Source organism: Puccinia triticina, chromosome 10A, assembly GCF_026914185.1.
Source record: "Puccinia triticina chromosome 10A, complete sequence".
NCBI classification, from domain to species: Eukaryota; Fungi; Basidiomycota; class Pucciniomycetes; order Pucciniales; family Pucciniaceae; genus Puccinia; species Puccinia triticina.
Genome location: NC_070567.1, coordinates 6,109,450 through 6,170,397, shown reverse-complemented (window position 1 = coordinate 6,170,397; position 60,948 = coordinate 6,109,450). Strand labels below are relative to the sequence as shown.

At 45.9% G+C, this 60,948-nt stretch overlaps 11 protein-coding genes across 11 annotated transcripts in view; 7 read left to right on the top strand and 4 right to left on the bottom strand.

The window, feature by feature from the left end:
• Nucleotides 1-4,285: 4,285 nt before the first annotated feature.
• PtA15_10A638 (uncharacterized protein) lies at nt 4,286-5,416 on the bottom strand (the record flags this gene model as incomplete). Its single annotated transcript, XM_053160834.1, has 4 exons — nt 4,286-4,325; nt 4,404-4,923; nt 5,021-5,132; nt 5,225-5,416. 4 exons carry the CDS (start codon nt 5,414-5,416, stop codon nt 4,286-4,288), a joined length of 864 nt encoding a protein of 287 aa, XP_053024769.1.
• A 320-nt stretch (nt 5,417-5,736) lies between these two features.
• Nucleotides 5,737-7,899, top strand: PtA15_10A637 (uncharacterized protein; the record flags this gene model as incomplete). The annotated part of the gene is made up of 5 exons (XM_053160833.1): nt 5,737-6,079; nt 6,186-6,256; nt 6,334-6,876; nt 6,961-7,364; nt 7,443-7,899. The coding sequence occupies 5 exons, from the start codon at nt 5,737-5,739 to the stop codon at nt 7,897-7,899; spliced, it is 1,818 nt and encodes a 605-aa protein (XP_053024768.1).
• A 1,049-nt stretch (nt 7,900-8,948) lies between these two features.
• PtA15_10A636 (uncharacterized protein) lies at nt 8,949-9,856 on the bottom strand (the record flags this gene model as incomplete). Its single annotated transcript, XM_053160832.1, has 4 exons — nt 8,949-9,081; nt 9,170-9,192; nt 9,274-9,335; nt 9,415-9,856. 4 exons carry the CDS (start codon nt 9,854-9,856, stop codon nt 8,949-8,951), a joined length of 660 nt encoding a protein of 219 aa, XP_053024767.1.
• Nucleotides 9,857-15,018: 5,162 nt separating this feature from the next.
• On the top strand, nt 15,019-19,010 carry PtA15_10A635 (uncharacterized protein; the record flags this gene model as incomplete). The annotated part of the gene is made up of 9 exons (XM_053160831.1): nt 15,019-15,654; nt 15,799-16,701; nt 16,832-17,426; nt 17,583-17,641; nt 17,869-17,973; nt 18,097-18,213; nt 18,296-18,610; nt 18,693-18,807; nt 18,901-19,010. 9 exons carry the CDS (start codon nt 15,019-15,021, stop codon nt 19,008-19,010), a joined length of 2,955 nt encoding a protein of 984 aa, XP_053024766.1.
• Nucleotides 19,011-19,734: 724 nt separating this feature from the next.
• On the top strand, nt 19,735-20,401 carry PtA15_10A634 (uncharacterized protein; the record flags this gene model as incomplete). The annotated part of the gene is made up of 3 exons (XM_053160830.1): nt 19,735-20,112; nt 20,191-20,253; nt 20,363-20,401. The coding sequence occupies 3 exons, from the start codon at nt 19,735-19,737 to the stop codon at nt 20,399-20,401; spliced, it is 480 nt and encodes a 159-aa protein (XP_053024765.1).
• Nucleotides 20,402-23,281: 2,880 nt separating this feature from the next.
• PtA15_10A633 (uncharacterized protein) lies at nt 23,282-24,040 on the top strand (the record flags this gene model as incomplete). The annotated part of the gene is made up of 2 exons (XM_053160829.1): nt 23,282-23,837; nt 23,904-24,040. 2 exons carry the CDS (start codon nt 23,282-23,284, stop codon nt 24,038-24,040), a joined length of 693 nt encoding a protein of 230 aa, XP_053024764.1.
• A 6,996-nt stretch (nt 24,041-31,036) lies between these two features.
• On the bottom strand, nt 31,037-33,058 carry PtA15_10A632 (uncharacterized protein; the record flags this gene model as incomplete). The annotated part of the gene is made up of 6 exons (XM_053160828.1): nt 31,037-31,210; nt 31,314-31,423; nt 31,503-31,993; nt 32,094-32,481; nt 32,580-32,696; nt 32,785-33,058. The coding sequence occupies 6 exons, from the start codon at nt 33,056-33,058 to the stop codon at nt 31,037-31,039; spliced, it is 1,554 nt and encodes a 517-aa protein (XP_053024763.1).
• Nucleotides 33,059-41,961: 8,903 nt separating this feature from the next.
• On the top strand, nt 41,962-45,108 carry PtA15_10A631 (uncharacterized protein; the record flags this gene model as incomplete). Its single annotated transcript, XM_053160827.1, has 5 exons — nt 41,962-42,039; nt 42,160-43,161; nt 43,262-43,440; nt 43,533-44,416; nt 45,074-45,108. 5 exons carry the CDS (start codon nt 41,962-41,964, stop codon nt 45,106-45,108), a joined length of 2,178 nt encoding a protein of 725 aa, XP_053024762.1.
• Nucleotides 45,109-50,493: 5,385 nt separating this feature from the next.
• Nucleotides 50,494-50,934, top strand: PtA15_10A630 (uncharacterized protein; the record flags this gene model as incomplete). Its single annotated transcript, XM_053160826.1, has 3 exons — nt 50,494-50,563; nt 50,630-50,838; nt 50,905-50,934. 3 exons carry the CDS (start codon nt 50,494-50,496, stop codon nt 50,932-50,934), a joined length of 309 nt encoding a protein of 102 aa, XP_053024761.1.
• Nucleotides 50,935-53,173: 2,239 nt separating this feature from the next.
• Nucleotides 53,174-53,732, top strand: PtA15_10A629 (uncharacterized protein; the record flags this gene model as incomplete). Its single annotated transcript, XM_053160824.1, has 2 exons — nt 53,174-53,587; nt 53,691-53,732. The coding sequence occupies 2 exons, from the start codon at nt 53,174-53,176 to the stop codon at nt 53,730-53,732; spliced, it is 456 nt and encodes a 151-aa protein (XP_053024760.1).
• A 5,811-nt stretch (nt 53,733-59,543) lies between these two features.
• Nucleotides 59,544-60,948, bottom strand: part of PtA15_10A628 (uncharacterized protein) — a gene marked incomplete at both ends in the record, with an annotated part of 7,267 nt that continues 5,862 nt past the window's right edge. The window contains 8 exons of the mRNA XM_053160823.1: nt 59,544-59,688; nt 59,759-59,813; nt 59,882-59,919; nt 59,993-60,085; nt 60,166-60,310; nt 60,377-60,528; nt 60,611-60,702; nt 60,780-60,948. The exon at nt 60,780-60,948 is cut by the window's right edge and continues 365 nt beyond it. Coding sequence (XP_053024759.1) covers nt 59,544-59,688; nt 59,759-59,813; nt 59,882-59,919; nt 59,993-60,085; nt 60,166-60,310; nt 60,377-60,528; nt 60,611-60,702; nt 60,780-60,948 — 889 coding nt within the window. The remainder of the gene's footprint in view (nt 59,689-59,758; nt 59,814-59,881; nt 59,920-59,992; nt 60,086-60,165; nt 60,311-60,376; nt 60,529-60,610; nt 60,703-60,779) is intronic.

Here is a 60,948-nt window from a genome sequence, read left to right as displayed (position 1 = left end):
TTTATCCTTGATGCAATAGCTAACTACAAGTTTGGCATGGAGCAGGTGGTAAAGTTTAACTGGAAGAAATGCAGGTGGTCACAGCTGGTTTAAGATGGGTGAGAAGCAGTCGGGAGAGCTGGCTTGTTGATCTACATGTCACCATTGTGCCATTAGTAGCCGCATTCTTGCTGTGGTGTTTTAGGGAGTAAGATTTTCTTACTTGGACGGGTGTTAAACTCACTTGGGCCTTTAGCTAAGATGGTCCAATAGAGATGCGCCTGCTTTGTTTTCTGATGAAAATTTAAGAGGATCAGCATCTCCTTTGCTTGGCCATTGAGTCTAGCTAGGGACCCATCTACTCATTTTTATCATTTCCTTTGTGGTTGGGTGTGTTTGTAGTTTGGCTCTTTTTCTTGAGTGCTGATGCTGCAAGTAAAATGGTTGGGAATTTAGCCACAACTGATTAGTTATCTGGATGATGCGCAATCACTCACCTAAGGTGTTGATTGTGATCCTGTCCAGTAAAATTGATTGATGGAGTCTGTCCGCTTTTTTGATCTTGCTGGTCTTGGTAGATGTACCTGCTATCATCAAAGTTGGTGAAGTCAGTTTTCAATCTCCGCGAGCAGCTTGGACTGCAGAAAGAGGGTTGCTTTGCTTGCCTGCTTCTGCACCTTTTGTGTTTTACAGTGCTTTCCTAGGATTGTGCCGTTTGCCAAGGTCTGTATTCTTACAAAATTAATAAGTGGTTTTAAGCAGATTAGTTGAGGACTGCCCTTTGGTTTAGAATATCAGATAAATGCTATTTTCTATTTCTATATTCAATTTTAAAGGGGAGCAAAGGTGGTTTCTGTGAGATTACAGGACAAGGTGACCAGCATCAATCTCATAAATTGAGAAGGATACAGGGATCAATAGTGCAAAAAGTTCAATACATGTATCTGTATTCCCCCCTAATCACATCTTATCACTGCAAAAGGGGTTGCAACCCCCCGCGGTAAGGTCAACCGGGGGCAGCTGGTATATTGGTCTATGGGTCTGGGAGACCAATCTTATATTGGCAGGGCCCACCAATACATTACAACAAAGGGAAAATGTATTGGCAGGCCCTGCTGTAGTGGAAGAAAGTGGTACCATCACAAAAGTGTCCAGACCACCCCTCTGCAAGATTATCCCGGAGAAAGTTGGGTGATTTGGAGACCTCCGCTCCTCAGCTCTGCCAATGTTGTTGGGCTCCAAGCAGGGTGAATAAAGTAAATCACATAAAATGATAAAGCTCCGCAAACGTAAACCGTAAGATAAAGCTCTGCCACATAAAGAAGATAAATCCACCACAAAAATCTGTAAAAAAACACAATAAAACAGCCTTAAAGCAAGGAAAAGACTTGCGCAAAGCACAAACGTAACATAGATAAAGCAATTCTGCAAAGTAAACTCCGCTCTGCAACGTAGGCAAAGGAAAAGAAGCACAACAGTCCGCAAAGTAAAAGAAGCACAACAGTCTGCAAAGTAAAGTAAAAAACCACCAAGGAGGGTCTGTGGGGAGCATGAGGCAGAATCCTCCCTCCCCCACTGTGGTTTTATGGAGAAAGGAAAGAGAACCAAAAGATATCCTCTGCCCGCCTCCCACGCACACCATTGGCCAAATTCTTTCACACACGTACACCCATCATCCGCCAAGCACTATACACATACACGCACCTCATCCGCCAAGCTCCACTCTCATGCTAACTCCTGTTGTCTCCGCCACTTGCCTTTGCCTGCCGTTGAACCCCTCTGCCTAGCTTCCACACCCCTGTCTAGCCTAAGATGTCAGGATCCCACACGCCGCATCCGCCCCAGCTATACCCACTGACATATCCCGCTTTACATATCCCGCTTTGGCTGCCATGTCTTCCCCCAATCACCCCCTCCACTAGCCAGTCCACGCTGGCCTGCTCAGTTCAAGTCAAGTTACGCCGTTGAGCTCCGCGCACTGCCACCTTGCTGACTTCAGTTGTACACTCTGCTTGTCCTCTGCACTCCACACTGATTTCTCCATGTACAATTTGACATGTGCCAGAATTGATCACCACACCACCAATATAATATTGATCTGGGAGACCAATCTTACATTGGTCACCCCCCCCCAGAAGTGTATTGCATTGCATGTACATTGTATTTGTATTAGGACAGCTCATGCAGACAACTTTAAGTCCATTTTTATCACAATAAATTTTCATCAAACTTTCAAAATTCTGCAGATTTAGTGTTTCCAGAAGAATCTGAAAAGATTGCAATAATTGTGAAATTTTAATTAAAAATGTGATAAAAATGGCCTCAAAGTCCCCATTGTGGGCCCCTATTTTATTGCTCACAAATACAATTCACGGGATCTTTTTCATTTTGTATTTTCCCCCCCCACCATATGCCACACCATTTGTAGTGGCTTGGTCAATACATTTTATTTAGACTATATTGTATTGTATTGAGGAGGCAATACAATACAACTACACTGAGTCACTTTGCATTCACAGAGAAATAAAATACAACAAATATGCACATACAACACATGTATTGGATTTTTGCACCATTGCTGAGATCCCAATCAGACACAGAAAAATGCAAGTGAAGTGAACCCTTTCCAGAGTCCAAGCTGCAAAGCAAGGAGGAAAACCCTAATAACATCTGGATGATGAGTGCAGATACAACCCCTGCAATCTGAAAGCTTAGATCTGAGTTTTATCCCAATTCTCAGTCATTCAGAGACAAAATATCAGACAAACCAAAGCTGATCAGTTTATATTATTTCTTCAAGATGAAAAGATGTAAGAGCTAATGCTCAATCAAATTTTCTTAGACAAATTTGACAGGGAAGAGACAGTCTGAACCAATTCCTATCAATGAGCAGGAGAAACCATTTGTAAGTGATTGAGTTCTTAAATGAGGCAAAATAAACAACAGGCCAAAGGAAAAGCATAAACATCTTTGCAGATAACATTGAATGTCTCTTAAGCTGTTTTGCCAAAGCAAAGCAAGTTAGATCATAGGATCCTGAGGCCTATCCGAGTCATTACCAATGTGTCCCTCAACCTGAAGCAAAAGTTTAAATAGCTAATGCTACTTGCTTACAAATAGATCAAACTCTTGATCAGGAGGAATTCTCCTAGTTTCTTTTATTTTTATCTCTTTCTCAGTAGAAATTGGCATATTTTCTGCTCTTAGGTAAATCAACCCTTTACTTCTTTGTTATCCTTTACCTTAAAACAAGTTGTGTAGAGTCTTAAATCTTAAGAAACAGAAAATATAAAATAGCCTGCTGTCTAAACTTGCAGGGAGTCCTAGGACCCTGGAAAGCATGGTCAGAGGTTAGTAACCAAAATCAGTTTAAGACCATGGAATAATACATTTTTGAAAGATTGGCTTTTTCTTTTCTTGCCAAATTTTGCAGCTTGTTGAGGAGAAAATGGCAGTATATTATTTTCCCTTCAAGCATATAGGGGCACATCTTTTCAGAATAATTCTATCATGTTGGGTTGTGAGGCAAAGTGGCTTAACACATTTATGTATTTTGGTTACTAAGCTCTGGCCGCACTTTCCAGGTTCCTGAAGTCCTCCAATGGCAGCTTTTTTGAGCTTTTTTGAAATTTCAATGCAGAACATGTATGAAATTCTGAAGATTCCAATTCTGTCATTGGCTCCCCAAATTTTGGTGATCTTGATGGTCACCGAGCAGCTTTTGTGATCATGCAAGAAAATTGACATTGAGTGCAGTCCCTCTGTGGCAGGAAGGGTGGTGGGACCCACATAGGAAGTCCCTCCCTCTGGTTAGCGCAATGCAAAAATTGTTCTACCACTCCAGGGATAAGAGGGATATACTTAGCTCAGTTAGTGGAGGACTTCCCGTCACTTTTGAACAGATCTGGAATTTTAGATTTTGCAGGGAAATCTGAAATCTTGCCGGTCAGATCTGACTTTCCAGATCAACAGGAAGTCCTCCATAGATAGCTGTCATCAAACCAAATTAATTGTACATGGCAGCTAGTAAAGCTCAGCTTTGTTGGGGTTGCTGATCAGGTAAGATTAGCGTCCCTAAATTTAGCGTTACATGATCACATACCCACTTACTGTTGCCAAGGTCACAACATATCAAATGATTTCATCAAGATTCAACAGCTCATCCAAATAAATACAACCAACTTCAAATAAGGAGAAAAAAGGACACATAATTCACAACAAATTCGAAGCTTGACAGGAAATCAGGTGATGAAGAATGTAAATGAAACAGTAGTTTGACTTTGTGAATGAAAAGGAAGAGTGGGAATCAAATAGCCAAAGCTTGTCGATTGATGTAAGCCTCCCAGCTGAAAAAAGAAACATCGTCAGCCAGAAGATCTGCGCCAAGTGCAGGAGGTTGGTAGTTAGACGGGGGAAACTCTTACCCGGCTTGTTTGTATCGTATAGCTTGGGAGATGATAGCTTGATCAGAATCACCGGACTTATCTTGTTGGCCATAGATTCCTCGGCCCACAATGATTACGTCTGCTCCACTTTCATAGATGACTTGGTGAGGGGAGCGATAATTCTGTCCGAGTTGGTCGCCAGTCACATCGAGTCCTACACCGGGCGAGAGCACCAAGAAATCCTCCTGCGACGCGCTCTGAGCTTCATTAGTGTGGGTATCGGCTCCGACGCCTTCGAGCCTTCGTTGAGAGATGAAGCCGATCACAAAGTCGCGATGTTTTCGGGCCATCTGGACCGTCTCGACTGTATATGAGTCTTTTGCTAACGTCCCCTGGCTCGACATCTCCGCTAAAAGTAATAGCCCCCTCCCTTTTGGTATCCCAACTTGTGCTAATCCACTGATTACTCCCTCTCCTGGCACAGTGTGCGCATTCGTTATATCTGACCATTCAGCAATCTTGTAAATTCCAGATGAGTACTGATATTTCACCGTATTTCCTAAGGGATTTTTTGTTGTTAAGATAGGTTACAAATTGATGTTGTTTAGAGAATAACTTTTCCGATTCTTTGTGTATGGACATTGAGATTAGCTCACCAATATCAGCAAATTTTCGGTCCTCAAAGATCATGAATTGTTTTCTGTTACTAATCTCGACCAATTTGTGTATGAGGTCTTGGTCGAAGTCTTCAATGATATCGATATGAGTCTACTCAAGGGGGACCATACGGCAGCAGAGAGAAGTATAACAGATCGGTTTGATTGGTTGGATTGATGCGTTTTGCTTTTTATATCGCTTACCTTAATCATGCACACATGATCCCCGACGGCTTCAACAATTCTGAGGAAGGAAGCCTTATTGGTCACGTCGACAGAGACACACAGGTTGGACTGTTTCTGGTCCATCAGTTTGAGTAATCGCTGGGCCAGTGGACTTGGATGGACAGAAGCCCTTGTCGAATAGGATTGTCTTACGAGACTCGGTTTTTCCATTTCGATGGTTCTTATTGTTCTCTTGCTTTGTATGTATCGTGTATCATGTGGTTCGACCGGTCTACTGGGCGAAAGCGACTCCGAAAAACGATGGATTTGAGCGGGCAGGACCTGTTTTGCATATGCAAAGTGCTAAATTATCAAATTGAATTGTTTATGCAATATGCCATTTTCTGCTTTCACATTCAACCGAGGAAATCGTGTTTGAACAAGAGCTGGCCTGAACACATTATCATCAACCAACGATACAACAGGAATACCTTCAAGACACAGACTCCGAGGAACAACTCGAAATCTCGGCCGATTTCTTTTGACCAAACATGCCGAATATCGTGGACCCGTTTTTCAAATCAGTAGATCACACAAGTTCCAAGCGCAAACGACCGAACCGAAAGAAATCAACGATCCAAACTGGAAAATCAAAGAGCAATCACAAAAACAAGCAAGATACCAAAAAGAGTAAAAAAAAAGATGAGCTCGACGAAGAGATAGAAGAAAATCTAGATGACAATGGTGATGGCGATGATGGTCTTTCGGCCGATTTGACTGACGATGCAGGAGGAGAATCTGAAGAGGACGAGGATTTGGAACACGAAACACCTGCTCAGAAAAGATTGCGGTTGGCCCAAGTTTATCTCGATCGCCTCCAAGAAAGTAAAGAACGTAAGTGTTTGGCGGAATTCCCTCGTCAGAGCACGTATACAAATGAACCTTCCACGATCTAATCATAGTATATAAATCAAAATCCCAAACTTGATGTGAATTCTAGCCGAAGAAGGCACCTTTGATGCGGCTGAGATCGATAGAGAGATAATTTCTTCCCGACTTCAGCAAGATTATGTGCGTCCAACATACACGAAATTTTTCCTTTGACCAAGCAATTTTAGATCTGACTGAAATAAAATATGAATCATCAGCTTGAAACCACGGGTAAACTTTATACTTATCTGGGCGAAAAACTCAAGACATCATTTCAAAACTCCACTTCTAAGCAAACGATTTGGAAGACGGGAAAGCAGCAGCACCGACTACCCGTCACTTGTGCCAAGCTCAACCAGGACGGGACACGTCTATATGTGGCTGATAAGCAGGGCAAGATAATACAGTATGATTGTAGTCAGATATGGTCGTTTTCGCCGCCTACGGACAGCACGCAATCAACAGCCCATGTCGGAGTGATCCGACCTTTGAGGGTCATGCAAAATCATGTTCCACCGAAATCTTCAGACCTACAGAAGTTCCAAAAGAAGCAGGAGTCCAAAAAGCACAAATCACTCTCTAACGCAGCACCTGGCACTCAAGATGGACATATTGGCGAAATTCTGACAATCGATATCACAGAAGATGAGACGATTTTAGCCAGTGGAGGCAAGGATAAACTGATTGGCGTTTGGGATTTAACTGATAGTCAGTCATCCAAATGGAAGACTGGCCTTCGAGGACACAAGGATGTGATTTCAGTAGGTGTTTGCTTATGGGATATCAGTTTTTTAATTAAAGGAAAAAAGCCCCCAAATTGACTCGGGAACCTGTCCTCTGCTTAGTCGATTTCCTTCCAAGCCGGCACACCCACTCTCTACTCGGCGTCATATGATCGAATGATCAAAGTTTTCAATCTCGAAAGCCTGACGTACTCCGAAACCCTGTTCGGTCACCAAGATCGAATCCATTCGATCTCTGCGCTTCGCAATGAATTTGTAGTTTCCGCTGGTGGCCGAGATCGAACGTGTCGATACTGGAAAATTGTGGACGAAAGTCAATTGGTCTTCAGAGGTGGTGGGAACAGCAAGATGAGAGACCTGATCGATGGCGTTGGATTCGACCCGAACGAAGAGCCAGAGGACCCGAAATCCAAGAAAGCCAGATCAACAACAAGCTACGCCGAAGGCTCTATTGATTGTGTCTGTATGGTTGATGACAAGTTGTTTCTTAGCGGTGGCGACAGCGGGTCAGTTGAAAATTGGCAGCTACTTGCCCAATCTGTAGCGCATCGTCAATAAATCAAGCTAATCCTCATTTTCATCAGATCGATATGTTTATGGACAACTAGTAAAAAGAAACCGCTCTTCACTGAAGCTCTAGCCCACGGCGCCGAGGCGATAACAGTGACTGGAACGACTGATGAGATTATCAATCAACCGCGATGGGTTACCGCTCTCTATTGCGTTCCATACAGTGATTTATTTCTGTCAGGCTCATGGGATGGACTCGTCAAGATATGGAGACTCGTCAAAGGAGATAGGGGCTCATCCGATATCAGGAAATTCGAATCCGTCGGTCAGATAGATGTCGGGCTTCAATCACCTGGCTTTGTCAACAGCTTACACGCCATTATCCTTTCAAATGATGGCGATAATCACAGTACATCTGTTCCTAAAAAGCTCCTGATTTGTACTGGTCTTGGGCAGGAACATCGACTAGGTCGATGGAAAAAAATCGCACAAGCCAAAAACCATTGTTTGCTTACATTAATAGAGTTTTGAGAAATGCCGTATTTTTCCTTTGCATAATATCTATCTTTTTTTTGCCTCGATCATTTTTCCATTTTTCTGGAAGCTGCAAATTGTAATACAAACGACCCTTTTTCGTAGTTTTGTTGACACCATCTCGATGGAACTAAGTTGGCATTGGTGCACAAACTCATGTCCATCACGCAACGCGCAAGTACGATGTTAATAGTTAAGGAAGGGTCGATTGCCTCAGTTGACACGCAATTGAAGCAAGACGATTTTGACACGCAAACCCGTGCGCGAGTTTGCTAGACCGCTGAAACCAACCCTGCCCGGTGACGTGATGTAAAATGGCTTTAGGTTGTAGGCCTGGCTTTTCCTATCCAACCTTCAGCCCCAGGTGGTTCGTCAAAATCCTGCTACCCTCAAAATTCCCACAAAGCTCCCGAATCACTGGATGTACAAGCGGTGGTCTTTTGAACAGCTGGGCTTGACAGCTTGTGTAGACAATTCGAGGTTAATTGTGTTTGCACGCTTCTCTCAGAGGACGCTAGCCCCCTACAAGACCGCACTTGCTCACAAGCTATGAAAACTTAGTGAAAAAACATTGAAGTTGTATGCATTCTTACTGCGCCAGTCTGGGGAAATATGGAAAAATTCCTCCTGACGGAGACTTGCTAGTTCAGCCTGCCCAAAGTCTCGAAGTTTGACTTTCGGTCAACAAACAAGCACCGCTCCCTCAAAGAGTTCACGGATAGGTAAAACGGACATACATTTCTTCTGAGAACAGACGGCTTTTCTCTGGCAAGTACAAACAACAGATCTATAATATATATAGAGTGAAAAGAAGAAGAGACGACTCTTTCAAACAGAAAAAAAGAGACAGTACGGATTTTTGAAAGAGGGCAACATGTAGGGTAGTCTATGTTATGGGAGGCCAAAACGGCTTTTTTTAGGGCGGGAAGAAGACTAGTTCAGGCGAGGAGTGGCGGTGTCTGTGATAAGAGTCAGAGTTAGGAGAGGGGCGGAGTAGATTTCACCCGCACGAGGGGCCAATGAGGAAAAGATGGCAAGCGGGCGTTTTAAGACGAGGCAGCGGCGGCGACGACAGCTTCGGCAGGCTTGGCAATAGTCTTTGGGGCTTTTTCTTCGGCTTCTGTTGGGGCCGCAGCTTCTGGCTTGGTAGCTTCCGGATGGGCACTCTGAGCGTCGGGTCTAACCAGAAGAAGAAGTTCCAGTAAGCGTTTGTGGAAGGGTTATCGACAACGTAGGTTGGTAGAAGACCGGGGGCCCCGAAACTCACTTCTCCTGGTCAGTCTTCTGGGCCTGGCAAAGGATAGGTGGAAAGATCGGTTAAGTGTGCACTCTTCTCTATCCGACAGATGGGGCAATAGTCAGAGTGCATACTTGAAGTGGTTGATCCTTAGAAGCCACCGGTTCGTTTGCTACCTCAGATGATGATGGAGCAACTGTTGAGATAATGGAAAGCAAACTGATCAGAGTTGGAAGACTAAAGAGGGGGTAGTCTGTTTGGATCGAGTGACTCACTGGCTGGCTGGGTCTTCACCTTGTTATTTTCATCGGATGAGGCAGTAGTAGTGGTGGCGTCTGCGGGGAGTGGCTGATCAGATTGGCTAGTTTTGGTCGGGCTGGTCGACGCCGGAGCAGCCGAGCTGGGATCCTTCTCGTTGGAATGAGCGCCGTTGGAGGATTTGACCGGCTCGGTGGCTGGGGGAAGAGGACCATCCAAGACGGGTTCCTCGGCTGGCTTGGTGGGCCCGTCCGGGTTGCTGACCTTTCGACGCTTCCGTTGCTCCCCACCATCCTGAGCTTTTGCTGGTGGTTGCTGGTCGGTGATCGGGAGTACAGCTACCTCTTCCGTCTCGTTCTCACTCCGAGCCCGTTTCTCTTGTTCCTTCAGATTGGCCTTCAAGGTTTGGACATCCTTGATCGCTGGCTGGACAGTCGCGGCTGACTCGACACCTGACATGTTTGGATGATGATCTAGGGGGGGATGATGCAGGAAGTCGGATCGACGAGAGAAGATTAACAAGAGGGGAAAGTGTCGAGAAGCTTGTCTTAAGAGGTTGACGAAAACACTGCAGACTTCTGTGTAAATCAGGGTCGGCGGAAATGCCAATCTACGATAGTTTACCTGACGGGGGGAAAAATGGACAGGGGGAGGGATATTGGGTGGCGCTCAACAAGCGTTGGTACCAGCGGTGGTTAGCACAGTTCTCTCCTTGGGAAGAGCGAAGGGGACAATTCGGAGTGGACTACTGAAATGGTCAGGAGGCACAGGGAGGGGAGAGATGTTGCCGAGTGGGTTTGTGTCTGGTCAAATGTTGAGGCACGCGCGGCGCGAATGAGCTGTTTAAATAGTTTACCCACTCTGCAAGCTATCATCAGCCAGTGGGTAAACCTTTTGAGGGACGGGCATCATCCATACATATTCCATCTCCAGCCTCCAGGGAGGATCATGGGGGACTCTGAAATGTATGCACTTGGGCATATCGCCCATCGGCCGAGAACTCCAGCTTCTGGCTGCTCCGGCTGCACGATCATCATCAACCGAACATCACGCTTTCCCCAACACTCAGACTCAGACTCAGACTCAGAACCCACCCCAAATCATCATCCCTATCATCGTCAGCCAGGCCATGATCTCCATCCACCCCATATCTGCACATCTCGCTTCCCCCCTCGCGCCCCAATTCCGGAATCTTCTTTGTATCAGTCTCAACTTCTTCTTTACACTGACCAAGCGTTGTCTGAGAGTTTCAAATCCAGCGATCATCTTCACCAAAACACTCGCCCGTAACAAATGTGTCGATTGTTCGCAATTTTCCAGGGGCCACAACCGATGGCTGGCGGGAAGAATTCTCGAGAAGCCTGCTACACAACTGCGAGCAGTTTGTAAATATTTATGTACACTTAAATATCATTTTCATTATACGTAACGAACAAAGAGTGAAAAGAAATCACATCCTTGCTCGTTTAATGTTGATGATCATCGGTAACAAGTACCGGAGGACAAGCGGCTAGACCTAATGTCCGCGGGACGCGGGATCTCTTCGGCACCCTCTGCTTGAGAGGCTGAGTTAAACCAGGGCATCCTGGGATTGATCATGGTTGCCACCGGGTTCAGCGTCTGTTTCTCATCCGGGGCTGTCCTTCAGCAAGTACCCACAATCGGATAAGTTACCCCATGTCGTGCACATGCTATGTGGGGATAAGCTTCGTGATCTTGTCTAGCTACTACGTGGGGATTACGAATCTTTGGAAAATCTCACTCCAATCTTCTTCTCACTAACCTTCACTAACCAGTCGTTTTTTTCTTCAAAAACATGCCTTCACGACAAAGGGCTCGAATCAAGACCAATCGGTATCGCAGTGAGATCTTTCCCCATTGGCGCTAGTGCCAATTATCGGGCCCTTGAGCATCAAACAAATTAAGAGAGAAAATATTTGGCATTTTTTAATCAAGTTGGCCTTATGCCGCGAGAGCATATAGATAAATTAGAAAAGGCACTTCCTCGTTGCTTCGAATGATAATCTTTAACCAAAACTCCTCTACATTTTGATTTTCCAGTTTGATCTGTATCTTTTATCCGCAATCTTTCGCACATTGAACACGGGAAAGTTATCATAACTTATAATACACATCTGGAAGCACGCATGAGCTGGCTGAGGCGAGATATGGACGTCTTCGAGTCGCTTTCGGCGTGGAATGAAGAGCTGATGGAAGAACAGTGGAACACCTTTACACAGGGCATCGATGACTCCGCGGATTTTATCTTTGCACTCCAATCGCCTTGGCAGAGGGAAAAGATGATTGAACATGGCCAGGGCATGATAATGCTTGACAGTAGTACTGACAATACCCTCAAAAACTGCTTTCTATCTGATGATGATGATCGCCAGAAAGTATGTCTTTATACTATTATCATCAGGGACCCCTTGGTCGGCAAAGGGCTGCCCATTGCATGGGCCCTGACCACACCCAAAGCCGAGTAAGCTTTCAACTTGATAACTGTATATCCGCTGGTGTTTTGACGAAGGTAACGACTGCATCACAGGAAGCCGATCGCAAAAGTTCTGCGTTGGCTGCGGTTTTCAACCGGCTTGATTCCCCGGGCGGTCATGAGTGATTACAACCTGGTAGTCACGGACGATGTGACGGAGGTCTACGACGATTTAGGAGAACAAGCACCTAGTCATTATTGGTGCTTGTTCCAGGTGCTCAACGCCTTCAAAAGACAGGCGAAAACCTTTCTACTGGATCTTGCGGATGAAGCAACCGACGACTTCCGAGAAATCGCCTACTCAGTTGACCCACCTGAGCCGCTTTTCAGTTCATTCTATTCCAAATGGCAAGCGGCCAGCCCTAAATTCGTCCATCATGTCAAAACCCAGTGGCAGAACAACCTCGAAAAGTGGGCTGTTTTCTTCCGCACTGTGAGTTTTTCTTTTATTTTCCGATCAAACTTTTAAATTAATATTTAACCCAGCTAACTCTAGCATCTCAGTCTGTTTATCAAGGGATACTGACGAATAACTATACCAAGGCCTGGCGGCGAGTCTTGACATCAGGCTACATCACCCCTTGGGAAAGACGGCGGATCGATGAAGTTGTACAAACCTTAGTGGACCATGTCCACACTTCTTACCGGAGGACAACAATTCAAGTCGAACGAGGATTCCAACGCCAACACACCAACCAATTCCAGCGCATAGCAAAGAACATCGCAGATAGTTATACGAAGGCCTCCCTCGAGCTTTTGGGGATAGGTATTTTGAAGACGCATTCTCATGTGAGCAGTATTGATGCGCATCACATATCTACAGATATTCTCGGGGCCTAATGTCGATATTCTCTAGTTCTTCATCAGCTCGTTCACCCACCCCACACTGAAGGCTTACACAATACCTTTCCACGAGGGCCGCGACGTTTATTATCATGGTCGAGTAACTCAATGTAATTGTGAACACTACTTACGGTTCGGCAGTGCGTGTAAGCACATGTACTACCTGGCTCGCGAGTATCGGATGCACGTTGTTGAGAGCACGATTGCACTCGTCCAAACCACGCACCCAAAGCTACAGGTGAAAAGCCCAGCTTCAACTCCCGAGGAGGTGACCCCCAATGTAGGCGTAGTCGACACCCAATTATCGAGAAGCAAACGCAAGATGTACACTGACGACTCCATCCAGCCTTCCAAAAAGCCACGTCTCGATCAACTAGTAGACCTAACCGTTGACACCGACGACTGCATTCAACATTCCGAAGAGCCGCACATGGATTCCCTGCCGTCATCTCCAGACACAAGTTCTGTTACCACGGAATGAGTGTGTGACCATTTCTTGTGACAACAAAACCTACATCCAATACCCGTCTGTATCAGCAACCCTTTTAGCCGGCTAAAAGTGGTATTATTAATTATCAGTTATTATTATTTTCTTCTACCTATCTATCTTGTAGCAGTTCTTCACTCTCTTGAAAATTTCTTCAAATTGTTTGTATTACTTAATTTTCCGGAATAAAGAAAACAAATGGAACCAATCCAGCTGAGATTTTACACTTGCTGCCTCTTTGCTTCAACAAAGTTTTCCAAGACAACCTGATCCTGCGGACAAGCTAGACAATGCCCGGACTTTGTACCAGGGATACAACAGTATATGTGTCTTGAAGTGTTAGAGTTTAGATGCTTAAGGAGCCACAGAACAAAATACTCTCAGAAATCCCTTCCACTTTATACACGTCCTCACTGGTACCTAGTAAAATAAAACCTGGACCGTCAACCTCTGAGGCGATCAGTTCACATGAAACATACAGCCGCCCCCAATCCCTAGTATATATTGATGCATAAAGGGAGCTTTCTATGGGACGGGACCGAGTCGAGGGAACAGAGTCGGGGTAAGTCGGCGCGGGAAGCCTATTAGAATAAGCTTGTCGAGACAAATCATGGGCGTCAAAGTGGGGAGTGAAGATGATCGACTCCGTCTGGACGGCCAGCTTAGAGAGGGAGTGAGCAGGGTTGAGCGCAGAAACAACGTCACAGGCTATTTGTGGTGATAATCGGGCATTGCCGGACAATGTGGGTCTTCAGACAGGTTTTGTCGAGCCGCTCATGGATCGTGTTCGGGCTGGTTTGCGGCTAGCCCTTCTTGTGGGTACGTCGCAGTGAAGAAGCATAGAGCCTCGTTGCTGGAGTCTGAAAAATCAAGTTACATACATTCATGTCCAAAACAACTCTTGGTCATGGCCCATGGGGGTCGTCATGATCCACTATGTATGTACGTATTCTTTCCAGTCGTGTTTCATCGACTCCCCGATTCGCTACAATCCGCTGTCGTCCGAAACTCCATCTCTTCACGGACTTGTGTTGTACATGCAATCGTTGTTTGAAGTTGACTATTTGAGGGGGCGGTGTTTGGAAGCCCATGTATTTAGCATCACCTTGGTCGGACTGTTACCGACATATCCTTCCAGTCAACCAGTCCACCCGACCGCTGCCACTCCTTTTTTCGCCTCTTTTCCAAGAAAATCAAACTGAATTCCTTTCAACCATCGATTCTAAATTCATTCTTCCGCACTCCATTGTTATCACTTCGTGAGTTCGTCTTGAGATTTCCAATCGCTTGAAGTTTTAATACTCCTGGATAAACGGCCACGATGATACACAAGTAGCTATAGAAGGTTGGATTTTCTCGAACGAGACAGTCTTGGCTTGGCCCCACTACATTGCCTAGCATCATTCTTCTACATAGTCTGCCCTCTTTCCGTTCTTTTGCCTTTAACCCATCCCTCCCTCGTTCGTCGATCTGAGTATCGTTGATCACGACGTCCCCTCAGACGTAGTCGAGACGCCGAGTTGGTTGTCTGGTTGTTCTACCACATTCGAAATGGTTGCTGTGATGATCGGCTTTTGCATAAATACATAAATAATCCACTTTCTGACCCTTTTTCACGTTTAATAATTTGATCTTCGCTTTAGATTGGTGCATACCAAACTGATTGTCGGCTTGTTTCTGACGGGCAGAAACCCAGATACATAGGTCAGGCCTCTCGGTTTCCACGCCGCCCCCACCTCCTTCTTCCTCTCCTCCGCCACCAAGAAACCAGCGAGAAACCCAAAACAAACGACTTTGATGACCATGTATCATCGACACTCGAACGAAAACATCAGACAGTCTCGTCCATTCGACTACGATCGCTCTGCAATTAACCCGGCCTTCCAGGACAGACTGCCACTCAGACCAGACGAACGACACCACCACCACCATCATCAGCATCCAGCAGCAGCAGCAGTAGCCAGCGCACACCCACAGTACCACCAACACCATCATAGCCAAACACACCCGCATCAGCCGTTCGAACAACGAAGACATCCGTCCTCCTATCACCATCATCACCAGAGTAGCACAAGGACGGTCAGCAGCACAGCCGATAATCGATTTCATTCACCAGCCATCGAGAGATTCCCTCGCTCATCCCAGCCTACTAGCGCACCCACTTCCCGTACAATAGACCGTCGAATCGATTACTCAGAGAGAACCATCCAAGCAAGACAGTCGACCGCCAGCCAAATCCCTAACTCAAGCTTTGAAGACTCGAGAAGGACCTATGATGACTCGAGGAATAGCAGCAGCAATAAGAATCACAGCAAGGCTTACGAAGACCACCCTAGAGAGGCTCATCTGACGACGACCAGCAACCATAATACCAGCAGCACTACCCCCAGCATCTCGACCAACGCCCATAATATCCATCGCAGATCAGACGAAGTCAGTATTTCTTAGCCCTCTCAAGTCTACCTCCAAGATTATTCACACCCAAAAGAACCCCACCGTCACCGGAAACTAATCACCTTGCTGATCAAATATGGCTTTTATTACACTCCATCAATCATGCTGATTGCCACCAACCAGTTTACTTCAACCCGTTCGGCTCGTTATAAACCATATCCACCTTCTGCTTCTCGGGCCGAGTCTCACTTATCGCAATCTGTCGGTCGTATATCCCACGGGGCTAGTGGCCATGCTGCTTATCATCCATCCTCCAGCGGCCCTCCAGCCTATGATGAGCGTACACCAGCCTCTCGCAGTCACGAGCACGCCCCACAGAGAACATACGACCCCAACAGTCAATTCAACCATGGTCCTCCAAAGGATAAGTCCCCTCCATCTCAATCGGTCATCTTCATGGGTCTGCCAATTCACACCGATGAGACCAACCTCAGGGCCTTCCTTGAAGAGTCTGGCGCAGGGGTGGATAGCGTGACAATTATCTATGATCGGATCACCGGCCAGAGTAAACGCTATGGGTTTGCTCGCTTCCTCAGTGTTGAACATGCCCGGGCGTTCGTCGAACCTGCCTTTCCGATGGTTGTGTGGAAAGAGCCCAGTAGCTCGAGATTTGATCGATCCGGTGACGGTTTGAAGGTTAAGATTGATTACAGCCAGAAGGAGAAAGTCCCGTTTGAGGTCAGACAGCGCGAGCGTGAAACCGCCCCACGTAGCACCCCAGCCACACCCTTTATCAGCGAAATACCCAACCAATCGACATATTCCTATAAATCATCCTCCGAGTCCTCCCTATCAACTGTCATCAACGACGGCGCTAGAGATATCGGCGGCACACCAACCTCGATTCTGTTACTTAGGGGTCTCGACCCGCTTTCTACCGAACAGGAAATCGCTCAGCATTTACAACACATCCCCGACCCTTCGCAGACCGTCCTACCCGAGTCGATTCGGAAAGTTATGCTCATCAAGGATCGGGTCACCCGCTCCAGTTGGGGTTATGCATTTGTTCAATTTGCCGAAGTTCAGGTCTGTCTTGTTTTTGATCTCATCTTCTTCTGAACACGGTGAGGGGCTATCATTAATCCTTCTCAGCTATCGACCCATCCTTCCCCGACACTTTCCGTTCTTCCTCCCTTTCTTTCCGTTCGTTCTCTAGGTCGCCGTTAAGGCTCTATCATTGTTGCTCAATACTAGCCTTTTCCCCCGAGGTTTCCAGATCAGATCACGCACGATCACAGTCACCTTTGCGCACGAGCACTCGTTCCATCCAATCTACACACCCTCAGATTGGTCGTTCAGAGGAGCCAGTGGCCAAGAATTGGCATATTGGGATGACAAAGCTTACGCAGCTCTTTACATCTCACCAATAGCAGAACCCGACCGTGCTTCATCGACTAGCAGCAAGACGAAGGCTTCAGCACAGTCCAAGCAATCAGAAGGTCCGAGCAATGGAACACATGAAGAAACTGATTTGGATGAATTGTTCTCATCGATTGATCATGACCGGGAAAGAAATTCAACCAAGGAAGAAATCCCGACTGACCAAGAAAATCCATCCAACAATCAAACCAAGTCTCATACTTTGAACATCCGAGAAGCTAATGCAGGTAACAGACTGACAATCGAATCGCAAACCTCTGAAGAACGAAAGAGCGAAAACCACAAGGCAGAATTGAATACTCAAGTAGATCACACCAACCCTGGAGAAGGAGGCTCGCAACAATTTGAGAACACGAATTCTAAGCCAAAGGGTCTGTCCATCCAGCCCTTGATGTGTTCTATTAGATCCTAGTCTATTATATCCCCCAAGATTTAGATTTTTGAAAGAACAAGTTGATTCACATGAGAATACTACCTACTCGCACCTTTTTTCTTTTTTTCCCGACCATCACTCATCATTTAATAAGGCACTGAAAACAAGACTGAGAAGAAAAAGAACGGCGCTGAACCTATAGCAACTAAGAAGGTTGGTAATCATTTTCATCCAAGCTCTCCCCAATGACGCATCCCCTCCAAAGTGACCTCTTGCTCGACATGAATGATGATGGACATTTTCGGAATGAAATCCTTTTGTTTATTTCGAGGGAAAGAGTTCACAACAAGTTCTTGAAAAAACAAAATATACATTCCTAACCGATTTTAATTGATCTTCATAATTGACATCTCGCCAAACCTCCATTGAATTTCCTCTAGATGGTCGCGAACATTCAAAAGTGGCAAAGCAAACATGAAGAGATTGCTTCTGCTGGAACTGCAGACGAACAGAAGTCTAATCTTACCGCAGCTGCTGAACAATCTGTGAGTACTCCTTTTTCCAATCTCGTTATCGCATGTCGAACCCGTCGTCAAATATTTCTTTGAATGTATGGGCTCTCTGGACGATCGACTGATTTGCTTTTGTTTTTTTTCTATATTATCAAGGTCGTTGACGAAGATGACTTTAGTGATTTCACTCGCTTGACGTGTGTGTTATGCCAAAGACAATTCAAATCTTCAGAGGACCTACAAAGGCACAATAATCTATCCAATCTCCACAAGGTAAGTGTGCTCAGCCGGTTTCTCGGATCAATACTTTCTTGGGAAAGGACAACATGCTAATGTCTGCTGGCTTGTCTATCAGACTAACTTGCAAAACGACAAACTGAAGAAGGCCGCCCGAGCGAAGAAGGCAGTCAATCTAGCCAAGAAGTCGACCAACTCAGGAACCACCGCTACCGCCCCGAACGCCGCCGCAACAGCAGCGACGGCGGAGGGCAGTGCCCCCAAGTACACCGATCGGGCTGCAGCGAGGAGAGAAGCCTACGGGCAGCCGGATGCACCCAACGCCGATAAACACGAGGCCAAGAAGGCCAGGTATGAGCCCGCGCCTGCTCCCGCCGTGCCCACCGCTCAGCCGGACAAAGACGGCATCCAAGCCACCAATGTCGGCAGTAAGGTCAGCTCTAGCCCCCCCTTTTTTGTTTGGCTATTGTAGATCTTTCTGCTAATCCATTTCCCCTGACTTCGGCACTCATCAGATGTTGGAGAAAATGGGCTGGCAGAAGGGCGAAGGATTGGGTAATGGGAACGGCAGAGTCGACCCCGTCCAAGCGGCACAGTACTCGAAAGGCGTCGGCCTTGGAGCCTCATCCAGTGCGTCTTCACCCTTCCCTCATTCTTGTCCACTGCTTCTCTATGATCTCTCAAATTCTGATCTTTAGATGATCATCTCCCGACTCCCATCAGGTGTTCCGGTAGGTCAATATGAGGACTCTAAGAAAGGATTCTTAGATCAAGTCAAAGACAAAACAGTCCAACGCTTCAATAATGATTCTAGCAACACTAGCAGCAACTAAAATCACACTCCTCCACATCCTCATCATCTATGAGTCCCGCCCATAACGGCTGGTACCACTTGTGAATACTCTATACTTGTAGGGCCCACTCTCTTCTCTCTCCCTCTCTCTCTTGCTCTTTCTCTTGCTCTTGATCTTTCGATAAATACAAAAAACACTATATCATCTGGTTATCTTTTCTTTCTTTTTTTTCTTTTTGAAAAAAACAAATTAAAGCAGTTGTATAGATGATCATCTTTGGGTACATATATGCATACAAAACTTTGTAGATAAAATCATGCTTTGTTCCCTCTCTCTGCTCCTGATGAATAAGAAAATCACTTTCCTTGAGTTGGTACATATTTGAATACATCAGAGGATCTGTATTCCCAAATGAACGGGATGACCACTGACCAGGAAAAATTCCGGCTCAAATGGGATACTTGAAACTTTTGTAGATAAGGGTTGAGATGCCATTCTGTGTACAGCAATCTGCATCTGGATGGGTTTCTTCCGAACAAACAGGCTGTATGGATTCCTCCTTGGCCCTGGGCCACCATTATGTTGCAGAATGATTCTGGCGGGGCAATTGGAAGACTTCCTGTCGCAATCTGGGAGCTTCCAAGAAGTGATCTATGCACATAGATTCCCAATTTCCCCGAAACTCGGCTCAGATCTGGGCCTGGAGCTGTCACAGGAGAACTTGTCCTGAACGCGCGACTTTTGAGCCTTGAACCCCCTCAGTATGCCGCGAGGGTCTATGTATGGAGCCCCTCCCAGGGGCCAGTGTCCAAGCGCCAAGCACTTTCCCCAGTCCATCTCCCCTGTCAACTCCTCAATCTTTCAACCATGCGGGGTGGTCCCAGTCGGCACGATTCGACAGCGGGATCTCCAGGAAATGAACGTCCCAAAGAAAGCAGCACCAGGAACCACAGAGAATCTTCGGTTCCAGATCGCGAGCGAACCTCCAGAACTCGAGACTCCGATCGAGATCGGCACAGGTACCGGGATCGGGATGGTCGAGATAAAGACGGTGAACGGAATCGAGAGCGTGGAAAAGAATACTTCGATAGGGACCTTGACAGAGATCGCGATCGAGCCAGAGACCGAGACCGAGACCGGGGTCAAGATTACTCAAAGAGCTACGATAGGGATGCAGATAGAGACCGAGATCGACATCGTGAAAAGAACCGTGATGTAGACAGCAAGCCCCGAAACTCCGATCGCCCAGTCCGAGATTCTACTAATGTCGGGGATAGAGATCGTGAATACCGGGACAGGGATCGCGAACGCGAGCGTGACCGTTCAAGAAGCCCAGACGCCAGGTGCAGGAAGGGCGATCGCTCTCGTCACAAGTCGCGCCATGGTCGTAGTCGTTCCCGCTCTCCTGGCGAGTCGCCGGGTCCGAGTAGGCGCTCTGGTAGTGGAAGAGGGGGAGGTTAGTTACTGCGTCAGATTTCATTGATATATTGTTGTACGGAGGACGGAATAGGCCTAATTGTTTCCTTTGAATCTAAATGACATGTGCTTGTAGATCGACCCAGCCCAGATAGCACTCGGAGAAGAAGTTCCGGCAACGCGATGGATGTTGATCCAAACGTTGATGATGAGGATGAAGAGGCAAAGATGGCCCGCTTGATGGGGTTCTCTTCTTTAACGACTACCAAGGGGAAACACGTCGCGGGTAACAATGAGGCCGGAACTGTTGACGTTGTAAAAGTGAGGACATGGCGGCAATATATGAACAGGCAAGTTCTAACCCGATTCCTTGGTTTCTGTCCGAGCGCTTCTCAAACTCATCCACAACATCATATTTTTCTACCAGGCGAGGTGGATTCAATCGTCCTCTGGATAAAGTTTAAATGGCAAGTCGTTTAAGCAAGCCCAAATACAAACTCCTTTGGTGGAAACTTGCTTTGTTAGATTGATTATTGGCTGTCACTCGCTTGTATAATCGAAACATTGGTGTGGTTTTACTTCACCACTTTGGAAGAAACTCGCCGGCATGATAGCAACGCATATCCGTATGATATACTTTCGCGACAAGCAATTTCATGAAATCGTTCATTCAGCTGTTTTACTCATTTACGTTTGTAATAAGCTTAATTAGTCCATTACAACCCACGCATTTAGATTAAGTTTGGGGAAGACACACTTTGGCTGGGCCTGAAGTCTAGTTGTCAAGTTCTTACTGCCCGGTGCCGCGCGGCGCGGGCCGACATCGGCCAACGCGCCGGTGTAGTATCAAAGTTCAGCTGGGTGAGGAAAATCTTAACCCCCTCTGCCACTTTCTCGGAGTCGAAACTGCTATAAACGAAACATAACAGGTGGACATGGTGCTTCTCAGATTTACCATCATCTTTCTTTGAGCGCAAATTCCACAGCCCTGGGAACACTTGTCTCACCCATAATGCCGGGCCCCGCTTCTCCCTCCGACACATTAAGGGTGCTTCCTAACTGGTGTTGTTAGAGTTCGGACATTCCCAAATCTTCTGGGCCCTCCTCGAAGTCAAAGTTCCAACATCTCCGGCTCACCATGGCGCAGGCAAGTGTCTTTGCCTTTTCGGATATCCTTGCAGAAAAAGTCGCAAATGCGGGTTGCTTGCCTGAAGGCATTTATTCCCATAAACCACGTTTTCTTGGCGAAGAACGAGATTCATGTCGGTTGAGACTTAGCCCAGTAGGCTCACTACTGCACCTTCCTGATATTTATGTATAGCCACACGAGCTACATCGGCACCTGCCGAGCATTCTGGTTTTCCTGTTATGGTGTCACCTTCGTAGCTTGCCACGTATGCAGAAAATCTACCAAGCCTTTTCGGAGAATATCATGCGTGTGGTAACAATGTAAATATCTGCAACACTGCCCATTGGAACACTCAGCATGTACATAGTACTACATAGCATGTGATCTCCGCGGCCTGATGGATAGGTTATCCTTAGTAAATAATATCTACGAGACAGCCTGTTTGGCCTGAGACGATGATATCATCTAATGCCTTCGAGTCTTCAAGAGCCAAGGATCGGAGCTTGAATATTCCCCTGCGCCTTGGTCGACCACCAGACCGGATTTCCACAGGATACAGACAACCTGAAGCAAACTTGTCTTCAAATTCATCTACAAACATGCAGGTAACAGTTGAATTTGAACTAAACTCACGTGATGCACTCACGCCGAAAGACTACAATACCTGGTTCATAACCATTGGGACTGACAGTTGTGGTGTAATTAAATGGTGTAAAACCATGCGACCCAAGTAGGAATATCTTTTACTTGTACTCAAAATGGCGAAAGCCAAATCCGCAAAAAAAACCAAGCAATCACAGCACGCACCGTTCAGCCGGCTTGGGTCTTTAAAATTCGTTGATCCCTCATTTTCCGGTGACAATTTCTAAGAGCTGGAGTCCAGACCTCTAATATCCAGCTTAAAGGCGGTCTAACACAGTATACAAGAATTACATACCGGCAAAAAAAACGTATCTGAAGATAACCAAATTTCGCCGGTATTGTATCCCAAGTAGTGAGTCCGTGGGCGCTAACAGACCCGTAAGGGCGGCAAGATTCTGGTAGACCTAGACAAAGTCTACCACAGTACCAAGCTATACCAAGCTCATCTTTGCTGTCATTTCCTCCCCTCCCGCGATGGCTTGCTGCACAGCTCAACTTGACTTACCAGCTAGAAAGAGAGGATCCTGTGCGCTTCAGAAATGCGATGAGTTTGGATTTACTTTGCATTAAACTCCCAGCTCGGTGAGTATCACTTTGTGCTGCCAGGTGCTATCAGAACAACAGAGCGATGAGCCACCGCCTGGGAATCCACAGCAATAACATTTCCGGCACGTATTCTGCTATCCCGTTGTAGGCAACGGCTCGCAAGAATATACTTCATCGCCGCCCGAAGACCTCGCAGGGCTCTTATCGTCCAGGAACAGCAACCACTTCTCTTCCGGCTGGCGAAAGAAGGGAGGACTGGAAGCTTCAGGCTATCGGTATAGGTATATAAGGCCACTAGAATGTGTGATCAATTCGGAAGTTTAGGCAACAAGGAACTCTAGCATCTGACAGCTTATCTAACCTGTGTTTGGAAATATTGCACTCGAGCTCTTGAAATAAATCAGTCAGTGTTCTAAGCCTTACTACCACCTCTTTTTTGGTCTCGATCCAGATAGATAGAGTGCTAGACATTGGGATTGCTGTTGAATTTTTGGCACTTTTCAAAACCGCCCTTTGTTTTACACATTGCTATCTCCGCTCTGATCATAGGCCCGGAAAAATAGACTCTTTAGACAGTATGAACCCCGCCTATAATCCCGATCAACATTATTCCTCGTGGATGTCAACCTCTGATGCTCGTAGAACTGAATTCGATGCGCTGGCAGTAGATATGGCCCAATGTTTAGAAAATTTGCGTGTATGCCTTGAGGAAAATGGCGGTCACCAACAGCATACCTCTACCTATCCACACGCATCGAATGTCACCTACACCTCACACGTGCCGCTTTCAGCAACACATTCCCAATATCACCACGATTATTCTTCTCAAGGAGCACTTTCAAGTAGCACTGGACCATCCCATCTGGATTCCACCAAAACTTCCAATCAATATCTCCCCACCCACCATTTTGCCCCGGGGCAATTCGTGGGTTACAGTTATTCCATCCCACCTCAGACTAGCGGAGTACGAGTCGAGCGGAGCGCAGTAACTGCTGAATCACCCCCAGCTCGAATCACCAACCAGAAGAGAGTGGACTCGGTGAATCGTGGAGGTTCTCTACGACGCGAAGCACCGGCCGACAAAGTGTGCGGATTCTGTCAAGCTAGTTTTACTAGAAATGAGAGATTGAGATGTAAGTGTCAAAACTAACTGTAAGACTTATCTCCATGGATTAACATTGTATTCGGATATCAACCAGATCACATTGAAAGTGTCCATCTTAAGCTCGAGCCGGAGTATGGCTGTGATGTCCCGGGTTGTCAACGGGCATTCCGTCAGCGAAGCGATCTCCTTCGACACCAGCGTACTGTTCATCGATCCCTATTTCCACAGTAAAGCTGACGCAGCAATCCAACGACCGGAATACAACGACGCGTCCTATAACTGTCCCGCCGGGATATCTTCCTCCGCACATCTCAGCTATCGATAAAAACTGAAGAATCGTGAATTCGAACTGCATATTTCATGTTCCTTTTGTACGATCAGCCCACCCCCACGAAAAAAACGGAATTTGTACTTGATTACTTTCTTCTTCTCCAATGGACACAAATCAAATGTGATACACCTCTAGTCATCATTTCGCCCAAATTTTCTTACTTTATATCCCCAAATAAACCTCATTCATCCTATAATGTCGATAACTTACTTGAACCTTACGACCACACGATCCGACTGAACCTGATATATTTATGTGAATGTAGTTGATACATTTTGAAGATTTTATCTCATGTTTTCCCTTGTAGTACTAGTCATTTGAGTCACAAAAAGATGGCTTTGCAAAGGACTTGTTTTTTGTTGTTGTTTTCATATCAATTTTTTACAGCTCATCTTATCGCACATTTTTGGAAATAATCCCACAGCCACAACAGCCACATGTGAAGTAAATTTATTATCACTGCAATGATGGACCCCCATTTTAAATTGTAATTCAAATTCAGCATCATGAAGCAAAGCTTCCCTGGGTAAATATGAGCACTTCTGCACTTGTGAGGTCTCTGAGCCTGGAGTGTGCAAAGGCACCTCCAATGGGGAACTGCATATGGGCCTTCAAAGTTGTTTCAATTATACTTTTTCCAAGTGTAAAACATCACATAGTGGTTTGGCAAAAAGCTGCACTCTTTTATACATCAAATGTAAAATAAGTGTGCTGCTAGTACACACAAGGATTCAAATGTAATCAGAAGTTTTGTTTGATTGCAATATGCAAAAATCAATCTTCAGTACCAATAGGTACTCAAGCTTCAGATCAAAATTTCCACACTATCTTTTTCATTTGAGTTGTTGGGTATTTAAGTAGTACTAGAGGCTAAGGCGGCTGCGCCGCTGCGGGGTCTACCTACAGTTTTAACACACCTGACAAGCAATCATGCCTTAATGGGGAACCCAGTCTGAGGGGCATCCAGACCTTATAGGCCTATCTAAAGTCATGTTTTTGCTTAACATCTTCACAATCAGACTTCTAATCATGACAGGTCTTGAGTTTCCAAACTCCTTGGTTTTTTAATTAGCATGAAGTATTAAGATTGGCTTGCCACAATTTGCCCCATGAAAATGAAAATGTTTCAATATGACCCAACCACAAGAACCCCGCTAATATGCTCCCTCAGTCCACCCATTCCCTTCGCGCAAATTTAACATAGTGGTATAGCCAATAACTAAGGATCTCAATTTGATTCTTGACCAGACAGTTAGATTAATATACCTACATGTTAAGGGTGCTTTTTTGCTGCAGGATGAGGCCCTAACCTACACCTTAAACATATCACTATCATCAGGGGGTCACAATGTGCCGTTTCAAGTAGTATTTGCTCATGTCGCAGTATTAAGACAAGCCAATTAAAAATCAACCTTAGATTGGGTTCAGACCGCGGATGAGCTGCATTGAAGCTAGGCTCAGGAGAAAACATCATCACAATTCCCATCAGACAAATCCGTGCATGATTTGAGCTACCTCGATTAACTTGCCAAAGCATGCAACCAGATACAAGAAGCCCCCAGTCCCACTCTGCACATAGCTTAGCTACGACGTAATGATTAACATTGGTTGTCAATCTCATGCATAGGGGAATAACAAATGAGCAATAAAAATTCATGTCCATTCCTAATCAATTCGCCCGGAAATAAGCTGCACGGGCAAGAACTACGTGAGCAAAAAGCCTTACATTTGAAACCACGTAGTGAGCTAATTAACCCAAACATTAAGATCACAACCGGGTTGACACATTCCTGTCAAAGAACCAAAGAACCACACCCAACAACCCAATAGCGCCGAATTAATGCTGACCTTGGATGATAGTCCCAGCGAGATGAGGTATTCTACAAAGACACTGGTTGGTGGGGTCTGTGATGCAACATAAAGTCAGCAAAAATGTAGTGCAAGATCATCTGACTTACATACCGTCAGGTGATGAACCATCCCGATGGCGTAGGCTGGGCCAAGCCCCCTCCCGTTGTCGCATGAAATTGATGTTTGCACAATTGTCCCAATGGCATTGACCTTCAACATTGATTTCACCCCATCAAAACTCAAGCCCTTGTGTTTGCTTAAGACTGCGGAAACAAAACATAATTCCAGAATGCCATTGAATCCTGGGCCAAAAATGGATTGGTGATTGGTGGAGGTGGGGTTGCAAGGTGGTTGTTGGGGGCTTCCTTGGGGTGGAATATTGGGGTGTTTGACACATTTTACTGTAAGGGTAGACAAATGGCGAATGTAGAAAAGTTTATGGCAAGAGGTGCAGATGAGACTGGGACATTACCTGTACCTGGAGGAATATGAGGCGGTGGCACTGCGGTGGAGCCTTAACGACGGTGTGGTGGGCAAACCGGTAGCCAAAGGAATTTTCAGTTCAAGAATCTCACCGGCGCTCTCCTCAAGATCAAGACCCTCAAGACTCAAGTTTCTCAAACTGTCCCTTCTTCTCATCCCTTATTCCTCATTCCCCTCTTTATTCCCTCCTCCTTCCCTTTCTTGGTCCTAACACAGCTTGTGCTGTGGGTTTTATTGCTTGTCTTTGGTTTCTGATCTATTTCTTTTATTTTTCTGTTTGGTTTGTGTCATGTCTCTCTCATTTCCTATGCTGTGGTTTTCCCATTTTTCTACTCTATTTCTATCCTTCTGAGCTCTGTTGTGCTGTTCTGTTTTGATTCTGTTTTCTGTTTCCTTTTGTGTTCTTGTCTATTTGTGTTGTGTTGTGTGCGCGCGCACGGCGCGCAAGGAGATGATGAAATATATGTGACATGTTGCCTCCCCGAGTCCAAGTTTGCGGAACTTGGAGGAGGGGAGCGGCATGGCATTCTGATCCGCCATCAGGAGTCTATTGATCATCAAGAGTCCGACCCTCAAGAATCCTAATCCAGTCCCTTCCAGAATTCCGACAAAACAAACCGTTGCCGAGGATCTCAACCCCGGCGAAAAACAAATCTCAAAACCACTTTCCCCACAGCTATCACTTCGACTCTCTACGACTCATCTGGACCAATCCGTGAGGGCAGCCACCAGGCATCTTTTCCCCTCCCAGCGCTGCCGCCGGCCTAGCACCGGACGGAGCTCCATAACGGAGATGGTTGTTTGACCTGCAATGGTCTTGGCGTTTGTTTTTGCTTTGCACTGGCCGGGTTGGGCAGAGGTGAGATGGCGGGTGGGAGTGGCTATAAAAGCAAACTTAACGAAGTCCCTCTGCTGCGGGCGTGTGTCTTGCAAAGCAAGCCTCCAACAGCCCTCGGCCCTCTTGATGACAAGGTTGTACCCAGTTGTCAACCGGGAGGGATTCCTTATGTATCCACTTGGTGACCTGACTGTTGAAGTGTCAATCTAGCACTGCTTAACACATTGTTGCTTACACATCCAATCACCATTGGAGGCAACACCACCACACATCATCATAAGCATACATCTACTGTATTCAACTGCAACATAGCAATGTGTACTTAGCTCAATGGTTAGAGCATCACTCATGAATGTTGAGTATGTGAGTTCAACTCTCACAGTACACGAGGTTGTGGGTTCAACGCCCACTTCACTTGGACCTTTCTTTTCACTTGTGCAATATGACTGTGCCAGTCATTGAGGGGGCTGAGACCCACTTGATGACTGGTGTGTGCTGGTCATCAAGTGGGTTATGTATCCACTTGATGACCGGAATGTGCTGTTCATTGAGTGGGTTTGTTTTTGAACGGGAGGGATTGCTCCTGGTTGACATGGTTTTCTGTTGTTGACCAGGAGCTATTCCTAGTCAAAACTGAGGGGGGGGGGGGGGTCTTGTTGACCGGGCGGCAGGCTGATGCTGGCTGACAAGCCCAGGTTGGCAAACCTTGGATCCCAGCTGAGCATTTGCCTCAGTGACCATGCAGATCCCAGCTGAGCAATTGCCTCAGATCAGCTCAGTCTTGTCTAGTGCACAGCTGTGCACTAGAAAGATTTTGAGCAACTTAAAAATATTCCAGGCTTTTCCAGCCTGGGATTCATTTGTATGAACCTGGTTCTAATTGAGTATTGACTCAAGTATGCCACATGTCAACTGGCAGCAGTTTCTCGAGTTTTTTTCATAGTGTAAAGGAGTGTATTTAGCTAATATGTAACAGTGGTGACTAGGGGTGATATTGGCTGTAGAATCCATTTCTGGGGTCCATTTGGTGGTATCTTGAGGCCTAGTATGAGTAATTATGTGGCATAGAAAAACTTTTTATTTTTCCCCTTTTCCGTCTTCTACAACGTCAGCACTGCAGGACTTGAGATCACTCCAGTTCATTCCATTTTGCATACACCATGCATGTTACCCTGCAGCTGCCAAATCAGGGAGCATTTCTAAAATGGACTAATAACTTCATGCTCACTAAAAAAGTTCCGGAGATTTATTCACACAATTTTCTAAATTAACCATGTGAATTCCATTTTTCTGACTTTTTTTTACAAGCTGTTTTTATGAATTTTTTTTTTCATGAAATGTGTAGTCTCTTCCTGATATTCAAACAGGCTTAGAAAAAGAAATCAGAAAATATTTTTTTTCTTTTTCTAATTTGGTGCAGTCAAGCCAACAGGTAGGCCAACAGCAGAATCCTGCCAGTTTTTGACGTCAGGCAGCCCAATTTGGCGGGATTGCACCTTTTTCTTTGTCTAGAGTGATGCGGTCAAGCCAACGGCACGAATGCAGGTAGGCTGATGTCGGAACCCTGCCAGTTTTTGACGGCAGGCAGCCCAATCTGGCAGGATTGTACAGATCAGGTTATGCCTGACCAGTGCTCGACCGCGGCACAGTGTGGGGTCAAGCCAACAAGTTCTGTTGAGATTTGACTCCGGAAGCAATGACTAAAGCAAGCACAACAAGAGAGGCCAAAAGGCTCAAGGAAGGGGGACAGTGAGTATGAGTGCTCACTGGATGCGGCTCAAGGGTGACGCGGAAAAAGAATGAGATGAACCGATGGGGTTGATTGCATGTGGTAGGCTATGTTTATGTAGACTACATACATGGATCAACTTGTGAGAGACAGCATAATGAATATGAAATGAAAATGAATAGAAGGATATGGAACTCTCAAAGGTATCACAAGTCTGTCACAAGCAGAGCGCGCGCGCATCAGAGAATAAGGAGCAAGGGAAAGATTGACAATCTAATCTCGGCAGGGACAAGGTCACAAGGTAAGTACAGAAGGCAATCATGACCACAAAGTACAACTATATCATAAGATTTGTTTGAGCATAAGTAGTGAGCAGATTGAGGCTAATGGAGTCCAGTGAGGTGACTAGGAAGGGGAATGGAGGCAGAAGGCAAAAAGAGGAGAGTCCAGGAGGACAAAAATCCAACAAGTTCCACCCAAAAATTTTGACCTGTGGTGTACAGGACTGTGGCTGAAATGTAGAAATTATTTTTAGCCACATGAGCCCGCAAGCTTTCTTGCTTCTGCTGTAACCAAAATACTAATTCCCTATTTGTTGCATGATAATTAAGCCTCATGGATATTATATTTCAAGTTAAATGTGAAAAGAAAACTTTCCCTGCAAAAACTGAGGGCAAAAGAGATGTCTGCTGAATTTTCAAAATTCACAACACTAACCAATGGGGCCTTGAGTTTAGCAAAGTTGAAATTTTATTTTTGTCATGAAGTGTAATGGGGAGTTCTTCTGGAATTTAATCCAGCTTAAAAGTACATTGGCAAAGATGACTTGGCCTCTAACTTGACACAATCCCCCCCCTGGTGGGAGGCTTGCTGTGGCTGGCCGCAAAGGGGCCCCTCCCGCAGGGAGGGACTTGTGCACAAAGTAAAAAATATGGCTGAGAAAGAAATCATGAATGGCTGGACTTAGCATCCCCCAGCCTCCCCCTCAGCTCCTGCGGACCTGTCCCAGACCCAAAATATACTTCAGAACCACAGCTTTCAAATGGTGCTGGTCTCATCTCCTCAATCCCAACCGTTTTCCTTGTAATAATCTTTTAAAAATAAAAAAACACAACAAAATGTAAACCAAGGCATTACAACCATCATGCCTTGTGGATATTGGATTCACAAGCCTGCAGATATCTGCAGATCCTACACCTGTAGCCACTCAATTGTTGCAGATAGGATATTCAATTGTGCATATTAGGGGGTATCAAATATGAGAAATCCACAATTAGAAACCAGTCAATTAGCCAAAAATGAAATTTGTCACCAGTGGTTCCCAAAATGGAATAGAAGAAGGACCAGCATGTTTTAAAAATGGTCGGTTTTTTCAAACCCGTCAATTACATAATGGTGGATTTTGTCATATTTGATACCCCCTATTATCAGAAAATCCAAAATTGGATCTTCAGAGCAATGGAATATCCTTCAGGATTCCTTTGACCTTCAAAACAGGTTCCTACAATCAGTTTTGGATTTTATGCCTCAGAAACTTGGGTGAGGGTGCACTTCAGTACTGTTGAGAGAACCGTCTACTCAGATGTCTCTGTACATATCTTGTTGATTTTTAAATTCTGTTTTTGTGTTTTTAGGGTTGAAAATCCTTCCCTTGTCTGCCAGCTTTCAGACATTATGCATAAGCTTCCCCTACGGAGAGCCCTCCGGGCGGGGTCCCCCGGACCCTCCGTTCAAGAGGCTTAGTTAAGCTAGACTTGGCCTCTAGTGTATCAAAAATCTTCAAGTATCAAGATGGCATTTGTTTATTGATTCAACAAACAAACAAATAAATAAATAAAATTATCTAGTCTAGCATGTAGGAAAATATTGAAGATTATTCAGTCAAAGTGAATTTTTGCTTCTTCAAGAAACTCAGACCACTACATCAAGTCAAATCATGTGTGGTTAAAAATACAACTCTTTCAACTTCGGTGATCCCAATGATGGACTGATAAATCAAAGGGTAAATTGGTGAAATCCGAATAGTTTCTTCTCTGATAATTCATCTTGATAATATTTAAAACTCATGAATGCGAAATGGCTGTGTTCTTTCTGTATGATGGCACATTTGAAAACTTGACGAATCTGGTCGTTCTTCAGAGTTCGATGCATCAGTTTGATGCGAAACGTCTTTGGGTAACTCCGATGAGGCAACAATAGCTGTAAGCTGTTTTGTTTTAAGTGTTAGCCTCTCTTGAAATTGCTTGAAAGAGAGCAAAAGGATTTCACATACTGTCGCCAGTAAAAAGCCCCCAACTGTCCAAATCATCCCGCCGTATTTTAACTGGTTAAGACAAAGCTGAGGATAAGAGGTCCGGATTGGCGCGTCCTGCGAATTAAAAACTGAGTACCAATCGAATAGCGAGAAAGAATCTTCAGCAGCGGTAGAGGTCTCTTCTACCAGGTTTGAAAATGCACGGACCATATGACAAGCCAAGAGTGATGTAGCAACCTGAGATCATACAGATAAGCAACGCTTGCCACATCGTATTTGCAGTGTACTGCCTCAAGGTCAAATACTGCGCTTCGAGATTGGATTGAAGGACTTGATCCTTCTCATCCAGGTGCCGTATCAAATCAGAGTTCCAGAGCTCTGCGCCCACCTCAGTTCCCCGCCTAAGACATGGAGTGATAACCTTCCAGTCTATCCAACAGGAGGCCTCTCGGGTTTTTGGGGGTTCAATTTTGTTGACTGATTCGAATTGAATGATGAAACCTTCAGCGCGGGAATCAACACTAGCGGTCTCTGCCTTGTCGAAAGGCGGTCCTTTGGCTTGCTTTGATTCATGAGATTGGATCGAGGAAAGGTCTAGCCCTAGTACCTGCCGTCGATTCCAGATACAACGTCGGTGAATCCTAACTTGTTTGAAAAGAGTTCTCAAAATTGCCTGTGTTGCCCAGAGCAAAAACAATCTAATAAGACCGAAGAAATAGCGCATCAACAGTGGGTTTTGACTTGGCCGTACTCGGGCATCGATGGACAATGGCTGCAGAAGCTTCTATTGCAACTTACATACTTATGGAATGAACAGATATTAACATAATGGCGAACAATTTTCCATACTGGTGCGTCTGTTCACCATCGCTTTTGAGGTCTTGTATCTTCAGGGTCATGGTCGGATTCAGAAGCCAGGTGGTCAGAGGTGCATCGGTAGGACTTGAATTTCCTATAGATTCAATAGTTTTTAGCAGGCTTAGATATCCTTGATGAGCTTGATCAATCGAACGGTGCTGTAATATCATCAATGGGAAGCCAATAAGCACAGGGGCTGCATAACCTAGGAAGATGAGCGAGTTGAAAAGGTTTGGTGAGGCGAAGCGTGTCGACGACCCAATCCGAGGATGCATCAAACGAGGGCCAGCCTCGTTGCAGTGAGGCATGGCATAAAGCGTCACCCATGCTGTTAAAATTTCAAATCAGGCATTCGTCAATACTTCAGCATCAAACATAGGTATTGTGCTCTCATCTTGTTAAGCGAGCCAAGAAAAAGCTACACACTCTTAGACCAGTTAAGATAGTGCAAAAGAAGAAAAGAGCCTGATTCAAAGGATAATGCCCAAGGGCGCACTGGTCCGCCAAAGTCGAGATGCATCAAACCCAGCGCAGCAGTCAATGCTAGATAACAAACAATCATAGTGATTCATTGATTGAAGTTCAGTAGAAAGCATGAGGAGCTGGTAGAAAAATAACATGGGCAACTGACCAATGCCATGGGCAGTGGCGAAGATAGGCAGCAAAACGTTCACGTTGGGCTGCCAGTAGCCTTTGGGATCGATTTGAGCTACCCAGATACGCGACTTGCCGAGTTGTTTGAAGACGCCAAACAGATAGAGTGCGATGATTAAAACGATTAGGATATTTGTCGTCTTAAAAAGAATTTGATCAGGAGCACTGGGAGTGACATATAAATATTGAGAATCGATAAGCTGGATTAGCTGTTCTTGAGTTTCAGACCTGATAGTGATTTCACTGGTCATATCTTGAAGAAAGTAAACAGATGTAAGCCTGGCCTTGCACCTGCAGCTCAAGAGAAGGGGTCATCAGTCAAACGACTTTTGAGGGTTCAGCTCCTAATCCTCCTCTTGCATGATAGTCATCCAAACACCATGTGTATACATAGTCTATACAGGGCATCTCGCTGCATTTGGTGATTTCTTACGTTCACTGGCCCTCCGGCGGCAACATGTACATACGCTATTTTGATCGCTAATTTATCATACACGCCTATGCACGCAGTCCAAGAAAACAATCCACGGAGGTATTATTTCTTTCAAATCCTGCGCCACCTCCACCGAGACTCTATGGACATATGTACTGGGGTGGAGTCCATAACACTACTGGTGGTATGTATTACGCTACGTTGCATGCACACAGATGCACAAACGCAATTTTGCACCGAGGCGGCGAGCGAGAGCTCAGAAGAGGGAGAGGGCCTGAGAGGGCCCTTGGAACGGACTGTTGTAACCTAACCTGTTAGGTTACAATCTGTGACACTCGCCTCGCCCTCGAGACCATATTTAGACAGGAAAACAGACTGCAGAGTCTGTTTTCCCACTTGCATTGTCATTCTCATTCTATTTGTCACATCAGGTTATGAGCCTGTAAATCTTGCCATACCGATTTTCATCATTTTCTTTCTCTCTCTACTAGCAAGGTAGCTTTGAGTGAAGCGTAATCGACCTGTTCTTTAACTTGACTTATACATAGTCTCTCTTGTGGGTATCCCAGTCTAGGGTGTAATTGTCCCGGAATCTTTCGCTATCCACCTCTCTCTACCTCAAACCATTGTGGCTATTGTTAGGATCTTCCGGAGTAGTCGGGTGTCTGAGGTTATCTGTCTGAAGATCTGAGTTTACCTTCCGCATATCCCATTACCCTCTCTGATCAGAAGTAGCAAGCACATAACAATAAAGCAAAGCGGTTATGCCATAACCGTGAAATTATATCCCCTGGCACGGTATATATAGAGGCTTAGACGTTATCTTGTGAATTCAAAGTCTATTCCCCTCTCTCATCTTTCCGGTAAACTCAGACAATCAGATAGGTAATCGCAGGTTACCCGCCTGTTTTGTTTGATTCTTCTGGTTCACTCCCCTCCTTACTTTCTCTTCTTGTATGTCAAATCCCCACCAAACGGATCCCCCCTCTGGACCAAATTGGCGCACTTCCTCCTCTTCGGCCTGGTTGGGTCGTTCAATTGCAGAACTTACCGGACAAGATCTAGTCAAAGCTGTCACTGCCTCAATCCGCGATACCCCACATCAACTAGCAGAAATCTTTGGAACGACTTCGGCACCAACACCCCTCCAACTGCCACAGCGGGCAATACCACTGCCGTTGACCAACAGATTCCTGGAGCCTGGCAACAAGCCGGACCGGCAACGCCTGGAAATTGTTACTGCCCAAATCTACCTCCAGCACCTGTTGCGGGCCCTTCTAATGGCGACCCTGTCCTTACAGATCAACACTACGTTCCTCTTCCCCGTTCCACTTTCTGCAACCCCATTTCCCCTCCCCCACCTCCACCCTCATTCACATCTGCAGTCGAGTTGTCCACCCACAACATCTTGTCAATCCTCAACATACCACCTTATCCTCCATCACCAAATCACCCTCCCCCACAATCTTTTGCCATGGATGATCCACCACACCTCTCGGCTTCACGACAAGCAGCGGACCTAGCTGAGGCAAAGGCGCAGCTTGAGGAGTCAAAAATCATTGGCCAGGCAGTCCATGCTGCTACATTGAATATCCTCGCCAAGAACGTACTGGCAGCCAATGGGGCCAACTTTGAGGTCTGGAGTCAAGAGCTGGGTGAGAAAGCCAGAACTCACCTCAGCAACAAAGACTTCTTCAGCAAGAAACACACCAACACGGTTCTAGAGAAGATCAGACAAGCCATCTTTCTGGCAACTATCCATGACTCCCTCAAGTCCGACGTCCACAAAGCGGCTTTGTGTTTTGCAATGTACGAGCTGATGTTCACCAAGTTCAAGACAATCAGCTGTGCAGCGCAACTTGACGTCTTTTATTGGTTCTTACAGTTTAAGAACGAAGGGAGTCCAACCGCGGCTGGGACAGCAGCCAAATTGAAGGACCTGGCAGAGGAATGGTCAAACTTGAAGATTACTCTGACAACCAACATCTTCATGGGGTTCATTGGCATCGGCAGAGACTCTTCACTTGGTCTGGATTTTGACAGAAGGGTTGAACTTGAACTCCAAAAAACACCGGATAGTGCCACCCCAACCTTCGACCGGTGTAAGACTCAAAAGTGGTTGTGAAACCCTTTTGCTGAATGGAGAAGGGGATGATGGAGGTGCAAACTCTGCCCTTCTATACTATCAGATAACAAGACCCACCAAGCTAAGCTTGGCAAGTTTTAATCAAGTGATAGGTCTGGTCTAGTTCCAGATGAAGTTGTTTGATGACAGGTATGTGAGATTTGAGAGTGAGTTCATAAGCTATTTGCAAATATAAGGGTTGTAGTGATGTGTGAAGGTGATGGTAAGTGTGAAGGGTGGTATGTAAATAACTGGGGAATACTGAGCTGAGGGAAAAACAACTGGGGGGGAGAGAGCTCCTTATATAGACAAATGTCAGGGATTTTAGCTACAAGGGGGACCCTGGATGAGGGATTTTAGCTGGTGGGCTGCGTACAAGTGGTGTCAGAAGATACTAAATACAGGCAAAAAGTGGGGTGAGAAATGAAAGATGATGTCATACTAATGCAAGGAGTGCATAAACGAAGTGGGGAAATGTCAAATACAGAGGTACTTCATGCAAGGGGTGCATGAGTGGTGTCAGACTAATGCAAGGAGTGCAGAAATGGGGTCAGAAGAGTGCATGCAGCTGCAAGGGGTGCATAAATGAGGCGGGGACATGTCAAATACAGAAGAAATGGGGTTGGTCCCCTGCATATGCAGTGGAGATAAGAGGGATAGAAAAGAGTATGTGTTTGGCTGGGGCTGAGTATGTGTATACCTGGGAAAGGTGACTTGAGGGGTGTTGACAGGTTGATGACTGGGGCTGGCCGTGTCCATGAGGGTCCAAGAGGGTGTAACTTCCAATCCAGCGGGGTTCCAGTGACGCTTCCAGTGGTGACTAGGGGTAAAATTGGCCGTAGAATCCATTTCTGAGGTCCATTTGGTGGTATCTTGAGGCCTAGGGTGAGTAAATATATGTATGAGGAAAAACTTTTGATTTTTCACTTTTCCGTCTACCACACCGGCTTATCCAAATCCTGACGGCGTGCAAGCTTCAAGAGGATCGCACTAAATCTTTGCAGAGGAAAAACACGACCACATCGCACAGTCCAGCAATCATGCAGTCATTGACGGATCTCCCTCCATTCGATCAGTCGGCTTTCCTCATTGACATACCCAAGGCGTAATGGCCAGCAGCGCTGGAGTTCTATCAGGTAACGGCAAATTGATGCTGGGATTGCGGTGATTGATTCCATTATCTCAGGGACTTTCCAACAAGAAACTGGTCTACTCCGGTGAGCCGCCGCCAGAGGGGTCCGGGGGCCTTGTCCTATTGTCCTGTCTCAGCTCTGCAACAACAGGTTCAACCGGCGTCTTTCATGCCAATGGTTGGCGCTGTCTACCCTCCTCTCAATATTCCCTATGGTCAACCTCAATACCTGTATCAACATTTGGCATTCCAACAACCCCAACAGTTTGGGCCAACCCAGTTTCTTTCACCATCTCAATTGCCCTACCCCCCTGCCCAATTCCATCAACAACCAAACAGCCATCAGCATCAACAAAACCTCAGACCAGCTGACAGCTACAGACCACAACCTCATCAAGCTTCCCAACAGCCAACCTCCAACTTCAGAAACCGTCAAGATTCTCAGAGGGGGGGTGGGGCTTCTGCGAAGGAGGCAGAGGTTGCAGACCTGCCGGATGGCGTGGAGGACAGCAACTTCAGGGTGATGACCGCTGAAATTGATGTAAGTACTCCTGCAATTCTTGATTTGGGGGCAACCCACAACCTAACTGGCGACCAATGCCTACTCCACAATTTCCGATTGCTCAAAAAACAAATTGCTTTGAATGTAGCAACTTCAGGAGCTGGAGCCGCTATATCAGGCGTAGGGGAGCTCTTATTCCGAGACTCCGACGGGGTCCCAATTGCCGTGAAGGGTGTGCTGTACTGTGAGCGAGCCTTGTCAACACTCATCTCACTTGCATCCCTCAGGAAGGCTGATTGGTTGTTTTCATATGATTGTGTATCAGACTGTTTCGACGTCTTCAATGGTTCAAAAAAACTGGTCTTCCAATGCCCGTTTGAATGCAATAAAAATTGCTGGTGCATACTGCTGCCGATTATACGGGTCTCATCCGGATTTCTTCAATCAGCGCCAATGGTTTCTCATTTCTCCTCTTTTTATGTCCCCATGTCTTCTCTTTCATGCCCCAACAACAATCTTCTGTCTCCTGTTTCTTTGTCTCCAACACCGAGTTTGAATCCTCCCACTATTGTCTCCAATCAGGAGAAAGAAATTCCTTCCCAGACAGCAATGCAAACAAATATCACTGCTCAGAATGATACGTTTGTTACGCCTTTTGAGTGGATCTATCCGTCCTCTTGGAGGCCAGAGGCCCTGACTGAATCCAAAAAAGTTTTGCTCTTTTGGCACCAAATTTTTGGGCACGTTAGTTTGAGAAAAATCCGCTCTTTGGTCAAACAGCTTTTGGGTTTTGGACTGCCCTCAGATTTACCGCCTGGGAAGATCCATTGTCCAATTTCTGCAATAACCAAAAGCACTAGTTTGAACCCGCTAACAAGCACCATGCGGAGTCCAGCTCGTTTAGAGATTCTATGTACGGATCTAATGGGCCCTTTCCCAGAAAAAGCCATTGACGGGTCAAAATACCTCCTGACACTCCGGGACGTGGCGTCAGGATACTAGTATGTCAAAGGTTTGAAAGCAAAGTCTGAAGCAAACGCGGTCCTTATGGAGGTGATCAAGAAGCTTGAAAAGCAAACTGGAGATGTAGTGAAAATTCTCCGCAGTGATAAGGGTGGTGAATTTGCAAATAAAGCTTTGAATACTTTCCTCAAGGATAAGGGCATAATTGCAGAACACTCCCTGCCATACCATCATTATCAAAATGGTGTTGTGGAACGTTTTAACAGGACAGTTGCGGACATGGGACACACAGTGCTGAGCGACAGCCAGCTGCCCCGTAACTTCTGGGTGTACGCTTTCTTGTGGGCGAATCATGTCCTGAACAGAATCCCAAATAAAGCCAGCAAAGGAAAGACCCCTTACGAAGCGTTGTTTGACCAACCACCAAGTTTCAGCACGTTTAGGATTTTTGGGTCCAAGGCTTTCATCCACGTACCAGCAACACTGCAAGAGCTACGCTTTGCTGCGAAAAGCGGCGCTTTTGCGTAGCGAAGCGGAAACACGCTACTCTGGATCCAGAATAGCGTTAGCACTAGCGGAAAATCACTACTTTGAGCGGTAGCGAAGCGCCAGAACCGCTACTGCAGTTTTGGCCTGCACGTAGCGAAGCGCTTTTTTTTGCCGCTTCGCTACAGTATAGCGCAGCGGAAAAATTGACGCTTTTTGGCGCTAATAGCGCTTTTTAGCGCCAAAAGCGTAGCAAACCGAGTTGCTTTTGTGCCAAAAGCGTAGCGGGCATCTCTGCCTTTTGGTGGAAAATGCCAGAAATAGTACACAAACATCAATCCTCCATCATTTTATGATGTCCAGTATTGATGTTTGAATGGTGCTATGGTAGCGCAGCAAAATCGCTACAGTAGCGTTTTTTCCGCTACTATAGCGAGAAGTGTAGCAAATTGCCGCTACTCTGCGCTAAAAAAAGTGCGCTATTTTCTTTAATTTTTTCCCCTTAAAAAATGTAGCGAATAGCAAAGCGCCAAGTCCGCTACCAAAAGCTTAGCGAAGCAAGGCTAAAACCGCTACGCTGCCGCTTTTTGTAGCGTAGCTCTTGCACTGTTGGTACCAGTGGAACAAAGGGACAAGCTTGATGACCGTGCCTATGAGGCTTTTTTCGTGGCTCACCTGGAAGCCAGCAAGGGCTGGTTGTTCTATGTGCCGTCTACGGGCAAATTTGTTTTGTCTGCTATGGTTTGTTTCGTTGATAGCATACCAAGAGTCACTTTACCAGTGAAACCGGTCCAGCCGCCACAACCAGAGCCTTCGGGCCCAAATAAAATGTCCCTGGAGTTTATAGCCAGACACATCTCTCTTGGTAATTTTACCAATGAGGTCGAGTTTGATAACCAAGAACTTCTGGTTGATGCAGTACTCCAGATGTGCTCTTTCTACGGGGTGGATGTTCCTAAGACGTATAAGCAGGCAATGAAGTCAGGTAATAAGGTGGAATGGGCAAATGCCATTTCCAAAGAGCTGTCAAACCTTAAACAGATGGATGTCTGGGTCGCGCAGCCAATGCCAGCAGGGGCCAAACCACTAGACGGTGGTTGGGTTTCCGCAAGGAAGAGTGGTGATGACGGAAATACCACAAGATACAAAGCGCAATATTTTGCTAAAGGCTTTTGGCAAGTGGCCGGGAAAGACTTTAATGAGACTTTTTCCCCCACGGCAATGTTTGTCTTGTTGAGGCTACTGTTAACGATTGCTGCCAGGTTCAACTGGTGTGTACACAGTTTTGACTTTGTGGCGGCGTACCTCAACTCGCCAATAGACGAGGAGGTGTGGGTCAAACCCCCCAAAGGTGTAAAGTTACCTGAGGGGCACACCTTTTTGCTTTGGAAAGCACTGTATGGTACCAGACAGGCAGCAAGATGCTGGTGGCTGCACCTTTGCGGAATACTAGATAACCTGGGATATTCACCATCTCAGTATGACAATAGTCTCTACGTTCTACGCCATAAAACTCAGACTGGGGTAGTTTGGATTCATGTTGACAATGGTGTGGTGACGGCGTCAAATGAAGATCTGTTACGGAAGCTTGAGGAGGACCTCAAAGATGTGTTGAGAATCAAGTGGTACAAGCAGCTTGACTCCATAGTTGGACTTAGCATTGAACGCACGGCAGATGGATTCATTCTCTCGCAGCCGAAGCTTACTAAAGCACTGCTTGATGAGGAATGGGATGGAGTATTGAAGGCCAAGACTCCACTTCCTCCCAATTTCAATGCGCCTACCAAGGAGGGTGATGCTTCTACGTCCACAAAGTATTTGCATCTCTCGGGCATGATGAGCTACTTGGCAGTTGGCACGCGTCCTGACATAGCGTACGCGGTCAATTACCTTGCACGGTTTTCAGAAAAGCCTAGTGTCCAACACTGGAAAGGAGTGCGGCACCTAATCAACTATATAGCTGGTAGTACTGATTTTATGCTCTGTCTGTTCCCAAAGAATGATCCTAAGGCTTTGACAACCTACTGAGACGCGTCTTGGGGAGGTGAGTTCTCCCGCTCGTCATATGGAGTGCTGATACTTTTCCTGGGTTGCCCTGTCCTCTGGGTGGCGCGTTGACAAGCTACGGTGGCAGCGTCAATGTGCCACGCTGAATACATGGTTCTGTGCGCAGCGACGCACCATACGCTTTGGATAAAGAACCTCTTGAGGTATGTCTTAAAGACGGATTTCATTGGTCACCTGCACTGCAACAACCAGTTGGCAGTGCGGGTGGGCACAGATGATGCATCCAATGAAAGAACACGCCATACTGACAGGGATTTTTATATTACAAATGAGGCGCTATATAGGAAACATACGACACTCACATGGGTCCCGATGTTGGAACAGAGGGCGGATGTGTTCACAAAGAGCTTACCACCGGAACTTTTTCGGCAGATGAGATGTCATCTACTAACAGAAGGGTGCTAGAGTTTTTTTTAATGTCTCTTTCTGTCTAGTTTGTTTTTTTTCTTTTTCTCTTTCTTTTATCTCTTACTTCTTCTCCCTGCGTATCATGTGGCCCTATTTTTTTCTTTTCTCTCTCTCTTCTCTTTCACATGCTCTCTTGTCTTTCATGACTCTGTTGTAGGTAGAGTCTCGAGTCTAGGCGAGGGGGTGGCTGTTGTAACCTAACCTGTTAGGTTACAATCTGTGACACTTGCCTCGCCCTTGAGACCATATTTAGGCAGGAAAACAGACTGCAGAGTCTGTTTTCCCACTTGCATTGTCATTCTCATTCTATTTGTCACATCACGGACAAAGTGTTTTGAAATGTTGGTTCACATAATTTTATGCATGCATAAATCATAAAATCATATTATTTTGGTGAGGAAATTTTTTACGGGGTGGGTGAATTTTACAAACTATGTTTTACAATGCCCCCCCATTGTAAAGTGGGGGCATTGTAAAAATGTATGAAACCCTGAATTAAATTAGTTTTACAATTTATGTGGCACCAACCACACAATGTAAACTAACAGGTTGTAAATCACAATTTGTAATTCACACCCTGGTGACCTGTAACCTGTACTTTTACAAGCTGTCATGTTACAATGCATGTTACAATGTATGTAAAACTGTATACAACCCAGCAATCAATTAACTTTACAATACCTTACCTTACAATGCCTCAAACTTGCAGCTCAACATAACCTCTGGGAAGATTATATGACCGTTGACCTAAGTAGGGCTAGTCCCAACCATCTTCCCATCGGTTCAGTCAACAATATCCGGCTTTATGTACCCGGTCACACAGGGTCACACCCATTGAACCTAAGCTTGAATATTTCATCCGAACAAACTCCTCCCTTCAAAATTACCAAGTACGTACATATCCTGGTCCAGAAACCAGTTACATATCCTGGACCTACTGATATTCATTGCACTATTGCCCAATTACCAGCAGTGAGCACCACCCGCAGCTGACAGCAATCTCCGACTTCATACACACACTAGACCTCCTGCTCAACCATGTCCGCGACCGGCCTACCTTCTGGCCGCCGCTTTCTCAAGATCCACATCCTCGTCCCCGTGCTCATGAACCTCAAGGTCAATCTTGAGATGAACCTTACCGCCTGGCTCAGCACCATTTTCCGTTCTCTTCCCTCTCTCTCTCTCTTGCATAGACCCAGAAACTTAACAACTGATTTTGGAGCTGTGTGTATTTAGGTAAATGTGGGCAAAATCAGCTCGTCTTCTAGCAACCAACAGAACACAGACAAAACATATTCAGCTGGGACTCTTTCAATCGTCCGATCTGCTCTCAATTATCTCTCAATTATCAGACCCCGTACCCAGTCGAAGAATCCATTCCAGTTTGGGAAGCCATTCTATCTGCCAGTCAACTCAACCTGTCAGCATTCCGTCAATAACAAAAAAATCACATTAGCGTTGTATGCTGATGAGACTGGAAATCTAACCAGTTCATCTCCGATCGACCGTACAACATTCGTCACCCACTTCTTCCGTCGATCGATCGGATTCAAGACACCCGCCCGATCCACCCGCAATGAGCTGCAGCCGAGACCAGAGAGCAACCTATATCCACGAGTATGTGGGCAAACCGATAGCGCAACGCGCTCACTCTACGATCTCTCCGAGTCTGCGTACACCAACCTCTGCTCAATCGAGAGCTTCATCAACCACACCCACCATCCCTACCATCCCCACCAGTCCCTCGGCTCCGGCCTAGCCGTCCTAGTGGATTGGATCCGCGCTGAGATCATGGACTGTTTCGAGCACGAATCGGCGCTCGACTCCGGGCTGCTCACCGCCAGCCTGATGATCGAACCGCTCTTCGAGCTCCTCGAAGCGCTCGCAACCCTCATCCAAAGCTGCCAAGAAGGCACAAAGAAATCCAGCCAAGAAGACGCGGTCTATCGCCACCTAGACATCCACATCCGCCAACGTTCCTCAAGCTTGATTCAGGCCGTCTTCAGCTGGCTACTAGACAGGGTGTGTGCGGCTCTCCTGCTCAGCTGGCAGACGTGGCTGGGTGTCGATCTGGGCGGCCGACGAACCATTTGGCCAGACGAAAAGGACCAGCTCTACCAATCCCTTTGGAGCCAATACGGCATTCAACCAGACCCACGACTGTCAGTCGATCCTCATCTCGACCTTGCTGGCGACTATCTGGATCAAACTGAGGCCAGAACACCTTCTTCATATTGCGTTTTGAGTAAACTTCATTCTCCACTCCCCACCTTGCTGCTTATCACGATCATCCAGCAACTCACATTTGGATGCCCTATTCCCAATTTCTCAAACCTAGTTCCGTCCTGATCGCGTCCCAAGTTTTATCCCGATATCTCTGGCCGAGTCAATTTTCAAGGCTGGCGTATCATTGAGAATCCTGCGACACTCGAACCCGTTTCATCCGATCTGTCTCACGTATCCTGCCGAAGAACATGGCCAGTCTCGGTGGGTATGGACCCCTACGGAACTAGAAAAGTACTTTTTTTCTTTACGCATCTGCTTGTTTATCTACATATATCTAGCTTGGTGGGCCCGCTGAGTCCATGCTTTCCACATTTGTCATACAGAGTCTTTAAAGCATTTAACAGACAGAGGCACGACATGAAACTTCAAATATCTGCGTGGAGACATGGAATCAAGCTCTCAGATGATCCATTGGCTACGATCCAAAGATCCAAGGGAGTGTCACTCCCTACCATGCAGGATATTGAACAAGAGCTTGACATAGGCGACTTCCTCAAGGCCATCAGCACTGGCTTGAAGCCCTATGACAACCAAGTGGGCGGATCAAGACACATCGACCAGCGTCGGAAAGGCCTGATCGAGACTGTTGAAGAGCGTCTGAGATCTTGCCGGGTCGACAGAGCTGGGCTGCTCCAGCCCATGGAACTTCCCTCTCTAGATCTGCTGACGGAGGTAACGGTAATTGAGTCACTCCAATCTAGGTCCCTGGAGATTGATCAATGTCTGCTTTCATTCTTCCTGATTGATCTCGACTTCCTTGACCATCTCAAGATTCTCGGCCAGTTCATGTTTTGCCACGATGTGATGTTTAACCAGCGGCTCACCAACGCGCTGTTTAGCAGCAGCCCTGGTGAGGATTCGTCGCAGAGGACCGGTTGGCGCACGGTGGGAGTGAGTGGAAAACTGTTGCGTCGAGGCATCTGGCCACCTGGCGGCTTCGATCTTGCGTTTGCGCTGCGGACGGTGATTCTGGACTCAGTTGCGCCGGACCAACGGCCGGCAGGCTACCGGGTGACGCTGGAGGATCAACTGTCGTTTGCGATCCGGCCGGGGATCAAGGACTCGGCGGCGGGAGAGAGTGGATACAGGGCCAACACAATCGATGGCTTCGGCTTCCTGATGATTGACTTCAAGCCCCCTTGTCTCCTCCCGTCCCACTGCCTCTCCCACCTCCGAGCATGCACCACCTGGCTCGCAGAAAACAGTGGTCCCAGTGTGACCTTTTTTACAAGGCATTGCAAAACTCCATGATGGGGGAAATAATTGTATATTTACAGCGGGTTTCTTTACATTGGCCACACATTGTAAAGAAAAGAAATTGTAAAATTATTTGTTTTTCCTGTTTTATGCAATTTAACAATGGCCTTTTTTACCATGTTTAAGGATTGTAAGAATTAAATTGTAAATTTGCACCTCAAAGAGATGTGGGCACAGTTTTGCAATCTAATTTTTGGATAGTCTTTTTTTACATTGCCCTGACTCTTGTCTGAAATTGCAAAATTATTTGATTTGGGCATATTATGTATTTTTACAATTTCTTGATTTTGCAATGTACCTACATTGCAAAAGAGGAATTGTAAAAATCAACAGCCCCATTTTTTACATAATCAGACAGCTGCAATAACCCCTACAAAAAAGATTTTATTATTTTATGATTCATAAACTATGCAAACCAACTTTGAACAACTTGATAGAATGTCCATAGGGAAATCAGATGTGAACTGTCCTATTGTGAATGTTTTGGACTATATATGTATGTATATGGCAGCCCTTGGTTGAGTGGCATCCCATATTGTATTTGTCACTCTTTAAGTTTGAATTGTGACACTGAAGCTCATTTCTGTTGTTTCCTTAGAATTTTTAGCATGTCAAAGCCTTGACTTTTGGCTAGCAGAATAATCTTGAGACTGTCTTTTCCAACAGCTTCTGTTTAACCCCACCATGAGCCGCAAAGAAAAGCCTGTGACTCATGAGTGACTTGCCAAAGATTGGTACTACTACTGCTTCGAACCGCTGCAAATTTCTTCAATTTGTGTTCTCAATTTTACACCACGGGCACATAATTTTCAAAGTTTGTCGTCAAACCGCCCAATGCAATAATTTGACATCGACTTGCCGCAGCTACGGCAAAAAGCGGTTCCAGTGAGGCAAGACCGCCAATCACCATCTCCAGACGGGCTAAGGCTAGCCTTCCACACAGCAGACCTCCTAGCCCCGTTGGGCAGGAGTTGCCATTGATGAGCCGGCAATCTCTCCACTTTACAACGGTGCTGCAAAACTGTGCTGGCCCACCGTCCAAAACAAAATGCCCTGTATTCGTCCCAGCAAGAATACCGCCCAGCCACAGTCATGGCTACCTGCCACGCATTTATGTACATAGATATGTAAATAAAAACAGTTGTATGGAAAACTGTAATGTAAATTTGATGGGGGTTGCGGATTAGCGTGTCAGCAATGATCCTTGTTTGCATTATCACAGTGTTGTCAAGAGGCCAACCTGTTCAGCTCCACGGGTGGTGGGTGGTCAGTTTGCATAAATAGAGCTTAGTCCTTTGGCCACGTGAGACGCTTTCTCCTCTCAGCTTGATGTGGACATCATTTGGCCACCCACCGAGCTTGAAGTAATGGTGAAGAGGGCCATTCTTGCGCAAGAAAATGCTGCTCTGCCTCCTGGCGAGCCTCTGCTCTTGATCTATGCATTTGTACATATCTGGTTTCTAAATTTCTAACCCCCCTTGTACTGAGCTCTTGTATTTCTCTTTGCTTTCCACACTTCCACCTTCACTTTTTTTTTTTTTTTTTTTGTTGTATTCTGTTTTTCCGGGCAGATTGTTTCCTGCCTTGGATGTGTGCGCAAAAAAAAATGACTCTCTAACATTTCTCACCGTTATTGGTGGCATTGTGCGTTGCACATCGCGCCCCGCTACCGCGAGCAAGCGGGCAATACCTGCCAGTTTCATATTGCCGCGGACGGTCGCACGCGGTAGTGGGGGTGGGGTGCCGTACTAACTTAACACAAGTCCCTCCTGGTGGGAGCGCTGTGGCTGGCGGCGAAGCCGCCCCTCCCGCAGGGAGGGACTTGTGCATTATCCCAAATTTTACGCGGGAGCAGAAAGTTCATTTGGCTGAGAGGTTTTTAAAATTTTTATAGCTCCTCCCCCAGCCTCTCCACCAATATGCCCTATCTGTACCCTATGCTACTTTTCTTTCTCTACAATTTGGACTACTCAGTTTTTTTCTATCTCAATCTGTTGACCTTTTCAAAAGATCAAAAATGCACAAGTCTTCCAAATGAGGCTCCACTTGTTTGGGACTCCAGGAGTTGTTTTTCTGGCTACAAGATAGATAAGTGGCTCAAATTCCTTGCAAGAACAGAACCTACAGCTCTGTGTATTCAGTTTTTTTACATTAGTTGGGATTTGTAGTGTAGCAGATCCTTTCTGCTCCTGCTTAAATCAAGACATAACTCATAAGCCTCTCCTGCGGAGAGCCCTCCGGGCGGGGTCCCCCGGACCCTCCGCCCGAGAGGCTTTGTTAAGCTAGGGTGCCGTACATGTGGCGTGCAATGTTTTTAGTGGCTTATGAGCCACTGTGTATCGGCCGTCTGTTCTGGCCACCCCGTTTGGTGGACGTGCTGCAAGCAGCCGATGTAAGGATGGCTATTGGGCGGGCTCGGGCCGTCCGCGGGCCGGCCCGCGCTAGCCCGTGAAGTTAGCGGACAGGCCGGGCCAGGCCAGTGCAGCCAAGAACGCAGCCCGGCCCAAACCCGTTTACTAAACGGGCGGGTGGCGGGCAGCCCGCGGGCAGCCCACGGGCAGCCTGCGGGCCGCCCGCTATTTCACCAGTCAGACTCAGGTTGCATTACAACCCTTCACCAGTTACAACATATGAAAATAAAAAAGAAATTTAAGATGATTCCTTCGCCCTGGCTGCTTTGATCCAGTCTTGAGTGCACAACAATGCGTCGACAGTTTCGTCATTAAGCCGCATCCGATAATCGTCCAGCACACGCCCACTTGTTAAGAAAGCCGACTCTGATGCCACAGATGTCATGGGAATCATGAGCATTATTCTTGCAAACTGGGACAATGAAGGGAATCGAGCCGCATTTCCCTCCCACCAGCCAAGAATATTGAACTGATCGTCCTCGCTATTGGGGTCACAGACAACGTTCCGTTCTTCTAGATACAAATCCAATTCGGCTCCGGGCGCGTTGAGTTGATGTCCAGACATGGTACCGGCCATGTATTCGTTGAACCCGGATAGATCTTTGTTGATCTTTTTAACCTTGGCCGTTGAGGCGGGTTGAGTGGATCTTTCGGCAACAGGTGATTGAGGGGGTACATATTGGTTCCAAAGCGATAGGATGGAAGACCTAACCTTTGCTGTGAAAGAATCAACCTCAGATGTTGGGAGGTGGGATTGCTGCTCGAGGCTGTAGCGAAGATAACGAATCTTATATCGTGGGTCTAGAATCAGTCCGATCGCCGCAAGCTCCTTTGATGAATCCCAGTACTTGTGAAACTTCTCGAGCATTGGCTTGACCATGTCATGGAGGCAAGTTTCTATTTCACTAGGGCAGGTGCAAGGTTCGGCGTAGTGGGCTAGTTGCTTCTGAATGGCGGTCATTGCGTGGTAGGCATGGTTGATGGTTGGATACTGTGTTCCACTTAAGACAAGGGTGGCTGAGAGAAAATATATCAGTAGATGTTTGATGGATGCTCACAGTAAGATTCAAATAAGCTTGCCTTGGTAGAAAGGCTCGAGGAAATCTTGGATGACGCCGAGTTCCTCCCATTGTGCTTCGCTTGGGAAAGTTTCAAATTTGTCGTCTTCAAGATCGATTTGCTGGAAGGCAAACTTACATGGCATTGATGACTCAATCATTAAGAAGGTCGCGTTCCATCGGGTCGGTACATCCTTGGATGGGTGTTTCATGTCTTCGGCTAGATTCACAGAAACAAGAGCCTTGTTGAAGGCATCCATCCGAGACGAAGATCCGTGTATGTACTGAACACTATTTCGGAGTGACTCGACTGCGGGACCTACAACCTTGAGACCATCCTTGACCACTAGGTTGATGACATGCGCCATACATCGGACATGGAAGTATGGCGACGTCGTAGGAGTTGAGCTAGCAACCGAGCGATCCTTTATCAATTGCTGTAGCCGGGTCATAGCTGCCGTGTTGTTGACAGCATTGTCAAGGGTAACGAAAGCGACTTTGTTCAAGCTCTTCCAATTGTTGAGAACTTGACATATTCGCTCCGAGATCGCATGGCCAGTGTGCGGAGGCGGGAGGGGCCGGAAGCTGATGATCTTCTTGTTCAGTTCCCACTTGTTGATGTAGTGGGCCGTTATTACCATGTAGCCAGTCAGATCGGAGGCTGTCCACATGTCAGTGGTTAAGGAGATCATCTTCGCTTTCGCCTTGCTTCATGTGATTGTAGATAGCCATACAATCACTCCGCACTGCCTTTCGTCGGGGCATGGTGAAGTTGGGCTGGGCTGACTCCATAAACTCTTGGAATCCCGGATGATCGGCCATCGCGAACGGGTATTCATGCTCAATAATCGCTTTTGCAAATTTCTCTCGAGTTTTTTCTTGAGAGAAGATCCAAACACGGTTGCTGGTGGTTTGGGAGGAGCTGGTGAAACCGAGAAGTCCTTGTCTGGGTTGAACAAGAGCCCCGCTGTCTGTGATACAGCGATCAGAATGTCGTCGGAGATGGTTCGTTCCTGCCGATGATGTAGCCGAGAGTTTGAGGTTGCAGTAGTTGCATATTGCCTTCGATACACCTCCTGATGATTGCAATATCAAAATTCAAAAGATCCGAGTCAGTTATATCTATACTTATAGAAACTAAGAGGGATAAGAACAGGACGGCCCACCTTCTTCAATCTTCTTGAAATGGTCCCACACCTTGCTGGTGAGTTTACGCTTTTTGAACAAGCTCCCTTCGGCGGTTTCTTGTGATTCACTCAAACTGTCGGCGGGGGCTGGTGTCTGGGGGGCTGAAGCCTCAGTTCTAGGTGGCTGCCTATCGATCTCCTGCTGCGTAGTCGATGGAGTTTCTGGTTCCGATCTCTCGGCGACGCGGATATTGTCAGTTTCGCCTTCTTCCTTGGACGAACCAGGGTGTGCGCGTGTCTTTCTCTTTGCCATTGTGGCCCGTGGGGGTGAGTTGGTCACCGGTTGACTGTCGATGGCTAGTTCGTAGTTGGCTGAGGTGGCACTGCAGCTGCCAGCGGCAGCCAGTCCCGCTTCGGAGAACACCGGTCCCCCGACCGGGGGCGGCCCACGGGCGCCCGCGGGCCGCCCGCGAGCCGCCCGTTTGCTAAACGGGTCGGACGGGCCGGGCCGATTTTAAATTATCATCTGAAATGTGTGTCCGAACCCGGCCCAAACCCGCGCGGGTTCGGGCGGCCCGTTGGCCGGCCCGCCCTATAGCCATCCTTAAGCCGATGCTTCCGTCTGGTGACGTGGGGTTTGGACGGCGGATTGGGCGAGGGAATAGGAGAAGGCTTCATGAAGCCGTCGTGGGGCCTGGCACGGGGCCCGTGACTGGACCGTGTTGTTGCGGGGGAGGTCCTGTCGTGAGACGTAAGGATCAGCCCGTCCCCAGAGGTTCTAGTGCACCCGGGGTGTAGATTATTCAATCGTGATCAAAACATTGCTGTGAGTGGATTAAAAGAGACGGCGGGTCAGGCATGATATGTTCTCCGGATCCGGCTCGGGCGAATTGGGATGTCGGCCGGTACTCAAGACGGTAAGAGATTGACCTGGTCCTACATGATTAGCCTTGCAAATAAGTGACTTCGGGAGTCCACATTTTCCCGTAGTGACCTTTATAAGTACTAATGGTGCAGTTAGTGGTCCCGAACGCAATTTGGTCAGTCCAACTTGCCGATGGCTGTAAGGCAGGCGTCCATTTGCACCCGGAATACGCAGTTTTGCCCAGTTTTGCCTGCAGAGGGCTGGTCGCCGGTGAGATGGCTTGCCGATAGACTAACCTTGGCTGGTGCTGCACCACACTCCAGTCCTGTTTCGGCAGCTTCTCTTGACTTTGATGCGATGAACTGGGGCCGTCTTAAAGGTTATAAAACCAGCTCTTCTCCGAGAGCCCTTGACCAATATTCCCTACCGCCTCTCTTAAACATCACTACACCAATACTAATCCTTTCCACATTAATTCGACTCCATCATACCAACTAGCTCAAACACACCAAAAGCTTAATCTGCGCCTAGATCACATCATCCATCCGAAACTACCCATCCCCACTATGCTTTTCCGAAAGAACTCCAACAAAGCCACCCGGTCACCCAAGGCGGCTTCCGGTGCCAAAGGTATTCGTGAGTTATGACTTCCATGTAGCTCTCAAGGCCTGCTTTGATACTGATGAATCATCCCTCTCGCAGATTACGACTGTCTTCTCGGAATATCTTACTTTGACCTGAACAAAGAAAGCAAACGCTCCAAAGCAATGTCCAAATCATCCTCCAAGAGTTCGAACTCCACCACTCCTCTGTCCGATGTGGCGAACACGGCTGAATTAACAACTCCCGAACCGGCACGCAGCTTTGTCCTAATCGCAGTCGTCGGTCTTCCCGCGATTGATTTATCCGATGTAAGTACCTTCATTACTTTGGCTCGTTTATGTGTCATACTTGGCTGACCATATCCCGCTTCTTAGTGGTTCATCGTCGATTCAGCCCCGAACTAAATCATCAAGAGCAGCACAACGCCCGATATAGCTACACAGTAGACGCGTTCTCTATATTATGCTTATTATGTTCTTTCGAGTCAACTTTGTATTACTGATCAAACCCTAATATTTATTTCTCTTCCTCTTTTCAATACACCTTACACCCTAATAACTGTTTCTCTACCTCTATTCAATAAAATAAGGCCTTGTTTGGCAGTGTCATTATTACACAATAAATAATTGTGGGGTGTCCCTTTACATTATGTAAAACAACATTTTTTGGCCTGATCATTTGGAAGTTAGAAACTGGCAAGCTTTATGACACCTTACTTACAAAAGATTATCCTAAAAAAATTACAATATGTAAGAGTAGTGTGTTTTACACATTACACTGTGTACTGTGTTCATGATTGAATTTTACTAAACTTGTGAGCTAAATTTAAGGCCTTCATGAACAAAATTTCAAAATTTTGGTAAAAATACACAGCAGCAAAATATACCGACCAATCAGTCCAAGTTATTAATTTTTTTAAATTCATAAACACCTCAAAATGTCTCCTAAAAAGTTTTAAATTTCAATGGTGACCCCCCCCCCCCCCCCCCCCAATATGACACTGCCAAACATGGCCTAAAACACTCATTTAAGTTTCATTCAATTTGGAGACTTCACCTGAGATAGGATGAATTACATTTGGTTGACATACTAGCCAATGGCAAAACCCCTAACCCCCTTAAGGCATCTGATTTATTTGGCTAAGTATCTCAATATTCATTGGTGGGATGAGTAATTGTCACTGCCAGGAAGTTTGTGGGAAATTGTCTTGGTTATAAGATAACATTTTCTTTTACATCCTGGTACTTCGAACTTCATTCCAATGCATGAAATAAATTGCAGGTGTTTTTAGTTTAAATAATTGCTTCTGGGAAGGGTCAGTGTCAGCCCTTGGCTAGTCCAGACAGCGCCACGGCTGACACTGCACGCGCAGCAGAAGAGCTGTGCGCGCATAGCGCCGCTCCAAGCACCGCACACGCCGAAGACAGCGAGTGCGCAAGCAAGCGCGACTAAATAGAGTTTTCACAACACTCACGGGTTGTTGAGCTCGAGTGAGCACAATCCACGCAAATGTTACACGCGTGGACTTCTCGAGTGAGTACAATCCATGCAAAGGTTCCACGCCTGGATTTAGTGTCAACCAACATCGTGAAGCACTGACTTCTAAGTGCGGCCATCACAGTTGGTTATAAAAGACCTGGGGCCTCCGCCCCACGAAAGGTCCCGCAGATTATTATTTTAGATTACCAAGCCCGTCATCCTTGTTTGATACAAAACGACCGGGGCTTTTATCTAATTACATCTCAACCTTTCTATATCTTTGAATACTCCCTTCTCCTCAACTCCGCCTCCGCCTCCAAATCCCTTTCCCGCCTCCACCTCCGCCGTTCCCAACTTCCCTTTCTTCACGGTTCTTTTCGCTTGCTACCTTACTAGGTAAGCTAGAGCTTTGTGAACCTTCTTAGGTTCAGGTACGACTTAGCTCTACCAGCCCCTCCAACGGAGGCGCGGCTTTCTCCTCCTGTATCACGGTCGAGTCGAGCGTGTTTTCCTCTTTAGGAACTCACATCTTGTTCTTTTCCATTCAGGGCGTCGCCACTTTAGAGACGCGCCCTGACAGTCAGGGGCCCCACAGAGACCCCTCCAAAGCACAATGTGGCCAACTCTACTCATCCCTTGATTGACTCAGGGAGGACTGAGGCTTTGCCAAAGGGACTGTAATAATTCTTGCATGAGAGTATAGGGGCTTGATTAATTGACTGCCAAAAATTACAACTCCACAAAGTAGTGGAAATTGGGAGGACCAGATTTTGATGTTGGTAATAGTGCCAGAGGCACTGTTACTATGCATCTACAGAAAACTGTCCGGATTTTTACTCGCGGGTGTCCTGTTTGGAAACCCGGGTGAATCCCAGACAGTAAATTGAAAAAAACGGTCAAGAAATGTTAAGAACGATCGGAAAGGTTTTTGTTAACACGGCCTGCTGTGTTGAGAATCCTGTCCAGTTTTTGCCCCAAGTGGTCATGAGCCAGCTGAGGATCTGAGTTTTCCTCACCCTCAAAGTACATCACCTTGGTTAAGGAAAACAAGACAACCAATTTTTTTGGATCCCATGAGTAGTTGAATAATCACTGAATAAGTGCTCAGGTGTCTGAATCTGGTCTACATAACCATGCAGCTGACACCTGTTGCTTTCCAAAAGCATGCCAAGCTCCAAATCGGGATCCGCTGGGCATGATCCACCCAATTCTGGACAAGGTGATGGTGAAGCTGGACTGTCGATTTCAAACGATGCTGCCATGACATCTGAGCTTGCAAAACACGACGCGGGAGCGAAGCGCTTACAAGCCAAGATTGAGTTACACTCGTCGGCAATTCAGGAGACCCATTGCAAGATGCTTTCCAGCCAGTCGCTCAGCACGTCTTATTGGAACCTTGGCAAGAATAAGAAGAAGCAGAAAACTGCCAAATCTTGCTCTAGTCACCAGAGAAGGCCCCACCAGCCAATTAGTGGAGATGTCCGTAACCTTGTGGAACACTTGATCTTTGATCAAAACAAGAAACAAACTGAGGTTGCCAAAGACTTTCAAATTTCCATCCGTCAAGTTCATCAAATAGTCAGCAATGCACGAGAGGGGAAACCCAACGCTTCACTGAATCGCCGTGGGCCTAAGTCCAAGATCACCAGTGATATCTTGGTTGCCATTCTTCTTCACCTAGAAGAAGACCCAAAATCAACTCTTTCCAACCTTGCGGAATTAGTGAGGGATAAATTTGATGTACAAATGTTGGGATTTCAACTCTTCGCCAGTGAGGAGAAAGAGAAGAGCTCTTGAGGGTGCTCAAGAAAATGGGTGGTGATGAGGGATGGATCACCAGATGTGGCTCAGATGCGGAGCAGAAAAAGAAGGAGAGAACCAATGAGTTGATTACTCTGGACTAGGCTACAGTTATATAGACTATGTACAGTGGGTAGACAATAGTATACACCACACCATTTTTGGACCATAGAAGTGTTAGAGTACATATATGCTTATATGATTATCCCAGTATGCTTCTACACTATAGTCAATCTTTGGTCATGTATTTAGTCTATCAGAGCCCTTGATCCCTAGAGCTCTTACTTACTGAATACCAACCACATTGTTCTGTGTCTGCTCCACCTGTCACAAGACAGTCCGGTACTCTCAGTCCTGCGACCCTGTGCCCCTCAACAAGAAGCTCAACCAACCAACTTCAAGTCACTAGTATTGGTGAGATGGTTCAAAGTAGTCTTCAAAGCAAAAATATTAAACAATGAAAACAAAAAGCAAAGTTATGTAATTTACAAAAATTAAACAAGAAAACCAAAAAATGCAATAATTTTCTCAAAAAAACTTGAAGGTTGAGGAATGATAGTATGACATCTGAAATGAATGATGATAAGTAAAAAATTAGAAAAAAATTGATTACATGTGGTTTAAAAGATGTGTGGAGTGAGTCATTCATCATTATACCTGACTTTCTGGCACTGTAATGTCCCCATTTTGGCTGCAGATTACAAGCAGACCATAATATGTGGACTCATAAGTGTAGAATATCTTTGATCTGAAAACAAGCCTGTAGAGGAGGATAAATAGGGTGAAATGGTGGGAGGATAAAGTGTAGGGATTTTAGAGATGAGTGGAAACAGGACTGAAATTCAACAACAAATATCCACTCCTGCAATTCACAAAACACTTAAGTCAGTCAATGTAACCTGGAAGACAGTTACACCAGTCCCTTGGAAGTGGAATGAGGCAGCCTTCCTCCAACAACAACACAACTTTGTTCTCAGACGTGTGACTGACGTTGGACGTAAGATTGTACATGTTGATGAATCTGGTTTCAACTTGGAAACTCAAGCATCCCGTGGCTATGCACTCTCAGGTAGGTTTTTCCACCTCTGAAAAGAATTTATTGCTTGCTTGAAATGAAAGCAATCAATTAAATTTTTGATATGGAATGTAGATCAAGACTAACACTTGCGGTAGCATGATCAATCTGATGGGTGCAATTTCAACTAGCCGCTTTCTGTACTACAATGGCAAAATAAAGCAAGGGACAACGGCAAACAAAATTTGTAATTTACTACTCAGACTGCAAGAACACCGTGCACCTGGGACGCTTGTAATAATGGACAACACTAGTATTCATAGCGGTGAGGAATTTCAACCGGTTGCCAATCTTCTGAAAGAAAGCGAAAAAAATTGAAATTGAATTCTTACCAAAATACTTGCCAATGCTCATGAACCCAATCAAACTTACTTTCAACATTATCAAGACTCACATCAACCAAAAAGATATCCAATCCCGTTATAAGCTTGCAGCAGCTATTTGTGAAGCTACCAATGAAAAAATGACCTCTGAAATCTGTCAAAATTGCTTTGTTCACTGCCAGAAATTCTATAAGGCATGTAGTGAGATGCAACCTATGGATGGGAACATCATAAAAGATACAGAAAATTACTTCCAAGCATTGTAGATCATTAGTTTTGGTTTTTAAATGTGCTTCAGTATGTACCCAAAAACTGCAAAAGACAGCTATGCATAGCCTTTACACCATTTAACAATTTTTTTTTAGATAGCTTACCTTGACCATGACAAGTGTTAACTAATTTTAAAAAAATAATTTCAAAAATAAAACTTCCTGAGAATGTGGACAAGTTCTGGTTAATTTGAGGACAAAAACAATCAAGATCAGGAAAAGAATTGTTGAAAGAGACCAACTTTTTTGAAACATGGGACAGAAATAATACAAAACAGGACAAGAATAGTAAAAAAGAGGAATTCAACATTGAAAATATGGACATGAATTTGGAATAACCGGATAGCTGAAATGATAATATAGGTCAGTTTTCTGTAGATGCATAGTAATAGTGCTAGAGGAACTGTTAATCTTCTGGCCCTGTTAACAGTCCTGAAGGCACTTTTGATCCTCTGGCACTATTAAGTTCCAGAGGCACCTCTGACAATGCCAGATGCACTATTTACTAGTGTAGCTGACCTGCCATTTTTATTAGTAGGAGATATGACCAAAAGCCACCAACACCTTAAATCTAATTTATGTTGATAGGATACTTCCTAGAAGCTCACCATTGCAGGAAATGGTGATTTAATCAATGCTGTGAAATTTTGGTGCACTTGTGGGTACCCTAGCTAAGGTTCTGTAGTTTCCCTTAGTAAGACACCTGCCAAAGTGGATCCATTTAAGAGGCCAATGAAACATCACTGGAAAAGACACAGAAAATGGGCAAGAGGGACAAGGTTGGAGCCCTTGAAATGTTTCTAATTTGAAACAGTGAGGCTTTTGAACTTAATCAGGCTAGCTGGGAGAGAATGTGAGGAAGTTCTCCCAAGTAAGTGAATCTGAGACTGCAAGCCAAGGTGAAGAGCGTTGTTCTCATGAATTGAGGAGGATACTGGGATCTCAAACAGCTGTGGAAGATGGACATAAGCAAAGCAAACCATTTCCCGCAGTCCAAAGCTACACAGCAGAAAAGTGCAGATCCTGGTTAAATCTCAATGATGCTTACAGTTTTGGCACCCGCAAGCAGCAAAAACAGACACATGGAAAATCACTGTCAGACACCGTTAGCAAACAGGATCTCAGCCAACACCTAAGTAAATTAGCAAGAGTCCTGGCTAATTGGTATGGAAGGATGGCTAATGCTCATTCAATATTCTGCTAGACTCAGTCAAACAGAGGAAGACCAATGCAAGACTCAAAAGTGGTTGTGAAACCCTTTTGCTGAATGGTGAAGGGGATTATGGAGGTGCAAAACTCTGCCCTTCTGCTATCAGATAACAAGACCCACCAAGCTAAGCTTGGCAATTTTTATCAAGTGATAGGTCTGGTTTAGTTCCAGATGAAGTTGTTCAATGACAGGTATGTGAGAGTTTAGAGTGAATTCAGTGGTCATTTTCAAAGATAAGGGTTGTAGTGATGTATTGTGGTGATGGTAAGTGTGAATGTGGTGTGTAAATAACTGGTGAGCACTGAGCTGAGGAACTGAAAACTAAGGGGGAGAGAGCTCCTTATATAGACAAATGTGAGGGATTTTAGCTACAAGAGGGCCCCGGGTTGAAGTATTTTAGCTGGCCTGAACAGGGGTTTGAGGGATTTTAGCTAGTGGGAGTAGATACAAGTGATGTCAAAATATGTCAGGGGTACATAAATGATGTCAGAAGAATGCAGTAGGGCTGCATGAAGGCTGCATAAAGTGACAGTAGGATGCATAAGTTGACAGGTGGTTGCAGTGAGTGTGTAAATGAAGTCTGGGGCTGCAGAGTCAGTGTAGAATGATGTCATAATATAAAAATAGAAGAGTACTTGATACTGTGTAATGACTGTAGTCTGATGGGGAGATGTATGTTTGTATCCTGTGATGTGTACAAGAATAATGCTGTGATCCTTTACTTGAGGCTTTTGACAGGTTGGTGACTGGGTATGTTGAACATGCTGTAGGTGTCCAGTGGGATCCAAAGAGGTTTAACTTCCAATTCAGAGGGGTTCCAGTGACGCTTCCAGTGGTGACTAGGGGTGAATTTCGCCATAGAATCCATTTCTGAGGTCCTTTTGATGGTATCTTCAGGCCTAGGGTGAATAAATGTATGGCATAGAAAAAACTTTTGATTTTTCACTTTCCCGTCTAGTTCTACCACACCAATTTACCTGTTGTGACTACTTAAAGAGGAGAAACAAAATGCAGTAAGTAATTGAGTCCTAAAGCTAGGTAAAAAGGAGAAAAAGAGATTAAGAAGTATCTCAACACTGTACAATACAGATAACATTGAGAGACTTCTAGGCTGTTGTGCCAAAGCTAAATCAGCTGGACAATAAGAGCTGAAGGCCCCAGCCAAGTCAGAATGAAAAGTCTCACTTAATCGTTGCAACAGGCAGCGCTAACAACTCTTAATTTTCATATTCAGATCCATCTATAAGGAAGAAAATCCTTCCGTCAAATCACTTGACTAGCCCAGTTAGGATTACATGGGTATTACACTCTATTGAGTAAAAGAGCAGCCACTCTCTTGCTCTCAGGTACAAAATCTATTAGTACTCATAAATTTTAAATAGAAAAAGGAATAGTAGACAAGATTCTGACAGAGAAATAAATCTTAGCACTTTTAATTCTTTCAGAATCAAGGGAAAGGAGAGAGAGAATGAGGTCAGGGCTTACTTCTGCTGGACTAGAAGCAGGGAGCTCATTATATGTACTGGCCTGTGGGGGGGGGGGTCTTGTCATCCCGTGACCCTTTTTGTGAAGCCCCATTGTAAGAATCAAAATTGGTAATGAAACCCTTTTGCTGAATGGTAAATGGGATGATGGAGGTGCAAAATCTTCCCTTCTTGCTATCAGACAACAAGACCCACCAAGGTAAGATTGGCAAGTTTTAATCAACGGTGGGTAGTTACGTTACATTGTGTTATCTGCGCTATTTGTGTAACATAACTACCTGCATTATCCACCGCGCCCCGTTACATTACAAGTAACGGGCCGTTTAAGTGGCATGTGGATAGCGTAACAGGTCTTTTTCCGACGCCGTTATGCTACGTGATTGCTTGGATAACACAATAACAAGCCCTCAAGGGCTGTTTTGGCAAAATCAGCTCTTCATTTTGCGCGCCGCGGGCCTGGATAATGTAACAAGCAGAAAAAAATGGTACAAGCAGTGGCACACTAATGTAGTGCACCACTGTTACAAGTATGGTCTTTTATGCCCCCGACTAAAATTGGTGTTGCTGATCAATGAAAAAGTAAGCTTAAAAAGCTCAAAAATGGCCGTGGGAGTCCAACTTTCAGCAAGAGCTGACATTAAACACGCAAGATTCTAATTAAAATCTTGCTGGTTGAAGCCCAACGTGAAACTGGCTGATGAACAGGGCCATCATGGATCTGAAATATGCGTGCATTATGGTGGGGAGAATGTCATTCAGGAAAAATGGGGCTGGTGCAAGTGAGAGCTGTGTGCGATACAATAAAACCTAATTTACAAATTCAGAGGGGGATGCCGTCCCGCAGAGGCTTGTGAACCGGTACAATGGCAATGCGACAGATGATCTGCGCGTGTTTGTTAAAGAAAGAGTTGTTCCAGATGAATTTTTGAACGACAGTCTTCCCTTAAAGAGGACAACATACACTACATTACATGCAGAGAGAAAAACAAAGGGAATGTCTAAAAAAGGGATCGAAAGAGAGAGAAAAGATTAAAAGTGATGGACGTCGGATACAAGAGCGAAAAAAAAACAAAATGGAAGAAAAAGAACAACCAGGTTCGGAGGCAGCATTGATTGCAAAGATAACAAAAAAAAACAGATGTCATAATCATAATGCTGTAAATGTTCCTTTTGCCTAGGAAAAAAAAAAGAGAGGGAAGGTGAGGAATGTGTATGGTGTTCGCGTGTGTAAGTGGAAAGGAGTGTCAAGAGAGGACCTGGTAGGGGAGGGGGGATGTAGACGCTTGTTTGAAAAAGAGATGAAAGGTACAAATGTGGTGATAGGGTAAAGCAGATAAGAACGAGAAGGCTTGCAAGGTTTTTCCGAGTAAATATCAGATCAGACTAATGGGCGAGGAGGGTGTCGGCGGGGCAGAAAGGGAGGGCGCCGGTTCAGGATCGGCGACGCCTTTGATATGTGGCAGATGGCGAAAGTTGCCTGTGTCTGGTTGACGACTGGCGCGGGCGATCGCGACACATCTAACAAAAACCAACGGAAATCGGTCAGAGAATTTGAACCATCACTTGGTCTGCGGACTGTGGTACTTACCGACTCATCGAGGCGTCCAAGTCAGCTTTTCGTAAAGGTTTGGTCACGTAGTCATCTGCAAAGGCCGGGTTAAAAGAAACGGTTAATGGATGCGACAAATTTGAATTCATCTGGTGAGCTTACCCATTCCAGCATCTATACATCTTTCACGATCTCCGAGCCTGTTTCGAAGCGACGTGTTATAATGACATTAGCTATGCAGTCCGTGACAAAAAAATAGAGGTGGCCGCTTACATTGCATGAGCTGTCAAGGCAATGATGGGGACTCGTTCGAGGTGATTCTCTTGCTCGTGCTTGCGGATCAAGCTAGTAGCTTCCAAGCCACCCCTGCAAGACACGATTCGAGAGGGTCAACGAGAATGCTCGACGCCTTTCAATGATAACGAGAAATGTTATGAATGACCGACATTGTGGGCATGGAAACATCCATCAAAACCAGGTCGTAAGTGTTTTTGGTAGCAGCTTCGACTGCAAGTTCGCCATTGTCGACCACCTCGACCTTGTGTCCGCCCATGTCTAGCAGCTTCGTCGCAACTTTCTGGTTGACGTGATCTAGAAGGTGATACCACTAAGCCAACGTAACAAAAAGTACATCTTTTTTTGGTTGCTGCAACTTACTGTCTTCGGCCAGTAGGATCTTGTAAACCGTCGAGCAGTTCGAAGACGCCGTGGTCAAGGTTTGATCCAGGGCCGGAGCAAGGGCGTTGAACAAATTGGAGGGCGAAACAGGATATTCGATGCAGTTGGCGATGCCATAATCGAGACAGACTCTATAAAAGACAACAGGATTGTTCCTGATCAATCAGAGATGTCTGGGGGAAAATGCGTTGTTTGGGACTTTTGCGGACTAACTTGATATCCAACCTCGGTAGTTCCCGAGCGATCAGGACAGTCGGGATATGTCTCAGACCTTCATAATCCCGCAGTTGGGAAATCCGTTCCAGCTAAATCGGGTACAGGAGGCGTGTGAGCAAACAGGGCGGGGATATTCCTGTTAAAAGATGGGACGAAAGGGGCTTACTGAGTCGATAATAATTGCGCTCCACTTCTGGTTTGCGTCTTTGAGGGTTAGTACGTTTGCTTCCTGCAAGGACTCGACGACAGTGAGAGACAGCCCAATGACTTTGGCCACTTGGACGATCTGCTTCTCTTCGCCGGATTCTCTCGCGACGATGAGCACCTGCGCCTGG